This window comes from Triturus cristatus, chromosome 4_2 (assembly GCF_964204655.1).
Source record: "Triturus cristatus chromosome 4_2, aTriCri1.1, whole genome shotgun sequence".
In the NCBI taxonomy this organism is placed as follows: Eukaryota; Metazoa; Chordata; class Amphibia; order Caudata; family Salamandridae; genus Triturus; species Triturus cristatus.
In genome coordinates this window covers 929,295,853-929,367,737 of record NC_140586.1, presented here as the reverse complement: position 1 = coordinate 929,367,737, position 71,885 = coordinate 929,295,853, and the positions used below count along the sequence as shown (strand labels likewise).

At 48.5% G+C, this 71,885-nt stretch overlaps 6 non-coding genes across 6 annotated transcripts; 3 read left to right on the top strand and 3 right to left on the bottom strand.

Annotated features, from left to right (window-relative positions):
• Window positions 1–2,360: 2,360 nt before the first annotated feature.
• Window positions 2,361–2,431, bottom strand: TRNAG-GCC (transfer RNA glycine (anticodon GCC)). Its single transcript has one exon. It is a non-coding gene; the product is annotated as a tRNA-Gly (tRNA).
• Window positions 2,432–4,026: 1,595 nt separating this feature from the next.
• TRNAG-UCC (transfer RNA glycine (anticodon UCC)) lies at window positions 4,027–4,097 on the bottom strand. Its single transcript has one exon. It is a non-coding gene; the product is annotated as a tRNA-Gly (tRNA).
• A 22,508-nt stretch (window positions 4,098–26,605) lies between these two features.
• Window positions 26,606–26,679, top strand: TRNAN-GUU (transfer RNA asparagine (anticodon GUU)). The gene has a single exon. It is a non-coding gene; the product is annotated as a tRNA-Asn (tRNA).
• Window positions 26,680–47,015: 20,336 nt separating this feature from the next.
• On the top strand, window positions 47,016–47,089 carry TRNAN-GUU (transfer RNA asparagine (anticodon GUU)). The gene has a single exon. It is a non-coding gene; the product is annotated as a tRNA-Asn (tRNA).
• A 243-nt stretch (window positions 47,090–47,332) lies between these two features.
• TRNAW-CCA (transfer RNA tryptophan (anticodon CCA)) lies at window positions 47,333–47,404 on the top strand. Its single transcript has one exon. It is a non-coding gene; the product is annotated as a tRNA-Trp (tRNA).
• Window positions 47,405–47,475: 71 nt separating this feature from the next.
• Window positions 47,476–47,546, bottom strand: TRNAG-GCC (transfer RNA glycine (anticodon GCC)). Its single transcript has one exon. It is a non-coding gene; the product is annotated as a tRNA-Gly (tRNA).
• Between the last annotated feature and the right edge of the window lie 24,339 nt (window positions 47,547–71,885).

Here is a 71,885-nt window from a genome sequence, read left to right as displayed (position 1 = left end):
CACCAGACTTTTTAGTATTGATGCAGATTCAGGGAGCCATTTTATCTACCCCTGGAACTTCTGTCTGAGGGCCTGGAGCACAAAATGGTGGCCACCTGTGACATCACCAGCACCCACTGGAACCTACTAGAACCTTCTGCAACATTCTGGAACCCTGTGACAGTTGGAGGCGGTTTAGAATGTTGGGAAGCTAAGACAGAGAGTTGGCAGTTGGAGCTGGCAGTTGGCACCTGACTGGTGAAGAGAGAGCAGCAGAAATCTGAAGGAGGAAGGAGTGAGGCAGCAGGGGTGGAAACTTGTGCCTGGAGTGGGGTCCATAAACCAACCCTTGATACTAGTCCCTACTGACTGAGCCCAGCCTGGAGCCCTGTGTGGGAAGAAGCAAGAAAAACCATCCTAAGGACCTGGACAGCAGGAACAGGCCTTAGAAATAGAGAACAGCAAGATCCTGACCTGGATACTGGTTTCCCTGGAGTCCGGCGTCGAGTAGCCTGAGACCTGGAGCCCGAGGTGGAGAAGCGGCGCTGACTGGAAAGCAGACGTCGTACCCGGAGCCGCCGGAGGTCGAGAGAGGGCGCCGACGGAGGTCGTGGAGAGTACCAGAGGTCAAGGAGGAAGTCACCCGAGGTCGAGTGAGCGGCGTCATCAGAGGAGTGAAGTCCGCCCTCCGGAGTCGTCGGAGACCGAGGTGAAGCGTGCCGGAGGTCGGGAGTGGAGATCGCACTCCGGAGTCGCCGGAACCTGAGGAGAATCGTGCCGGAGGTCGGGAGTGGAGGTCGCACTCCGGAGTCGCTGGAAACCTGAGGAGAGGAGCACCGGAGGTCGGGAGTGGGGATCGCACTCCGGAGCCGCCGGAAGTCGACATCGAGCCAAGGCCGGCCGACGTCATCAAATCCGAGGTCGCCATCGGACCGGAGCCACCCGACATCGACACCGAGTCAAGACTGCCCGACGTCATCGAATCGGAGGTCGAGATCGAACAGAGGCCGCCGACATCGAACCGGAACCCCCTCACGGCGTCGACACGACTCCAGCGGCGTCGGAGCATCAGAAAAAGGGCAGTAAGTGGAGTAGAGGGCGCCTAAGGCCCTGTGGAGACCTGAGAGACTACTCTAGGGGCTAGGGAGGTGCTGGAACCAGCCTGACTGTGCCAGGGGTGAGCTGAGACTAATTCAGTGGGGTTGTGTAGAGTGGGGGAGCCAGATCTCTAGAATCCCCCCGTAATCTACCTCAGTTTAGGCCTCAGCCTTGTCCAAGCCAGGGAGTAGACACCCTCAAGCCAACCACCTCACCACAAGCTGTGCCTGGGCCAATTCAGCCCATAAGAATCCAAATGTGATCTGGTTCTATAAGTGTCACTGTCAGCTTTTAATTATTTATTGAGTGCACTGTATTTATTGTATTTAACCTATTTATTGCTTCACTGTATTTATTGGTTTGCAGTATTTATTGCCTCAGAATATTTAATTGCCTGTATGAATTGCACTTATATTTATGCTTTAATTATTTATGATCACCCCTATTTATTGAATCATTAAGACAGCATTTATTTGACCTGCACTATTTAAAACGCTTGTATATTGTGATTGTGTTAATATTGATCTAATCAGCAACTAAGAGAAAAAGAAGATAAAGAAAGATATTTTCATAATTTTTACGGTGTAGAGTCGTTTTTGGAACGGATGCACGCATGGTTATTGTATGGGTATATCGTATGCTTAGCACGGTGCCTGATTCCTGACCACTCGAGCCAAGCTACCACAGTGTGTCGGGGAGACCACCACCACCCTTCCGGTGTGGGAGTGGGTTTTTCCAACACGCCTTATATAACACAAGCTCAAGGCAGGCGCGCACACTTAAAGATATATGTTGAGTCTCAGGAGATGTGCTTCTGTCACTAGTCTCTGTGGCGCAATCGGTTAGCACGTTTGGCTGTTACGCGAAAGGTTGGTGGTTCAAGCCCACCCAGGGACGTTTCCTTTTGCATGCATGAAGCACTTTAATAAATCATAGTAATGTGCCTTTGGTCTAGAGCTCCTGCGTGAGACCCTTTCCCTGAACATTTCAATCCTCTGCGTTCTCTCTGCACCTGCACTCAATTTCATCAATAGGATGGAAAACAAAAAGCCAAACCTTGTAATACAACCCTAGGCATATAAGGAGGTGGGCAAAAATGAAAAGGCTCACAACATTTGCTGATGTGACTCCAAAAGCAAGGACCTCTTGGCGCAACGGTAGCGCGTCTGACTCCAGATCAGAAGGTTCCGTGTTCAAATCACGTCGGGGTCACTGTTTCCCATTTTATGCCCCACTGAGTTCCCATATTTGATTTAGAAAGCAAAGTCAAAAGAAGGCAGCGTTGCATTGGCCGGGAATCGAACCCGGGCCTCACACGTGGCAGGCGAGAATTCTACCACTGAACCACCAATGCTTCTCATGGGTAGCTTAGAGACAGAACTCTGTCCAAGACAGTGATGAGGCGCACGCACTCAAATTGCACACCTATGAACAAAGTGTGTGCAACAGAAATTGGAATGCCAACGTTTCACATGATGATGGCAAGAATCAGATGCAGGAGACTATAAGTATGAATGTTTTTGCTGAGGTCACTGGCTTGGGACTAGTGTTGTGGTTATCAGGGCATGATGGCAGGCTGCTCCCGACAGAAGTGGCTCATAGAAGGCCGCCTCCAGATCACCAGCACTATTGTGTTTCAGATCATGTCACTGAACTCTCCTCCTTAAAAATCCTTCCCACTGTCTTTGCCAAATTCCCTGTCCTCCCCGAAATGCTGGGGTGAAACGGGCAGAGTTCTGCGCCCTGCGTCCCTAACGCGCTCCCAACGCGGCCTACAGCCCTGGTCGGGCTTAGACCACTGGGGCCTCTGGAGAGCAAGAGCTCCAGAAGCCTATGGTCAGGCCTATTGCACAGGCATTTTGTGCCTGGCCATTCCGGGATTATTGTGTTTCAAGGCCCAGCCATCAATACTAATGTGATGGCTTTCCCTGAGAACCCTCATATCCCTGTCCTCCCAAGAGCCCGAGCTTTTATGTAAAATAAGGTGTGCACCTTGGGCCTTCCCCTTTGCGCTCTCTTCCCCCTCTCTTTCTCCAAAGCTGAGCTCTGCAGGTAAATGTATCTATCTGAGTGAGGGGCTAGGGAGGGCCTTGCCCAGCAGTCTTACAAAGCAAGAGTTCAGAGAAAGCACCTGCTCTGGGAAGGAGACTCCGCTCACAGAGAAGACAAGTCTAACATGCCACAGTGAAGATTGGATGGCCAAGACACACGCCTGACAGGCTGGTAGAACGCCACCAGAGGAGCAGATAGCTACGCTAAGAAGGCCACAGAAAAGTCATACATGTATCTCATACACTGGGACTGGTTGTAATACTGGCCCTAACACCATTAGACAGTAGTCTGCGCATCATAACACCCAACAGTGACAAGACACTAAGCAAATGGCAAATGCTGAGTAGGATAAAGACGCCTTATATAACACAAGCTCAAGGCAGGCGCGCATACATAAAGATATATGTTGAGTCTCAGGAGATGTGCTTCCGTCACTAGTCTCTGTGGCGCAATCGGTTACCGCGTTTGGCTGTTACGCGAAAGGTTGGTGGTTCAAGCCCACCCAGGGACGTTTCCTTTTGCATGCATGAAGCACTTTAATAAAACATAGTAATGTGCCTTTGGTCTAGAGCTCCTGCTTGAGACCCTTTACCTGAACATTTCAATCCTCTGCGTTCTCTCTGCACCTGCACTCAATTTCATCAATAGGATGGAAAACAAAAAGCCAAACCTTGTAATACAACCCTAGGCATATAAGGAGGTGGGAAAAAATCAAAAGGCTCACAACATCTGCTGATGTGACTCAAAAGGACAGGACCTTGTGGCACAACGGTAGCGCGTCTGACTCCAGATCAGAAGGTTGTGTGTTCAAATCAAGTTGGGGTCACTGTTTCCCATTTTATGCCCCACTGAGTTCCCATATTTGATTTAGAAAGCAAAGTCAAAAGAAGGCAGCCTTGCATTGGCCGGGAATCGAACCCGGGCCTCCCACGTGGAAGGCGAGAATTCTACCACTGAACCACCAATGCTTCACATGGGTAGCCTAGAGACAGAACTCTGTCCAAGACAGTGATGAGGCGCACGCTCTCAAATTGCACACCTATGAACAAAGTGTGTGCAACAGACATTGGAATGCCAACGTTTCACATGATGGCAAGAATCAGATGCAGGAGACTATAAGTATGAATGTTTTTGCATTTGCTGAGGTCACTGGCTTGGGACTAGTGTTGTGGTTATCAGGGCATGATGGCAGGCTGCTCCCAAAAGAAGTGGCTCATAGAAGGCAGCCTCCAGATCACCAGCACTATTTTGTTTCAGATCATGTCACTGAACTCTCCTCCTTAAAAATCCTTCCCACTGTCTTTGCCAAATTCCCTGTCCTCCCCGAAATGCTGGGGTGAAACGGGTAGAGTTCTGCGCCCTGCGTCCCTAACGCGCTCCCAACGCGGCCTATAGCCCTGGTCGGGCTTAGACCACTGGGGCCTCTGGAAAACAAGAGCTCCAGAAGCCTATGGTCAGGCCTATTGCACAGGCATTTTGTGCCTGGCCATTCCGGGATTGTTGTGTTTCAAGGCCCAGCCATCAATACTAATGTGATGGCTTTCCCTGAGAACCCTCATGTCCCTGTCCTCCCAAGAGCCCGAGCTTTTATGTAAAATAAGGTGTGCACCTTGGGCCTTCCCCTTTGCGCTCTCTGCCCCCTCTCTTTCTCCAAAGCTGAGCTCTGCAGGTAAATGTATCTATCTGAGTGAGGGGCTAGGGAGGGCCTTGCCCAGCAGTCTTACAAAGCAAGAGTTCAGAGAAAGCACCTGCTCTGGGAAAGAGACTCCGCTCACAGAGAAGACAAGTCTAACATGCCACAGTGAAGATTGGATGGTGAGGTTCTGGACTTTTTAAGAGTCCAGAGGTGTCAGGGAAACAACACCCGAAGACCCCTGAGTTCCTCCTGTCTCGGTGCACAAATAAACAGAGACACGGGCTTCTCGATGGCGGCGTCAAAGACCAAGGTTTATTACTGCAGGGACACAGAAATCATAGGAACCACACAGAGGCAGAATCTAGGAGACTGTTCAAATTGCATTAAGTGGGTCGCTTCTTAAATACAAGAAAAATGTCTCGGGGCAACATTACACGAATATTTCTCATGCCCAACCCGGTATCCCAAACAGATAATAAATAAATATCAAACAATGATTAGTTGTGGGTTTTTCGGTATTCAATCAGGTCCTCTCAACAGTTTTTCATTCTTCGCCCGATCCTCCCCATCATAAAAATCGTATCCTCCCCATTGTAAAAGCCCAGAAGGAAAGGAGCAGTGCCAGGTGCAAAGGATTGAAATGTAGGATAAGAGGTGTTTATGGATCATAAACGGGCAGGGCAATCGTCTTCTGCCTTTCAGTCAGGACAATGGACACGAGATCCAGTATAGCAGGACTGGCCTCAGGCAAGGGAGGCAGCTTGATTCTGCCGAGTCATGCAGCGTCAGCCTTTCTCGGGCTCGAGCTTACGTGTCCTTAACAAGGTGATCTTGCCGGGGTCATCGTCCGTTCATTGACTATGTGAGGGCAAGAAACAAGATGGATGCCGTGACTAAAATGGATGCCGTGGTTTTTAGAGAGAATGCCCTAGTTTCCAGTGAATTCGTGCTGGTTGCGCAGCGAAAACACTGTCACGTATACAATGGATCATTTGCGGTTCATTGGTACCAAAATCGTGTCAGTACTATGATACCGAATCCACGGGTTCGGATCGCTACAGAACCTCAGACCGTCCTTTTGCCCTTACATAGGCAATAACTCACTCTATGTCAGAGTCCAGTTCTATGTTCATCAGGTCACTGATATGTTGTTGTAGCATTACTCTATCCCGTGGCGTATCTCTGGAAACAGGTGGTCTTCTTATGCATGATGAAACACAAACGCTACATAAGGCAGGGCCACACTGAATAATGAGACAGCACGAGAATAAAAATACTAACGTAACACCAATGACCATTAGAACCTTCCACCCCCATGCAGATAACAGATTCCAGAACCATCCCATAAGTGACCAGTCACCTTCCTCTACTTGAATGGAGTCGGAGATTTTGTGTAGCTTAGAGATGGCCTTGTATACTGTTGGCGCATTATCTGGGATAAAAACGCAACAACTTGATTGGATCATTTTGCATACCCCACCTCGATCTGCAAGTAACACATCGAGAACCATACGGTTCTGTAACGTCATGAGGCGATCCGCTTGAAGCTCAGCCGTTAGGTTACTAAGGGCACCCGCAGTTTCGGTAATGGTGGATTCAACTACTCGTGTTAGTTGACGCAGGTTTCTACTGTTGACCATAGGCCCCCAGAACGGAAGGTAACCTTTGAAAAAGTCTCCTGCTTCTTGGCCAGCAGTATCTTCTTTACTGAATACACCTCTCACAACTCTCGTTTTGTGATAGTCCGGTGCAGCAGTGTATGTCGGAGGTAACAGTCGAGCGATATAACATGAGCCTGAGAAGTCAGCGGGCAGCCATGTATATGCTCTGTCTTGACAAACAAAATAGGTACCCTTAGCGGCTAAGAATGCAGGGGAAGATTGTGACGGGAACACGTATGTTTCAATACAGTCACTCTTCCCCAGTCGAGCTTTCGGATACCTCCCATTCCCTTGCAAACAGACCTGACCTTGGTGGGGTACGACCCAGATCGGAGTTGAGCTCTTACGTTTGTCCTCGCCCAGAGTAATGCCATATTCTGTAATGTTCCACCCCATGTAAACTCGCAACTCATCCTTGGGAATGTACGAAGTATTATTGACATCTCTCACCATGTCAGTGATTCCTTTTACCAAGGCTCTATTAGCAGAGTTATACCGGGTGGAACGCGGAGGTCGTGGAGGGTAGGTCTCTAGAGCATAGGCGAACATGGTCTGAAATCCCAGAATGATTCATTATAACTGAAAGGCAGAACCAAATAAGGGATGCCTTTGTCCATGGTATGTGGTATTAAGCCACACACCCAGCAGTTTGTTGTGTTAACCACTAGTTGATGTTGGTGCAAGAGCTGAATGAAAGTGTTATTTATAAACTCAGAGCGTCGAGCTTGCTCGTGAGCAGGAAAAGGGTGGAAAGAGTGAATAGTGCCAATAGTTGGGGAAACAGAAATATGAGGAGATACTGTAGACGTAACAGGTGCAAAGATCAATTGAATACCAAAAATAATTCCGCCTACTAGAGTTATAAAAACAATCAGAAGTGTCAGAGCACATTGCATTAGGAAACATTTACTGTACAATATGTCATATAATTTTGTCTTGTGCACATTTATGACTTTAACCCGTCGTAATTCAGGAAGCTCCATCTTCTACAACCGTTCGCAACGGATGATTTGTACCTGTTAGAAACTTACCTCTGTCTATCCTGGGAGTTCCCAAGACAAACAGAAGAAACCGACCTAATGTCTGATTCCCTGTAAATTAAAACAAGGCACACGTTACGACCCTACGGTAACCCAGACGGCAAGGTAAGAGGATAGTAAAAATAAAAGCAAACTTCCTGACTGTACGGGATGCAATGCGATCAAAACAGTTTTACAGTTTTCAAACAAAAAAATGTAATAATGCAATGTCATCAGTTTATCACATGAGAACGTAGATTGTATCTGTACTTTCCAGGTCTTGTTTGGTCTTGAAATAGCTGGTCCGCAGGTGTAGAAATGTTCGACTCCACAGGTGACAAGTGTTCACTTTGTACGATACTCGGTTCAGGGTTCAAAGGAACAGTTCCTGCTGAAGTGTCAAAGTTCTGTGTTTCTGTTCGTGGGTGGTCCGTTAGGTACTCTGCATCACTGAAAGGGATGTGCCTAGGAACAGGTTCTGTCTCGGATACACCAATTCCCTGTCTAACCCAATTGTCATAGGGGAGTAGAAGAGGGACACGCTTCGTATGGCTGGCGTGCACCCAATTCTTCCTTCCAGCTAGGCGTACTGCAGTTCTGGTTGCGAGGAGGACCTGGAACGGGCCCACGAATCTTGGCTGAAGGTTCCGGCTACGTTCAAAGTTCCGGACCACGACCTGGTCACCGGGTTTCAACGTGTGGCCTGGACTCTCCGGCAGTTTAGGCAAGTATTCGAATACCTGTTGATGAATAAGGCTCAATTTAGCAGTCAGATCATGAAGGTAATCAATCAACATTGGGTATTCTATTTGTTTGAATTCCTTTGGCCTGGGGACTCCCCAAACATTAGCAGGGCGGCTGAACACAATCTCATATGGGCTAAGCCCTACTCGAGAGTGTACAGTCGCTCTGGTGGACAGTAAAGCTAGAGGTAGTGCGTCTGGCCAAGAGAGACCAGTGGAAGCTTGAATTTTCGCAAGTTTCAGCTTCAGGGTGCCATTGTACCCTTCCACCAAACCTGCTGACTGCGGATGATTCGCACTGTGGAATTTTTGTACAATTCCTAGGCCTGCACACACACTCTTCATAACTTTCCCTACGAACTCACTTCCATTGTCTGACCAAACAATCCGTGGCATACCATACCTGGGGAAGTATTCTTTGAGGAGGATTTTGGCAGTGGACATAGCAGTGTTATCCTTTAACGGATATGCCTCAATCCATCTTGAGAAGGCACATACTACCACTAGGACATACTTAAGATTGTTACACCTGTCCATGTGGATAAAATCCAACTGAATCACTTCAAAGGGACAAGAAGGGGGAGCAAAATGGCCAGATGGGGTTGGGGTTCCCTTACCAGGATTATGCATCAGGCATACCATGCAGTTTTTCACCACTCTCTCCGCACACTTAGTAATTCCATCATTCTTCCATACTGGAGCTAACATTTTACAGATCCCTTTCGAACTGATGTGCGCCGCTCCATGCGCAATCGTGACTACTGCAAGTACATACGCATTGGGTAACATCCAACGTTGCTGCTCAGACAGATCAATCCAACATCCACTCGAATCTATTTTACCCGTTTTCTCCTTCCATTCATTCTTCTCATTTTCAGTTGCCTCATTTTGGATTGCTTTCACACTGTCAATCGTATTTTCACACATTCCTGATTCAGCAATCCATCTTGCAGACGTTGCAACGTACATTCGGCTCATCATGTTCTTGGCCGTTTCTTTAGCGACCTCATCAGCAAACGCATTCCCTCGGCCAACATCATCCGTAATCTTTCGATGTGCACTGCACTTCACAATCACAACTTCATTCGGTAGGGTCAGGGATTCTAATAGATCGCTGACTATCTGTCCATGTTGGATCTTAGTTCCATGGGACGTGAGAAAACCTCTTTCTTTCCATAGACGTCCAAAACTATGTGCAACGCCGAAGGCGTACTGGCTGTCAGTAAACACATTCACTCTCTTTCCCTCAGCTAAAACACACGCTCTTGTCAATGCAATTAATTCTGCTGCTTGGGCAGAATTCTGACTCACTCTTGCAGCCTCAACAATCGTACTCAAAGTCGTAACTGCATACGCGGCCGTCACATCACCATTCTGGAGTTTAAAGCAGGACCCATCGACATATAACGTGCCGTATGGGTCTGATAACGGAGTATCTTTTAAATCAATTCTACCTTTTGTCTCTTCCTCAGTTCTGAAACAACAATCATGGGGCTCTGAATCACTCGACTCCTGAGCAGTCGGCAACAGCGTTGCTGGATTCAATATGTTGCATCGCTTGATCTGAATGTGACTTGCCAAAAGTGTCAGCTCGTAGCCTGATAATCTAGCACTGGTGAGGTGCTGAGTTTTCGTTCGATTCATGAGTGTATCCACAGCATGTGGAACCATGACTACTAACATGTTGTTCATGACTAGTCCAGCAGACTGTCGAATAGACACTGCGGCTGCTGCCGTGGCTCTCAAACAACTTGGCAATGCTCTGGCTACCGGATCTAACGTGGATGAAAAATATGCACAAGGCCGCTGCTTGTCGCCAAATTGTTGCGTTAATACGCTCAATGCACAACCTTCTCTTTCATGGACATATAGTGTAAACGGCTTACTGTAGTCAGGAGTACCCAACACAGGAGCTGAACACAGTGCATCACGTAAGTCGGAGAAGCTCTGTTGGCATTCATCAGACCATGGCAAAGGGCTCGGAACACCTTTTCCAGTCAGGGCTACCAATGGTTTTGCCATGAGAGAAAAATTTGGGATCCATTGCCTACAGTATGACGTAATACCCAAGAACGCACGCACTTCTCTCTGTGTGTCATCTGCGAAATTGCTTTGATTCTCTCTGGGGTCAACCTTCTTCCCTCCTTTGACAAAAGATGACCTAAGTAGGTCACTTCTTGGCAACAATATTGCAGTTTAGAAGGTGACACCTTGTGATGTAAGTCGGACAAATGACGTAATAAAGAAATAGTAGCTGCTTTGCAAGTTTCCTTGTCGTCAGCGGCTAGCAAAAGATCGTCTACGTATTGGATCAGAGCAACACCATGAGGAAGTACAAGGGCATCTAATTGACTCTTTAATGCTTGACTGTAAATTGAAGGGCTCTCACAATAACCTTGTGGAGCGCGTTTGAATCTGAAACTGCGACCTCCTAAGGAGAAACCAAAAATGTCTCTACTTTCTTCGGCTATCGGAATGCTGAAAAAGGCATTTTTCAAATCGATCACTGTGAACCATGATGCCGATGCAGGAATCAACGTCAGTAATGCAGTGATATCTGGTACCACTGGAAACTGTGGAATCACAATTTTGTTAACCTCTCTGAGGTCAATCACAAATCTGTAGATTGGAGGTTTGGAAGGATCAGTGCGTTTCAAAATCGGCAGGACAGGACTATTGCAGACATTTCCTCTCGTTTCTTCTATCACATCCTTTTGTATCAAGTCTTTTACAATCAGTAAAAGTGCTTGTTCACCTTCATTTGAAATCCGATACTGTGGGATTCTTGGAAATTTAACATTCGCTTTTAGACTTACCACGTAAGGGGGAATTTCCAAGAGACCTACATCGTTAGGACCAGTCGCCCAAAGAGTATCGGGGAGAGAACGCAGCTCCGGTGGGAGCTTATCCATCGACATGTACATCGGAGAGATGACTCTTTTGCCTAATGTGAGCTGTACTCCCGAAGGAGAACAGTACAGTGTCGCATGCAGGCGTTTCAACAGGTCTAAACCAAGCAGATTCTCATTACAACCGGTTGTTAGGATAAGGGGTGCTTCTAGCTCGCATGGCCCAACAGAGATAGATAAAGGACTAGACACAGGATTGTGAACAGGGGCGCCTGAGAAACCTACTGAAGTGTTCGTTAAGCCGGACAAAGGTGCCCCAGGGAGTTTTGCACGCATGATTGAACTTTTTGCCGCACCAGTATCCAGCAGAAACGGTTCGACCACGCCTGAGGTAACTACTGCGACATAAGGTCCACTCTGATCAACTGGAACTGATACTACTCCCTCTCTTTGCCTGCGGCTGTCCTATTGCTCGCTTCTATGGATCTCTTCATTATGATCGTAGTAATCTTCAACATGATACTGTGGAGATCTACCTGGTTGCGTAGGTTGTATATTTCGCTGGTCGAAATAATTCGGTTGGCGATCAGCCTGTGGTGTCATCGTACCACGCCCTCTACCTCTAGGAGCTTGCGTAAACCCAACATCACCTCTCTGAGCTGGGATACCACTAGTTTGTGGGTGTAGTACTGGACACTCATTCTTATAATGACCCTCCTTTTTACAATAGGCACACTGATTCCATGCTAACTGTTGTCGGGGAAAATTATAATTAAATCTTTGGGTCGTCCCTTTCTGGAATTGTGGTTGCTGTTGAAACTGGAGTCGCTGCTGTGAATCTGACTGATTCGAACGAGGCGGATATGCTTGTTGCAAAAGAACTTTGGTTTTTAAATCTTTCGTTTTCTTTTCTGATTTTTCCTTCTCTCCTTTCTCTCTATTCTCGTAGTACTGTGCGGTTGCAAGTATCTGTGCTGTCGTCGACACTGCCCATGCACTTTCTGAATCCTTTAACTTGTTACTAAGCTCAGGTAATAAATTAAACACGAACTTATCAACAAACAACCTCTGACCTCCCTCGGTACTCATATCTTGCCCACTGTGGTCTACGAAAGTCTCTTCAAATCTAGTGAAGAAGTCAGAGACGCTTTCGTCCTTCTTTTGCTTGCATGCTGATAGTTTATCCCAATTTACTCGCAACGCTGGCATCAGCGTTTTCATCAGATTAATTATTCTGCCAGGTAAGTCAGCAATCAGAGGTTCAGGTTTAGCTCCGCCAACCTGCTGTGCGTCTGCCGCTACGATAGCTGGCCAATCACCTCCTAAGGCGACTGGGTGGTTCTCTTGCCGAATCTTGGCCCATATAGGCTGTGGCACTACCAAATAGCATTTCGATGTCTGCCAAATTCATGATACATGCTTGAACTGTCTGCGTTAATTCTTTGTAATAACCAGCAGGATTCTTACGAGGATCTGGCAATGCTTGTTTTACCGCTAGTACTTCAGCTCGCTTCCAAGGGATGTGTATCCACACTCTCTGGAATTGTGCTGGAGCAGCTGCAATACCCAAGTTCCCATCAGCAGCAACTGCTTCGCGCCATATGGGCGGAACTTCCCTCATCGGATACTGACCTCGTCTTTTTCTAGTTACCGGTGTACCATCAGGGTCTCTTGTTGCCCGAAAAGGGGACTCATCCCTATAAGCTAAAATCAATTCTATCGCTCTCCCTACGTCTGAACCTATCACCATTCCTGCGGCGAATTTCTGCTGAATATTTATTAAATCAGAGGGGACTGTATCTAAGTCATCATCTTCCCATTCTTCACGCACAAGAGTACACATCACGTCAAAAACATAACGTTGAGTTGGTTCATTCCACTGCATAAATGTGTCTAACACTCTTCGTGCATCATACTTCGCAGCTTTCGACATCCACCTAAGAGCTGTCGAATCTAACGTGTCTCGTTCCTCGGGACCAGGAAGCTGGCTACGTCTCTGTATAGAGTCAGAAACGGGGGTCCCAATTAAAGACCTGTAGAGAGGAGTTAAGATATTAGTTACAGAGTCGGTTATCTTCCGACGAACGGAAAGCGGAGTCAGAATGTTTACAGGGTTCGGGAGCAGAGCAGCTGGAGCAGATGATATAGTGAGGGTGGGTGTAGCAGGTAAAGCAGTTTGTGAAACGACAGGCAAAGGCGGAACAGGCGACCCAGGGAGAGGGGGTTCCGTAGGATCATTAATCACGGGAAAGACAGGAGCTGGATTCAAAGGAAGTGGAGCACCTATTCCATGCTGACCAGCAGCTGGCTGTACAACAGGTAGTAACTGTGGTGCTGTAATACCCTGTGCATACGGTGGAGGTGAACTCAACAGGTAAGACAACAGAGGATCCTTTTCAGGGTCCTCTATCGGCTTAGCAGGACAAGATGGCAAGACAGGGTAGCATTTATCGATCGCCAAATTATGTTTTCTATTCGCTATTTCTATTGCTTTTTCGGTCTCGTTGACATGCAGCTGCCTAGCAGACTCCATTAAGGTCAACCCTTTCTCTTTCTGTTCTTTCTTTGTTTTCCTAATTTCTCTCTGTTTGGCTTCCTTGCGCCATACGCGGAAAGAATCAAACATTGCCGGCCGGGCTTTTTTCTTGAACAACTTCTTTTCTAGATTGTCTAGGATTTCACTTTCGAAACTACCATGCGGTGGCCAACTAAGGACACCATCTTTCTTGGTATAACGGACCCATACTTCATTATACGTGATAGGACCCACACCATGTTTACAATAGAGCTCATATGTAGGAGTTCCAATCGGAGGAACCGAACACGAATCCTCCAACCGGGAATCCCCGTTGCAACGTAACCAGGACAAGAAACAATTTTTACCCTTAATCATGACTACAAAGACAAATTCCAACCAAAAAATGCGCAGAGGACTTAGGCCTACCAAAATGAACCAATACCAAAATACAAAGATTATCTTAACAAGAGCAACCAATGATAATCTACAAATCCAAAACAAACGTATCCAAATAACCAAACTGAGCACGACCCACTTAATACTTAACTGAAATGTGGAAGACGTCACCAAGGAGAACCCGTCCACGTCTCGCCGTACTAAGGTCTGCACCTCGGGTCCAAGACAGGGCGACAGACAAGGCAGCGGTCCTCTGTAGCCGTCTGGGAACGGGAGCCCTCGTGGAAGAGATCGTCGGGCCACTTTTACGACATGCAGGGATCGATGAAGCGGGGTACCTCCCTCCGGAATCTTCACACGAAACTTCTCGAACTTTTCAGGCTTTGGACCGGTACCGGATGACGTCGCCCCACGGTGGGCGCCAAATTGAGGTTCTGGACTTTTTAAGAGTCCAGAGGTGTCAGGGAAACAACACCCGAAGACCCCTGAGTTCCTCCTGTCTCGGTGCACAAATAAACAGAGACACAGGCTTCTCGATGGCGGCGTCAAAGACCAAGGTTTATTACTGCAGGGACACAGAAATCATAGGAACCACACAGAGGCAGTGTTAGACCTGGCACCTTGGCGTGAGTTTCCCTTCCACTTTTTGATGGTGTGCCTCGATTGTTTTGCTGGTGTTGTCCGCTCAGGGCACTGCGCCACGGCTAATCCGTGCCGCAGTGCAAGTGCTCCCTAGGTAAAGTGTACCTGTAATTGATGTCCACGATTGGTTTATTGGATTCACTGTCAGTCCCCAGTAAAGTGCACCAGGGGTGCCAGGGCTCGTGAATGCCAATGCTGCTGGTGGGCTTGCAGCGCTGGTTGCGCCACCCACGGAAGCGGCCTTGTAAAGTGTGTCTAGGGCCTGCCACCGCAGACCCTGTGCGCGGTCCGGGACCGTCGCGCTGACTGCGCAAGTGCCCCCACTTGCCAGTCCCTAAACCTTCCCTTACCTACATATTAGCCACCCCTCTGGTAGGCCCAAGGGCAGGGTGCATTGTAGGCATAAGGTAGGACATGCCCTGATGTGTGTGGCATGTCTTAGTAGTGAATTACAGCCATTTCCGTTTTTCACTATTGAAGGCTACCTGCTCTCCATAGGCCAGAATGGGCTGCTGGGATCACGCCAACGCTGTGACCCCAGTGGACTCAGAGAGCATGGTAGAAGTGTCAAGTTTAGTATGCCTGAACTCCGGATGATAAAATACTTCTTGTAGTCAAGTTTATTTTAGTATCCTGGGTTTGTAAATACTACTTTTAGAAAGTTAGTATTTACTGACCTGACCATCTCAGTCCGCCTCTGCTGTGTGTATGTGTTCTGCCTGGCAACAGTAAGGAGCAGGGTGGGGGGATCCCCAGAGACAGGTTGGCTGCCAGGTGGTGGGTAGAGAGATTACACCTGGATGGGTGGGAGGAGTACACCTTGACTCTTGAATAGACCTGTGCTCTGCCACCACAAAGCCGGCGCCACCCCCTGTGGGGCGGCTGATGTCTCTGCCCTGCTGCTGAAAGGAAAGAGCAGAGTCACCATAACAAAGTGCTCCAGAACTGGACTGAGCCAGGCCTAGGCCCCCTGGCGCTAAAGAACAAAAGAATTGGTGTATAAAAGTAGGAGCCTGGCTCCTAAGAAATCAGAATCCTGTTTACCACAAAGAACCTCTGCCCGACTAGAAGGAGAAGAAGACGCTGGAGGAGCTGGCCTGCTGCTTGCCTTGCTGAGAAAGGAGAGGAAGAGACTTACTGAAAAGACTTTGCTACTTTGTGCTTGAACATTCTCCAAGGGCTTGATCTGAGCTTGCCCCCTGAACTGAACCCCAGGAACAGTGGGTTCTCTGTGCTTTTGCTCGTCCTCCAATTCGAGCCGTGTGTGCATCCCGCTGGAAAGAGACTGCGCCCCTCATCGCCCCTCCTAGGGCCGTGACACTCAGAAGCTCGCCTGCCTCAAACCCGTGAGAGCCCCGCTCCGTCCCGAGCTGCTCTCTGTCCCCGGGCCAGGCCGCCTGCATCCCTGTCACCGCCTGCTACTGGAGCGCGCTGACCGCGCTATCACCCCTCCCGCCGGAAGCCGTCCGACGACTGTGATCTACGCCGGGTCATCCAGCTGCACTGACCGTGCCCTGCGACCCCGCTTCGCTATCCCCGGACATCTCTGGCCGCGCCGCCCCCGCTGTGGAGACCCTCCTGCACCGCCGTGCTAAAGGGTCGCTGGCCGCGCCTGCCTACGTGCCCACACCTGCTGATTGAGGACCCAAGAACACTTCCCAAGCCGAGAGTCGCACCGACCTGTGCCGACTCTCCTCATCACGAAAGAAGTTCCAGTATCGGGCTCGGGGCCCGCAACGCCTTATTTCCCCGTTCCCAGGAGTCGATCCCTGTGAGTACTGGAACTGCAAGTAAAGAGACTACAAAGTATCCATTTGAAACAACGAACCAAGAACATTTGCCTGCTGTATAACCTGGTGGCCTAGCGAAAACGTTATTGGTCTTGTGATAAGTCTGTTGAGATATATATACCGTATTTTTACATAAAGAAGCGTATTTTTATATATATCCAAGCCTGGTGTCCGTTTCTGGGGGGATTGATGTATTTACTGTGTGTATAATTGTAAGTGCTTAACCAACAACGCCTGAGGAATCGCCTTGGCTGCTCACGCCACGCACCTAGAGGGTGAGCAAGGGTCATTCGCGAGGGGTTATCCTGCGCCCTGACGTGGAGGAGAGGGTTCCTGCTTGACACAAGGGCAACCTTGCGCCAACCAGAGATCCCCGACTCTAACATTGTTGGCAGCGGTTGGGATTTCGGATTTGCACTTGTAATTTGCATACAGTGAATTATTAATCACCAGATAGTGAGAGCAGACCAAATAACGCAGCCACAGGTTTAACTTTGTTGAGACATCTGCCATTACTGCAACCATGCCTGGCTCGCACTCGCTGGAAGAGCACTCTCTGTGATTTCTGGAATAGATGAGGTGGATTGGGAGAGACTGGAAGGCTACTCGATGGAGCAATTGAAAGGCTACAGTGTAAAATTCCGAGTCCCCCATGCTGGATTCAAGAGGAGAACCCAGTACGCCAAGGCGCTGAGAGCCTGGAAGGAGTCACGAGACCCACGGAATGCGGGGGACATCGTTCCACCCGACAACCTTGAGGAGCCCAGCAGAGTCCGGTCGCCAGAGGAGCTGGCAGACAGGGCAGCCGACAGGGCGCATGCAATGGAGATGGCAAAGTTGGCCGGACAAATGGAAATGGAAAAGCAGAAGTTGGCCCTGGAGGCACAACAACGCCAAATGGATCATGACATAAGATTGAAGGAGTTGGAGCTGAAGGCGAAAAGTTTGGACACCGCTCCTTCTGGTGGCAGCACTCCACCAGCGCAGGTAGAGTCCAAGGTGTACATCCCCAAAGATGTAGTAAAGGAGTATTTTAGAAAGGATGACATAGGGCAGTGGTTTAGGGCCTACGAGGTGGCCATGTCCTCACACCGGGTCCCTGAGAAAGACTGGGGAGCGGGGTTGTGGGGAAGGTTCCTTGCTGAAGGGCGTGACACACTGTTAGATTTACCCTTAGATCTCCAAACCTCATACCCCCATATGAAGGAAGCTTTAATGACCAGGTATGGGTTAACTCCTGAGCTATATAGACAGAGGTTCAGGGAGACCAAGAAGATCCCTGAGAGTACGTATGTGGAATATGTGACCTTTTTCTGCAGAGCGCTGGATGGTTGGGTGAAGGGTAGCAAAGTGAATGATTATCAAGGGCTGCTTGATTTAATTGCATGGGAGCACTTGTCCAGTCAATGTTTTCCTGAGCTACGCCAGCACCTGATCGATAGCAAGCTGTCCAACCCGAGGAAGCTTGCTGAGGAGGCGGACCGCTGGCTCAGCACCAGGGTCCACAAGGGTCAAGTGGGAGACTCCGCCAAAGGTGGGCAGGGTCCCCAGCAGAAGAGTGGGGGGGACAAGGGTAAACAGAAGGGGTTCCAAAAAGGCCCCCAAAGTAATTCCCAAGGGAACCAGCAGAAGGGTTCTCAGCCTCCCCCACCCCCGCAGCAGAACGGGGCCCCGACAGGTAGACCTGTTCCAAAGGGGCCCTTCAATTGTTATAAGTGTGGTGACCCGGGTCACATTGCCTCTGATCCTAAGTGTCGCCTGTTTGGTAAGACCGCGCCCACTGGTGCTCCACCCCGGCAAGTAGCTAGTGTTAACTTTGGGGAGGAGGTAGCAGTCCAGGAGGGTGGGGGTCCCGGGCAGATGACCCTAGTCTCGCTAGGAGACAGTGAGATGGTCCCTGTAACCTACCTGCCCTCTAACACTAAGAAATATGGGCAGGTGGTGACCATCAATGGAAAGAAGGTTGAGGCTCTTAGAGATACAGGAGCCAGCGTGACCTCGGTGAGGCAACACCTGGTGTCTCAAGAGCAGATTGTACCCAATGCCTACTGTAGGGTTGTCAATGCTGACAACGTAGAGAGTCGTTGTCCAATGGCTCAAGTTCCCTTTGAGTGGGGGGAGGTCTCTGGTACTCTACAAGTCGCTGTGAGAACTGACATGCCTGTAGACTGTCTGCTAGGGAACGACCTGGAGAGTTCCCCTTGGGAAAAGGTGGAGAAGACCACGCATCTGAGGATGGTGGGTCTACCCGACTGGGCGTGCGTGACCACCCGGTCCATGGCAGCCAGTAGGGGTGTTGAGAGGGTCCTGGAGCCTGAGGGAGAGGTCCAGGAACCGGCCTTAGGGAGAAGGCGCAGGAGGCGCGGGAAACCGGCCCCCGAAGTTCCCACGGCCCAGGAGGAAGTAGACCCTGAGGGGGATGCTCTGGAGCCTACCGGGGAACAGATTGCCGAACTGGGAGATCTGCCTGAGCTGACCCATTGGCAGCAAGAAGGAGGTCCCTCCAGGGAGGAATTCTGCAGGGAGCAGAAAGAATGCCCTTCTCTCGTGGGTATGCGGCAACAGGCTGCAGACCAGGCCAATGGTGTTCAGGCCAAAACACACTACGTGTACTGGGAGAGTGACCTCCTGTATTCCGAGCCTAAGGCTGCTGAACCTGGGTCAGCCCGTGTGCTGGTGGTACCCCAGAAGTTCAGAACCTTCCTACTGGGGCTGGCTCACGATGTGCCTTTAGCAGGACATTTGGGGATGGACAAGACCTATGACAGGCTTGTCACCCACTTTTACTGGCCCCAAATGCACAAGAATTCCGATTCCTACTGCAGAACCTGTCAGACTTGCCAGGCAAGTGGTAAGAGCGGAGGGAAGCACAAGGCTCCTCTGCAACCTTTCCCTGTGGTCGGTACGCCATTCCAACGAGTGGGTATTGACATTGTGGGGCCTCTGGACCCCAAGACAGCCCTGGGCAACAGGTTCATCCTGGTCTTGGTGGACCATGCCACCCGGTACCCTGAAGCCATCCCTCTGAGGACAGTGACGGCCCCCGTGGTGGGACGGGCACTGATGGGAATTTTCTCCCGAGTGGGATTCCCTCTAGAGGTGGTGAGCGACAGGGGGACCAATTTCATATCCACATATATGAAATCCCTGTGGAAGGAGTGTGGGGTAACTTACAAGTTCACCACTCCTTACCATCCCCAAGGAAATGGGTTGGTTGAGAGATTCAACCGAACCCTCAAAGGCATGATCATGGGCCTGGACGGTCCAATGAGGCGTAAGTGGGACGTCCTCTTGCCATGCCTGCTCTTCGCTTACCGAGAGGTGCCACAGAAGTCTCTAGGGTTCAGCCCCTTTGAGCTTCTGTATGGTCACCCGGTAAGAGGACCTCTGAGTTTGGTAAAGGAAGGCTGGGAGCAATCTCCCAGGAAACCTCCCCAGAATGTATATAGTTACATGCTGGCCTTCCGAAACCAGACTCGGCGTTTCAGGCAACTTGCTGAGGCAAATCTGGAAGTCAGCCAGGAGGAGATGAAGCGGTGGTACGACCGGAATGCCACTCTGGTAGAGCTTCAACCTGGACAAAAGGTGTGGGTCTTGGCCCCAGTGGAGCCGTGTGCACTTCAGGATAAGTGGACAGGTCCATTTGAGGTTGTGGAGCGCAAAAGTCCTATCACCTACTTGGTGGACATGCAGACTCCCAGGAACCCTTTGAGGGTCCTACATGTTAACCGCCTTAAGCCCCACTTAGAGAGGACCGAAGTGGGCATGCTGCTGGCCACTGATGATGGAATGGAAGAGGAGACCGAGCCCCTTCCTGACCTCTTAGTGGCCTCTGAGAAAGATGGGTCAGTGGATGGAGTTAACCTCTCACCCACCCTGACGCCCGAACAACAGGAAGATTGCCGCCACTTGCTGGGACAATTTTCCGACCGATTCTCCCTGGTTCCTGGTGTCACAGATTGGTGCGTCCATGATGTGGACACAGGAGACAGCTTACCTGTGAAGCACAAGGCTTACAGGGTAACTGACAGGGTCAGAGCTTGCATCAAGGAGGAGGTCTCCAAAATGCTTGCGCTAGGGGTGGTTGAGTCCTCCAGCAGTCCTTGGTCCAGCCCCGTGGTCTTGGTCCCAAAGGCTGCTGCGCCGGGAGCCACACCTGAACTCCGTTTCTGTGTGGACTACAGAGGACTCAATTCAGTCACGAAGACTGACGCGCACCCCATCCCCAGAGCTGATGAGCTCATTGATCGGCTGGGGGCTGCCCGGTTCCTCAGTACGTTTGATTTAACGTCTGGGTACTGGCAGATCGCCTTGACCGATGGGGCCAAAGAGAGGTCCGCATTCTCTACACCAGATGGGCACTTCCAGTTTCGAGTCATGCCATTTGGGATGAAGAATGCCCCTGCCACCTTTCAGAGGTTGGTCAACCAGGTACTGGTTGGGCTGGATGCGTTCAGTGCCGCCTACCTGGATGACATCGCAGTGTTCAGTGCCACCTGGCCTGAACACCTGCGCCACCTCTGGGAAGTGTTGATGGCGCTGCGCCGAGCAGGCCTCACGATCAAGGCAAGCAAGTGCCAGATCGGGCAGGGTTCCGTGGTGTACTTGGGACACCAAGTGGGGAGTGGCAAGGTGGCACCCTTGCAACCCAAAATTGAAACCATCCTGGCGTGGGAACCCCCCAAGACGCAGACCGCAGTGAGGGCCTTCCTGGGGCTCACTGGGTACTACAGGAGGTTTGTCAAGGGCTATGGAACGATCGTTGCCCCCTTGACAGAGCTGACTTCGAAGAAGCAGCCCAGGAACGTGATTTGGACTGACACCTGTCAGAAAGCTTTCGACACCCTGAAGACGGCCATGTGCACGGCGCCCGTGCTCTTGGCCCCTGACTTCTCCAAGGAATTCCTAGTCCAGACAGACGCTTCAGAGCATGGTGTGGGGGCTGTTCTCTCACAGATGACTGAGGAGGGCTGGGACCAACCCGTAGCCTTCATCAGTAGGAGGTTACTTCCACGGGAAAGTAGGTGGAGTGCAATTGAGCGAGAAGCATTAGCTGTGGTCTGGGCGCTGAAGAAGCTAAGACCCTACTTGTTTGGGTCTCACTTCCGGGTTCAGACGGACCACAGGCCCCTCAGATGGTTGATGCAAATGAGGGGTGAAAACCCGAAGCTGTTGAGGTGGTCCATCTCCCTACAGGGTATGGACTTTACGGTGGAACACCGTCCTGGTACAGATCACACCAACGCTGACGGTCTGTCCAGGTATTTCCGCCTTAGTGACGAGGAACCCCCTGGGCAAGGGTAGTTCTCCCCACATTTCAGCTGGAGGGGACACGTGTTAGACCTGGCACCTTGGCGTGAGTTTCCCTTCCACTTTTTGATGGTGTGCCTCGATTGTTTTGCTGGTGTTGTCCGCTCAGGGCACTGCGCCACGGCTAATCCGTGCCGCAGTGCAAGTGCTCCCTAGGTAAAGTGTACCTGTAATTGATGTCCACGATTGGTTTATTGGATTCACTGTCAGTCCCCAGTAAAGTGCACCAGGGGTGCCAGGGCTCGTGAATGCCAATGCTGCTGGTGGGCTTGCAGCGCTGGTTGCGCCACCCACGGAAGCGGCCTTGTAAAGTGTGTCTAGGGCCTGCCACCGCAGACCCTGTGCGCGGTCCGGGACCGTCGCGCTGACTGCGCAAGTGCCCCCACTTGCCAGTCCCTAAACCTTCCCTTACCTACATATTAGCCACCCCTCTGGTAGGCCCAAGGGCAGGGTGCATTGTAGGCATAAGGTAGGACATGCCCTGATGTGTGTGGCATGTCTTAGTAGTGAATTACAGCCATTTCCGTTTTTCACTATTGAAGGCTACCTGCTCTCCATAGGCCAGAATGGGCTGCTGGGATCACGCCAACGCTGTGACCCCAGTGGACTCAGAGAGCATGGTAGAAGTGTCAAGTTTAGTATGCCTGAACTCCGGATGATAAAATACTTCTTGTAGTCAAGTTTATTTTAGTATCCTGGGTTTGTAAATACTACTTTTAGAAAGTTAGTATTTACTGACCTGACCATCTCAGTCCGCCTCTGCTGTGTGTATGTGTTCTGCCTGGCAACAGTAAGGAGCAGGGTGGGGGGATCCCCAGAGACAGGTTGGCTGCCAGGTGGTGGGTAGAGAGATTACACCTGGATGGGTGGGAGGAGTACACCTTGACTCTTGAATAGACCTGTGCTCTGCCACCACAAAGCCGGCGCCACCCCCTGTGGGGCGGCTGATGTCTCTGCCCTGCTGCTGAAAGGAAAGAGCAGAGTCACCATAACAAAGTGCTCCAGAACTGGACTGAGCCAGGCCTAGGCCCCCTGGCGCTAAAGAACAAAAGAATTGGTGTATAAAAGTAGGAGCCTGGCTCCTAAGAAATCAGAATCCTGTTTACCACAAAGAACCTCTGCCCGACTAGAAGGAGAAGAAGACGCTGGAGGAGCTGGCCTGCTGCTTGCCTTGCTGAGAAAGGAGAGGAAGAGACTTACTGAAAAGACTTTGCTACTTTGTGCTTGAACATTCTCCAAGGGCTTGATCTGAGCTTGCCCCCTGAACTGAACCCCAGGAACAGTGGGTTCTCTGTGCTTTTGCTCGTCCTCCAATTCGAGCCGTGTGTGCATCCCGCTGGAAAGAGACTGCGCCCCTCATCGCCCCTCCTAGGGCCGTGACACTCAGAAGCTCGCCTGCCTCAAACCCGTGAGAGCCCCGCTCCGTCCCGAGCCGCTCTCTGTCCCCGGGCCAGGCCGCCTGCATCCCTGTCACCGCCTGCTACTGGAGCGCGCTGACCGCGCTATCACCCCTCCCGCCGGAAGCCGTCCGACGACTGTGATCTACGCCGGGTCATCCAGCTGCACTGACCGTGCCCTGCGACCCCGCTTCGCTATCCCCGGACATCTCTGGCCGCGCCGCCCCCGCTGTGGAGACCCTCCTGCACCGCCGTGCTAAAGGGTCGCTGGCCGCGCCTGCCTACGTGCCCACACCTGCTGATTGAGGACCCAAGAACACTTCCCAAGCCGAGAGTCGCACCGACCTGTGCCGACTCTCCTCATCACGAAAGAAGTTCCAGTATCGGGCTCGGGGCCCGCAACGCCTTATTTCCCCGTTCCCAGGAGTCGATCCCTGTGAGTACTGGAACTGCAAGTAAAGAGACTACAAAGTATCCATTTGAAACAACGAACCAAGAACATTTGCCTGCTGTATAACCTGGTGGCCTAGCGAAAACGTTATTGGTCTTGTGATAAGTCTGTTGAGATATATATACCGTATTTTTACATAAAGAAGCGTATTTTTATATATATCCAAGCCTGGTGTCCGTTTCTGGGGGGATTGATGTATTTACTGTGTGTATAATTGTAAGTGCTTAACCAACAACGCCTGAGGAATCGCCTTGGCTGCTCACGCCACGCACCTAGAGGGTGAGCAAGGGTCATTCGCGAGGGGTTATCCTGCGCCCTGACGTGGAGGAGAGGGTTCCTGCTTGACACAAGGGCAACCTTGCGCCAACCAGAGATCCCCGACTCTAACAGGCAGAATCTAGGAGACTGTTCAAATTGCATTAAGTGGGTCGCTTCTTAAATACAAGAAAAATGTCTCGGGGCAACATTACACGAATATTTCTCATGCCCAACCCGGTATCCCAAACAGATAATAAATAAATATCAAACAATGATTAGTTGTGGGTTTTTCGGTATTCAATCAGGTCCTCTCGACAGTTTTTCATTCTTCGCCCGATCCTCTCCATCATAAAAATCGTATCCTTCCCATTGTAAAAGCCCAGAAGGAAAGGAGCAGTGCCAGGTGCAAAGGATTGAAATGTAGGATAAGAGGTGTTTATGGATCATAAACGGGCAGGGCAATCGTCTTCGGCCTTTCAGTCAGGACAACGGACACGAGAACCAGTATAGCAGGACTGGCCTCAGGCAAGGGAGGCAGCTTGATTCTGCCGAGTCATGCAGCGTCAGCCTTTCTCGGGCTCGAGCTTACGTGTCCTTAACAAGGTGATCTTGCCGGGGTCATCGTCCGTTCATTGACTATGTGAGGGCAAGAAACAAGATGGATGCCGTAACTAAAATGGATGCCGTGGTTTTTAGAGAGAATGCCCTAGTTTCCAGTGAATTCGTGCTGGTTGCGCAGCGAAAACACTGTCACGTATACAATGGATCATTTGCGGTTCATTGGTACCAAAATCGTGTCAGTACTATGATACCGAATCCACGGGTTCGGATCGCTACAGAACCTCAATGGGCAAGACACACGCCTCACAGGCTGGTAGAACGCCACCAGAGGAGCAGATAGCTACGCTAAGAAGGCCACAGAAAAGTCATACATGTATCTCAAAAACTGGGACTGGTTGTAATACTGGCCCTAACACCATTAGACAGTAGTCTGCGCATCATAACACCCACCAGTGAAAAGACACTAAGCAAATGGCAAATGCTGTGTAGGATAAAGACGCCTTATATAACACAAGCTCAAGGCAGGCGCGCACACATAAAGATATATGTTGAGTCTCAGGAGATGTGCTTCCGTCACTAGTCTCTCTGGCGCAATCGGTTAGCGCGTTTGGCTGTTACGCGAAAGGTTGGTGGTTCAAGCCCACCCAGGGACGTTTCCTTTTGCATGCATGAAGCACTTTAATAAAACATAGTAATGTGCCTTTGGTCTAGAGCTCCTGCTTGAGACCCTTTACCTGAACATTTCAATCCTCTGCGTTCTCTCTACACCTGCACTCAATTTCATCAATAGGATTGAAAACAAAAAGCCAAACCTTGTAATACAACCCTAGGCATATAAGGAGGTGGAAAAAAATCAAAAGGCTCACAACATCTGCTGATGTGACTCCAAAGGCAAGGACCTTGTGGCGCAACGGTAGCGCGTCTGACTCCAGAACAGAAGGTTGCGTGTTAAAATCACGTTGGGGTCACTAATTCCCGTTTTATGCCCCACTGAGTTCCCATATTTCATTTAGAAAGCAAAGTCAAAAGAAGGCAGCCTTGCATTGGCCGGGAATCGAACCCGGGCCTCACATGTGGCAGGCGAGAATTCTACCACTGAACCACCAATGCTTCACATGGGTAGCTTAGAGACAGAACTCTGTCCAAGACAGTGATGAGGCGCACGCACTCAAATTGCACACCTATGAACAAAGTGTGTGCAACAGACATTGGAATGCCAACGTTTCACATGATGATGGCAAGAATCAGATGCAGGAGACTATAAGTATGAATGTTTTTGCTGAGGTCACTGGCTTGGGACTAGTGTTGTGGTTATCAGGGCATGATGGCAGGCTGCTCCCAACAGAAGTGGCTCATAGAAGGCAGCCTCCAGATCACCAGCACTATTGTGTTTCAGATCATGTAACTGAACTCTCCTCCTTAAAAATCCTTCCCACTGTCTTTGCCAAATTCCCTGTCCTCCCCGAAATGCTGGGGTGAAACGGGCAGAGTTCTGCGCCCTGCGTCCCTAACGCGCTCCCAACGCGGCCTACAGCCCTGGTCGGGCTTAGACCACTGGGGCCTCTGGAGAGCAAGAGCTCCAGAAGCCTATGGTCAGGCCTATTGCACAGGCATTTTGTGCCTGGCCATTCCGGGATTGTTGTGTTTCAAGGCTCAGTCATCAATACTAATGTGATGGCTTTCTCTGAGAACCCTCATATCCCTGTCCTCCCAAGAGCCCGAGCTTTTATGTAAAATAAGGTGTGCACCTTGGGCCTTCCCCTTTGCGCTCTCTTCCCCCTCTCTTTCTCCAAAGCTGAGCTCTGCAGGTAAATGTATCTAACTGAGTGAGGGGCTAGGGAGGGCCTTGCCCAGCAGTCTTACAAAGCAAGAGTTCAGAGAAAGCCCCTGCTCTGGGAAGGAGACTCCGCTCACAGAGAAGACAAGTCTAACATGCCACAGTGAAGATTGGATGGGCAAGACACACGCCTGACAGGCTGGTAGAACACCACCAGAGGAGCAGATAGCTACGCTAAGAAGGTCACAGAAAAGTCATACATGTATCTCATACACTGGGACTGGTTGTAATACAGGCCCTAACACCATTAGACAGTAGTCTGTGCATCATAACACCCAACAGTGACAAGACACTAAGCAAATGGCAAATGCTGTGTAGGATAAAGACACCTTAAATAACACAAGCTCAAGGCAGGCGCGCACACATAAAGATATATGCTGAGTCTTAGGAGATATGCTTCTGTCACTAGTCTCTGTGGCGCAATCGGTTAGCGCATTTGGCTGTTAACCGAAAGGTTGGTGGTTCAAGCCCACCCAGGGATGTTTCGTTTTGCATGCATGACGCACTTTAATAAAACATAGTAATGTGCCTTTGGTCTAGAGCTCCTGCTTGAGACCCTTTACCTGAACATTTCAATCCTCTGCGTTCTCTCTGCACCTGCACTCAATTTCATCAATAGGATGGAAAACAAAAAGCCATACCTTGTAATACAACCCTAGGCATATTAGGAGGTGGGAAAAAATCAAAAGGCTCACAACATTTGCTGATGTGTCTCCAAAAGCAAGGACCTCGTGGCACAAAGGTAGCACGTCTGACTCCAGATCAGAAGGTTGCGTGTTCAAATCACGTCGGGGTCACTGTTTCCCATTTTATGCCCCACTGAGTTCCCATATTTCATTTAGAAAGCAAACTCAAAAGAAGGCAGCCTTGCATTGGCCGGGAATCGAACCCGGGCCTCCCGCGTGGCAGGCGAGAATTCTACAGATAGAGATAAGCGTGTATATATTAACCTCACTTCCATGGATAGAGTAATTTCACAGTTACACGCACATACACTCATCACACACTAGGGCCCATTTCACTAACATACGCTCAAATACTCTACCAGCATTAAACCTGTGGAAAGAAAACTCCTAAACACCCTGCATCTATATCGAGGTCGATAAGACCTGGTTATTGTAACTGCCCTGAAACATAGTCTAAACAATCTATACAATAATAATCAAAATAGAGTACTCAATAATTGACAAGAAATAATAACCAACACCGTATTCAAAATTATAATGCTTTATCTAAAATTAGTCAAAGAAAGTAAATCAGAATAAATCATTTTTCTCATAGTTACCTATTCTAGCTAAATGTCAGAACGGGTCAGGACAAGTCTCTCGGTAAAGTCTCTCAAGACGCAGTCCTCTCAGCAACGATCCTCACCAACGCAGATTCGGGAAGGAAAGGCAAAATGGCAAGTGGCAAAGACCCTCTCTAGGCTAACAATTTTTATAGGGATTCAAACAAAGGAAAGATACAAAAAATGTTCATCTCATCCGCTGAGTCTCCGAGCAAAAGCGAGAAGGAAAGGATGTAGTTTTGTTACATTTGAAAAATCTCCGCTCAGAAAAATCACAAAAATAAAAAGACAGAACAGGAACTAAACATTTCAAAAGTATCTTATTAACTTCCACACGTTTCCTCCGATGAGCTCAGAACTCAGAGTCTTTCTTTAAAGCTCCTTTGTTTTCCAAGGCTACCAAGGCTGTCGTCCCAGAGCATTTGGAGACAAGCCCAGAACTGCTGCTGTCCTCACGGAAAGTTTTAACCAGGCAAGGACTGTGGACAGATGACTCACATCCATCTTCAGCAAGGCCTTTTCATTTCAACCGCTTACTCGACACCAGGCTCTAGATGTCGACCATCTTTTTACTAGGCCTCAATAGGCCACAATAGACCATCTTAATTAAAAGAGACAAAAACAACGTTACCACAGCATAGTGATTAAACAGTGTTAACCCCACTAATACCTTATGTGTATGTAATTATCTAGCCTTTGCAACATAGAAAAGCATTAATTCAAAAGCGTTTCGTGCTTTAAAAATAAACAGCACTCAGCAACGTTTAAACATGAAAACATGCACGTTATTGTTAATAAGCACACATATGCGTTCCCACGTGTAATTCTCTCATGTTAAAACATACAGGTTGATCAGTATAAAACACTTACACAAAACAAATGATTAATAATTAACAATTAATAATTAATATGACAAATAGACAAGCCAGAGCTTCAAAAAACAATGAATTTTCAAACAGAAAACTCTGCTCTAGCAATCCCCCCTTTGGTGATTTTATCACCAAATAACCCCAAAAAAAAAAAAATTAGTGAAAATTTAGTCCCATTTTAGGAGAAATCGGAAATGTCTTTTTCTCCTTACACAACACTACACACCAGTCACTCTTTCATCATCCCTCTTTGTTTCTAAGTAGACACTCTCCCTCAATTCCTCTAATTCAATCTCTTGTGGTTCTCTTTTGAAAATTTTATTTCTCTTTTCAGGTTCTCTTTTAAATTTCTTTTTCCCTCCCCTGTTTTTACAACACAAACACACCAATCTTAGTATCAATAGAGCAACAATTATACAAGTTAAAGGAAACAATATCCTACCTATAATAGTACTACCTATTTTTGCAATAAATCTCTTAACAGCTATTACCTTATTAGCTAATTTAGTCCAGATACTTTCAGCTTCAAGTGGTACTAATTCTTCATGCAAATCAGTAATATTTTTGATATAGACCTTCAGGTCTTTGCTTTCGTCAGGAATGTAAGTGCAACAATGTTGAACTTTCAGCATTCCACAGACTCCACCCTCCTTGGCCAATAGAATATCAAGGGCAAGTCGATTTTGCATAGACATGGCACGTACGGCAATCAATTCCGTATTCACCAAATGAAACCCTCCAGCGGTATTTGTCGATAAGCGATCAACCACTGTTGACAGTTTCCGAATTCCATAAGCATTTAAAGAAATTCCCACTGCTGGAATTAAAGCACCAAAAATATCACCTACAATCTCTGACCAAGTTTCTCTCCTAAAACGCGTTAGTAAATTAATATGTTCTACATCTTCTATTTTATCTATATGAAAGATCTTTGGAAAAACCAGGCCCCATAACACGTGCCATACCAATGGTCAGGCAACTTGTAATAAGCCTTGTTCCCACAAACATAGTACACTCCTGGAAAAACTGTATCTTCTCCACCTCTGAAACCCCATCCTGTTGCAATGAAGTATGTATCATGACACTCACTAGTCCCAACAAAGTATGTATCATATTGGGATTTCCTTCTTGTAATGCACAGCTTACCCTTCTGTGGTGCATCTAGAGCTAAAGTTGAACTAGCCCCATTTCTCAACTCTTTTCCCATCTCAATGTCCCAAATTGTCTCACTCACTTCATATTTCCCTGCTTTCTCATGCATGCTCAATCTCCTTTCCTCTACCATATCTAGGAAAGCTTTCTCCTCTTCTTTCAGACTGCAAGTTAAATTATTCTTAAAAATGTAATCTAATGTTAATCCTTCTTTCTCAATAAAAATCTCACCAAACATGTTAGCTTCTTTAGCTGGATTCAGCTCTTTGTTCATTGGCAAGTGCCCAAAAATACTATCTCTGTTAGACATCTTATAATCTATTTTCCCTAACAAATAAAAAACACTACTTAAAACACTACAAGAAATTCCATACGTAGCTGGTAAATGGTGATAAGTAACACCCTCTGAAACGGATGCAGGTAATTGCATACAGACGTAGCAATCCCTGACTTCCATTGTTTTCACATATTCGTATAACAGCTTTGAAAAAACATTACTAGAAAAATTATTAATTGACCTATCTTTATGTACGTAAGTATTACTAATTAAACTCTTCTCTGCATTTGTCACATTCTCTGTTTGCTTCCCAAAGGTACTAAAAGTAACTAATAAAGCTAAAACACACCATAGTAGCACTAATAATCCAGTACAGCAGCAGCACATTCTACACCATCTTCTTAAGAAGGCACATCTATTTTGGTTATTCTCTATGTTAGCCATTTTACTACTTTGACCGTGTCTTTTGACTTAGCCTCTACTACTCCACTACTTGAGACTTTTAAATTCTGGATTACTTCAGACAATCATTTTCAATTTTCTTCTTCTTTCACTTTCTCCAAGTGATTTCTTCTGTTCACTCAATTTGGATATTCATCACTTTTTACTTCATTTTCTTCAACATCAAACTGTATTAAATCTCCAACGATATCCTCAGTATCCGACTTTTCATCAATATCAGTCAAGATTACTTTCAGGGGGAGGAGGAGCCAAGATGGCGACCGGAGCAGACGCTTGAGCGCCCGGCTCCGTCGGCCCTTGGCCTCGGACTATCATCCTGACTACTATCCTCGCCGATTTTCGAGGTGCAACGTGTGCGACGACGCGCTGAATGCGCCGCTGCCTTCCCGGAGTTTTAGCCCGCCCGGACGCCGGAGTTCTTGGTGCTTTTGTTCTCCGCATTGGACCCCTGCTCTATTGTGGCCTTGGCCGGCCCCCTGGAAGCTCCGCAGTTACCGGACCCGCTAGCGTAAACCTGAGCCCCGCGGTCCCGGTCCCACCTCACACCACGGACTGTCGCCGGATGAGCCGGGGGAGGGACGCCCGGACACCCCCTGCACCCCGCACCTGATGGGCTGGAGCTATAGGGTGGGCCCCGGTGCGGCGGGTCTCCTGCCCCGTTCTGTGGACCGCGCTGTGGGAGGCTGCAGACCCCCCTTTTTCTATTGCCTAGTCGGCTGCAAAGAGATCCCGAGGGAAGGGCAGTGACTGTTGGCTTTTCCCTGTTGCGGCGCAGACCGGAGGGGAATTGCCTCCTTCCTACGACCCCCCCCCGGCCACTGTACCGTTCTGCGGTAAAACATGGCGTTGATTGCCTGCTCGCGGCTGGGGGATGCTACTCCGGTCTCGCCCGCTGCCCGCTTCGCCCTCCCTCTACCAGACACCAGCTCCATAATGCCGTCCCGGATTGCTACCGATGTGGGGGCGCAGCCTCCGCTGACATGCGGCTCCATGCTGGCTGCCCTGCGGGACTTTCGTCTACAAATGTGTCTTGGTTTGCAGGCGCTGAGTGAGCGGTTTGACTCCATACTGTCGGCTGCGGGTCGTGAGCGCCCCGTTTGTCATCAACAAGGAGTGGGTCTGCCAGTGCTTTTGTCCTCTTGCGGGGACGCAATGGCTGTTTATGATCGTGCTACACTGGTGCCTGCATCTGGCTTTACCGGCACCCAGGATCAATCGCTCTCCAGCTCAATTGCGGATACTTTGTCTCCCCGTTCATTGCCGCCTGCTTCGTTGTTGCCTGCCTCACCGTGCCCGCAGGGGTATCCAGCAGAGCGACACCTGACGTCCTCGAGGAACCGTTCACGGTGGCCTACTGCTTCTTTTCTGTGGAACTCCTGTACTTTACATGCCAGGTCTGGACTTTATGTGGTGCACAAGGGGACCTCAATAGATGGTCGGCGGCCATTTTGTGACTCTACTTCACCATCCTCTCCCAAGCGGCCATATTGTCTTTGTCTGCACGGGGTGCGGGGCCTTCATGCAGGGGCGGGTGTAATCTTAAGCCCGCGATCGGGCCAGGGCTAAACTGATTTATATCGACATGGTTTCACGGATGGGCTGGACTGGGATTGGAACTGTTTGCATATGTTGTGCGCACTCGTCGCGGTTTGTCCGCCTTCATTTAAATTGTTGTGACACTTTATCTTCCCACGACCGCTTTTGGCGTAGTGGGTTCTCAGTGTGTGGCGGCCATAGTTGGCCGATGGTTTCGGGCGCTCTGGGGTAACGTAGGCTCCTCCCCACTTATCTCTCTGTTCTCTTATTTTTCTTTACTCTATTCCTACTTTCTCTCTTGTCTATATTTCGGGTTCATTGGGCGACAGGCACTATGCCGGGGGGGGGGCAGGCCGTAGCCTCCGCATTGGTGTAGGGTGGGGGGGTAATTCACTGTTTCTACTTAGTTCTATGGGCCTTTTTCTTTTATGTCTCTGCGCTATACTTGTTTCGATTCGGGGTCCGGGTGTGGGGTGGATTGAGTGGGGGCGGCTCTGGAGGGGTGCATATTCAATCATGTGACTATCCTGTTATATAGCTGCATCGCCTCACTGCCTGAGATTTTCCTTCCATGACCGTTTTAATGATGCTGCTGCTCTCCCGTGTGGTGAAGCTATCTTGCGGACTCGAATCTCCTTGGTTCTTATTCTTTACTGATTTTTTCCCTGATAAAATTATTTTGAAAACCTTAAAATTAACCTTCACTTCTCCTTCCCCTGGTGTCAAGGATCTCTCCAGTTTATACCTCATGACTCGTTGCTAATCTTGACCGTGGATGCGCAGGGGATGTAATGTTTGTACCAGTGCTTAACTGTATCGTGGCCGGCCTGACGGTTGTAGGCCCGTATTTGTTATTTTCATACGCACAAATAAAGGTTTTAAAAAAAAAAAAAAAAAAAAAAAAAAAGATTACTTTCAGGATTTCACCAGTATCTTCCTCAACCACTTCTGGTACGGTCTCCTCTGGATTTCCTTGACTTTCTGTCTCTTCACCTTCAGACAGTGCCACGTACGTCCATTCCGGCGACCTATACTTCTGGTCAGGTTTTCTTATTCTTTTGATCTCTTCTGGTTCTTTTGACACTTTTCTCTTTTCACCTCTTGCTTGATTTTGACTCGTCACCTCCTTCACTTGTTCAGCTTTCGAGTCATTTGCTCTTATCACTCTGTATCTCAGCCTCTTTATTCTGTTGTTAGGCCAAAGATCTCCTCTCACAACCTTTTTCGATCTTGTTCCTGTATTGTTTCTTTCTCCAATCCAAGTTCTCTTTCTCAGAACTCGACCCTCTGATTTCTCATTTCCACTTTCATCCGATTCTGTTTCAAATGCCTCTGATTCTTCAGCAGTTTTCTTTTGCTCCACAGTCTTTTTCACCACTGTTTGAGACTTCCCTACTTCTGTCCCTCCTCGGGTCTCCGACATGCAATCTTCTTGCTGTCTACTTGTCCCTTCACCTAGCTTGTCAAGAATGTTCCCTACACCTCCTCGGGGGTCTTCCGCAATCTGTCCCTCTCTATCTTCTTCCGACCCTACTTCTTCAAGTGTAATCTCAAGTGGTTCTTCAATCTGCTCCTCTTCTGATTCAGGAGTAGTCTTTGTGGAATTACTCTTTCCTTTTCTTTTTCCTTCACTGCTTTTCAGAACTTCAGGCTTTCTCACAGAATCTGATCTCTTCTCTGATACTCTCAGTGGTTCACTTGAAGCTTTTTCTGCTTCTTTTCTCACTGGTTCTGTATCTTCATCATCACTGGAATCTGACTCTTCAAAATACTCCTTACCAGTCCCATTCTTTGGGTTTGGAACTCTCAGAGTATGACTCGCATGTACCCAGTTTTTCACTCCAGCACACTTTACTGCAGTTGTCGTAGTCAGAATAACTTGTCTTGGCCTTCCCCACCTTGGAACCAAGCAATTTCTTCTTCTGTGCACCTTAATCCTCACCCAGTCCCCTGGACTCAGATCATGAGCTTGCTTCTTCTCAAGTGTGGTAGCTTCTTCTCCAACCTGGTGAAACACAGAATGAACTGCGTCAGCCAGGCCTTTACAGTAATCCAAAATCATGTCATCAGTTATTGTCATCAACTTATTGACAGGTACATATGCATGTCGCATTGCACGTCTCATGATTATCTCGTGCGGACTTAAACCAGTAGTTCTATCTGGAGTAGATCTGATAGTCATCAGCACTAGAGGCAAAACATCGGGCCATTTCATACCAGTGGCTAAACACATCTTACCAATCCTGTTCTTGATCGTGCCATTAATCTGCTCAACCACACCAGAAAACTCTGGTCGGTATGCACAATGTAGCTTCTGCTGTATGCTTAATGCTTCACAAATCAAACTCATGAGTTCATTATAGAAGTGTCCACCTCTATCAGACTCAATCGTTACTGGAAACCCGTACCTAGGAATCAACTCTCTTAACAGTAACTTTGCCACTGTTATTCCATCATTTCTCCTAGTCGGATAGGCCTCCACCCATCTTGAAAACAAACAGACTACCACTAGAACATACCTCAGTCTGTTCACTTGGGGCATTTCAATGAAATCAATCTGCATTCTTGTAAAAGGACCTCCTTCTCTGCCTATTGTTCCCAGACTCACCACTGTCTTTTTCCCAGTGTTGAACTGCTGGCAAATCAAACATCTTTGACAGATGCTCTCTGCAATTGTCCTGAACTTTGCATTGTACCAGGTCTGCTTGAACGACCTAATCATCGCGTCCCTCCCCAAATGTCCCTGGCCATGATACATTCTTGCCATTGACGACAAAATGGAGTTCGGCATTACTGGTCTGCCATCTCTATAGACCCAAACAAGGTCTGTTTCTCTTGGGGCACATCCTGCCTTAATCCAGTCTTTCTTCTCTTCCTCTCCTGCCTCATCCTGCAACTGTTTCACTTCATCCCATGTCTCTAAGACATTAGTAAACATCACAGAACAAAAAGACATTTCACTTTCTCGTTCCCGATTAATGGACTGGTTTGTTTTTGCACAGTATTGCGCAATGTCATTGGCATACCTATTGCCAACTGTCACAAAATCCTTTCCTTGTCCATGAGCAGCACACTTTACAACTGCTAACTCTTTAGGTAACTGTATTGCCTCAAGTAATTTCCCAATCGCTTCAGCATTCTTTATTGGAGTCCCACTCGACGTCAAGAAACCTCTTTGCAGCCAAAGTTGGCCAAAATCATGCACAACTCCAAATCCATACTGACTATCAGTAATCACAGTCGTTCTCAAATCTTTCCCAATTTCACAAGCTTTTGTTAACGCCACCAATTCAGCAACTTGCGCAGATTTCACTCCTTTCAATGGTGATGCTTCCATAACCTCTGAAACTTTACACACCGCATATGCTGCACATAGCACACCCTCATCATTCCTCAGGCATGATCCATCCACAAACAACACATGATCACTCTCATGTAAGGGAAGATCCCTTATGTCTGGTCTCGGTTTTGTACAGTAATCAAGCACATCCAAACAATTATGATCATCTTCTGTCTTCACACCCACATTTTCAATATCCGGCAACAATGTCGCTGGATTCACATTCACACATCTCTCAAGAGTCACATTTGATGCTCCCAGAATCACTTTCTCATATTTAGTCAGCCGACTATGTGACATGTACTGGGTTCTGCTTCTTGTCAAAAGAATTGCCACATTGTGAGGTACGAATACCCTTACAGGATATCCCATTATGATCCCCTCACTCTGTTCCAGGCTTCTGCATGTTGCAGCCACAGATTTCAAACAACCCGGTAAACTTACAGCTACAGGGTCAAGTGTTGATGAGAAGTACGCAATAGGCCTTCTCAGTAATCCGTGTTTCTGAATTAACACTGAAAGTGCACATCCATTTCTCTCACTGCAGTACAGTTCAAACTCCTTCTCATAGTCAGGCATACCCAAAGCTGGAGCTTCGCACATTCTACTTTTCAGCTCCTCAAATGCTGCCATTTGTTCTGCATCTAGTTCCAATGGGTCTGTCATCTCACTTTTTGTCAGCTTAATCAGTGGCTTTGCTATCAGGGAAAAATTAATTATCCACTGACGACAATAACCCACCATACCCAGGAACATTCTCACTTCCCTCTGGGTTTTTGGGGCTTTCATTCCCCTGATGATTTTGATCCTGTCATCAGTCACCTTTCTCAGACCTTTTTCAATATTGTGTCCAAGATAATGCACCTCTTTCTTACAGAATTGCAATTTAGCTGGAGATACTTTTAACCCTCCATCTGCCAGATGATTCAGTAAAGCTATAGTATCTACTTCACAAGCTTCACGTGTCTTTGATGCCACAAGTAGGTCATCAATATACTGCACTAGTACTGAGTTTTCAGGCATGATCAAGCTCTCTAATGATCTTTTCAATAACTGATTGAATATCGAAGGACTCTCTGTATACCCCTGTGGGATACGACACCATGCTAAAATACGCTGGCCAAACCTAAATGCAAAAATCGGCTGGCTGTCATGATGCAATGGAATTGAAAAGAACGCATGACACAAATCAATCACTGTATACCACTCAGCATCATGTGGAATCTGATACAAAATCACTGATGGATTTGGCACAATAGGACAACATGCCATCACAATTTGATTAATTTTTCTCAAATCCTGTACAATCCTAAATTTCCCATTTGGCTTTTTCAACCCCATTATCGGTGAGTTACACGGACTACTCAGTAGTTCTCTCAGAACTCCCTGCTGAATCATTTTCTCAATTATAGGAGTTATTCCTTCAATTATTTCTGGTGTCATTTTGTACTGAGGAATGTTAGGATACGTAATTCCCTCTTTCACTGAAATTTTCACAGGATCTACATTATTCATCAATCCCACATCCTCTCCAGTAAAATCCCAAACTGTCCTTTTCACTGTGTCTCTCAGTTCTCGAGGCAGATCCTCCGGATCAAACACTGCAAATGCACCAATTAACTCACTTTCTCTATTTTGTAGAGTCACTCGGTACAAAACATCCTCATCTGGTGTCTCAAAGGCTATTCCATCCGGTGTACAAAAAATTGTACAATTCATCTTGCACAATAGGTCCCTACCTAACAGGTTCACTGGACTAGTGGCACAAACAATAAACCTGTGCATGTCTGAAAATGTCCCTATCTGCACCCTTACTGGTTCAGTAAGACGTGTCCTGATTTGTGTATTGGCTACACCAACTACTTGGATTACTTCATCCGAGAGAGGAAGATTTCTAATATCTGTTGACCTGACAGTTGATCTTGTCGCACCTGTGTCTACTAAAAAAGTAACACTTTCCTCATTTATTTTCCCATCCACAAATGGTCCTGCCTGGTCTATTTCTAGAGTTGCACCAAGTATGCACTCTTCCTCCTCTCTTCGGCACCGTCAATAATCACCCTCAGACTCACTCCCTTCATTCTTTAACAAGTACTGTTGTACCTGGTTAGAACGCCTTGGTTTGTTTACCTGTTCATCATTGTAGAATCCTGAATCCTGATTATACTTTTGTGACCCTCTATTCTGCGGCAAGGGCGGTTTTGGCTCTTGACTCTGCTGTCTCACAACTTTCTGTTGTTGCTGCTGTTGATTATTTCCTTCGTTCTGCACCTGTTGATTTAAGGGTTTACCCTCGTTATTCACTAATGGTGGATTAGTGCATTCAGACCTCCAATGTCCCAGTTGGCCACAGTTGTGACATGGGAACTTCTTCTTTGATTCTTCAAGATTCCCCTTTCCTTCTCCTGCATATCTAGGTCTATTCCCTGCATTATTTCCTGCATTATTCGCTTGTTCCACCAACTGTGCTTCCTGTCTTTCCGCAACCTTCACTTGCGCCCACATTGCTTTCTCTTTCAGCTTTCTTTGTTTTGCTTCAATTTCATCACTGAAGTATTTTGCATGTCTCAGAATCTCATCTATTTTCTTACTCTGCCAATCCACTGTGTGCTCACGAATTCTCTCACTAATCTCAGGTCTCAGGCCATATACAAATCTGTATACAAAATGACTCAAATCTTTGTCACCCAGGTGCTCATCTCCACTGAATTGTTTAAAAGCCAGTATCAGCCTTTCGTAAAAAGCATGAACTGATTCCTTTGCTTCCTGTTGTGTTCGATCTATTTTAACCCAGTCTGTCTCTTTTGCAGGTACCTTACTCTTCAGGTAAACCATCACCTGATCATACTTTCTCATTACTTCTGGATCTGGTGCTCCTGTTCTTGGATCTCTTGGATATTCCTCAGTAGGCCAACTCACAACTATTTTATACTCAGTCCACAAGTCTGCTGGAACAATTATATCAAACAGACTATTCAGGTCAACCCACAGCACTTTTGACAATTTCACAAACCTATCTACCTGCCTATACCATTCGACGGGCTTTTCTCTCAATCGAGGGAAATCATTCGTAAATGATAAAATATCCTGTCTGGTCCATGGAACATGTACATATCGTCCTCCAGGTATTTCTCTCATAGGATAATTATCCACTGATTTCTCTTTTTCTCTCACTGGAAATGCTGAATAAGTTCTATCTCCAGATTCTTCTCTTTTCTTGTACCACCTATCTTTCCACTTTTCTACGTCTCCCCATCTTCGCAATAATGCGACCATTTCCTTAATCTGTCCTGTTCTACCTGTACCATTCATATTCTCTATGTCCTTGTCCGTGAAGTCCATCCTATAAGTTTTCTGCAAAGCCTTCACTTTGTCAATGTCAACTCCCTGTTCATTCGCTATTGCTCTTAACCTGTCATGTGTATTTCTCGCTCTCCAGGTAATATTCTTGCACATGAATAACAACTCATCTTCAGGACGATTTTTAAGAATCTCTGTTGGAACTGTCCCTACTACAAGCTCTTCTAATTCCACACGTAACCTAGCCACATCAACTACTTGTGAATCTTTATCCTTTTTCTGAAGAACCTTCATCCATTCATTCAAATCTTCAGCTGTGATTTCTGTAGTTTTTCTCACTGGAACCACTTTCTTTTGTGCCTCTAAAATCGGCATCCCTGAACAACTAGCTTCACTAGCATCCAGTCCTTCACTACATGTGTCATGTCTGGATTGTCTCAGATCACTATTTTCTGTCCTTCTTCCTGAATCTCCGGAGGGACCAGCTGAACTTGTTAACTTATTCTCAACATATGGAATCACCAAACCATTTTCACCTGTCCTCTGCTTATCAAACACAGGCATAACCGGACCTATAGTTACAGGCACCGTAACAGCTTCCAGATTCTTTGTTAACTCCCTAATCTTTTCAGTCAGCTCTGTTGTAGTTCTGGCTAGTTCTCTTGTATTTCAGTCAGCACCTTGATTCTCTCTCTCCCTGAAAGGATTACCACTTCTTAACTCAGGTGTCACATTTTCAATGTTACTCACTATATCTCTTATCGGAGAAACAATTGGTGTACTCTCGTCTGGTTCTGGTCTATATGGAGGTGGTCTCTTGTAAATCATGTCATTCAAGACCTCATCCTCATATTCATTAACTCCATATCTTCTCATTTCTGACTCAGGAACCCTTTCTGCTCCCCCTTCAACTGTTCTCATCGGATATAATCCCTCTGACATACTAGCATCTCGCCATCTTTTCATTCGATCATGATGAGTTTCACGATCATGTCTCCTCCCAAACATATACCTATAATGTCCTCCAGACCTCTGCTTTTCTCGTTCATGTACTTCCTCTTCCCATTCCACTAAAGCCTCAAACTGTGTCGGCCTTGGTTTTGGGTCAAGACATAACATCTTTTCCCGTAAATTTCTCAACACGGCCAGATTAAATGAACCATGTTCTGGAAATGCTAGAACACCATCCTCTTTGGTATACCTAACCCAATTTTCCAACCATATACAGGTATGATACCCATATTTTGCAGCCATGAAGGATGCAGGTGTTTTCGCTGGAGGTAACAATTCACCCTCTCTCGTCTTAACATCTTTATCCTTGTCAAACCACTTTTTAATTTTTCCAAAGAATGTCTTCTTCTTTTTCTCTTCTTGGTAATACATTTTAGCGCTTACTAAACTTTCTAATCCCTTCCGTATTATAAATATACAATACGAATTTTCAACCAATAACAGCGCGACTCACACTAACGCACCAATCCTGGAGCGTCTACGTCACTAGAATAGCTCTTCCAATCCTTGCGCGGCTCACACCAATGCACCAATCCCAGCGCAAACTCTATTCTGATCCACTATCCAATCAGAGCGCGGTCTGTTTGACGTCAGCAGTCGCTGCAGTCGCCTGTCTCCTGTCTCCTGTCACTCGTCTACCCCTCCTTTACAAAATCTCTCAGTAGACTTCGTGTCAAAATTTTTACAAAATCTATTAGTTACAACATAAATACATCTCCATTGTCTGCTTCGCTAACCACAGAATAGTAAAGAAAATCTATTTCTCAAGAGTCAACAACTTTCATACATCCCTTAACTGTTTCCTCTAGGACTTGTCCAAAGAGTCTTACAATCAATTAAATGTATAAGCATTCACGCACATTCATACAAGAAAATATAGTACATGCACACAGAATCCTGCTTCCCGAGAACAGCGAACAATCTGTCCCACTACAGAATTATAGCACACATTAACAAAAAACCAAGCAGCTTACCTCTGCCCAGTTCCTCAAACAAGCTCAGAGAATACCTATTACTCCTCCCGCGATAAGCTTTAACGGCGAACCTTACGGATCCCTGGGACTTAAGACCAGAGATTCACAGATAACCTTCGCTACCATACGCACACCTTATATACCAGAAATATCTAACAGTAACATACGACAATGTCACTATTTCCGAACCCAGACAATGTGACGCGCAACTTCAATTGTCACACGTTTTTTCCTTACAATCCCGTCTTTCCCGAGAGCAGCATATATACTTCCCTCTGCCCTACTACGGAACTGCTACTAGCTCCCAAATTCCAGAAGAACTACATATAACTCAACATGACGACTCCAACATATAGTATTAGTACATATACCAACATCAATCAATAATCAATAATCAATAAGCTAATGTACAAGCAATCTTATCAGATCAAGACAATCATCAATAACCATCACAACTCTGCTACCAGGAAATTGATAGAGATCAGGGTGTATATATTAACCTCACTTCCACGGATAGAGTAATTTCACAGTTACACGCACATACACTCATCACACACTAGGGCCCATTTCACTAACATACGCTCAAATACTCTACCAGCATTAAACCTGTGGAAAGAAAACTCCTAAACACCCTGCATCTATATCGAGGTCGATAAGACCTGGTTATTGTAACTGCCCTGAAACATAGTCTAAACAATCTATACAATAATAATCAAAATAGAGTACTCAATAATTGACAAGAAATAATAACCAACACCGTATTCAAAATTATAATGCTTTATCTAAAATTAGTCAAAGAAAGTAAATCAGAATAAATCATTTTTCTCATAGTTACCTATTCTAGCTAAATGTCAGAACGGGTCAGGACAAGTCTCTCGGTAAAGTCTCTCAAGACGCAGTCCTCTCAGCAACGATCCTCACCAACGCAGATTCGGGAAGGAAAGGCAAAATGGCAAGTGGCAAAGACCCTCTCTAGGCTAACAATTTTTATAGGGATTCAAACAAAGGAAAGATACAAAAAATGTTCATCTCATCCGCTGAGTCTCCGAGCAAAAGCGAGAAGGAAAGGATGTAGTTTCGTTACATTTGAAAAATCTCCGCTCAGAAAAATCACAAAAATAAAAAGACAGAACAGGAACTAAACATTTCAAAAGTATCTTATTAACTTCCACACGTTTCCTCCGATGAGCTCAGAACTCAGAGTCTTTCTTTAAAGCTCCTTTGTTTTCCAAGGCTACCAAGGCTGTCGTCCTAGAGCATTTGGAGACAAGCCCAGAACTGCTGCTGTCCTCACGGAAAGTTTTAGCCAGGCAAGGACTGTGGACAGATGACTCACATTCATCTTCAGCAAGGCCTTTTCATTTCAACCGCTTACTCGACACCAGGCTCTAGATGTCGACCATCTTTTTACTAGGCCTCAATAGGCCACAATAGACCATCTTAATTAAAAGAGACAAAAACAACGTTACCACAGCATAGTGATTAAACAGTGTTAACCCCACTAATACCTTATGTGTATGTAATTATCTAGCCTTTGCAACATAGAAAAGCATTAATTCAAAAGCGTTTCGTGCTTTAAAAATAAACAGCACTCAGCAACGTTTAAACATGAAAACATGCACGTTATTGTTAATAAGCACACATATGCGTTCCCACGTGTAATTCTCTCATGTTAAAACATACAGGTTGATCAGTATAAAACACTTACACAAAACAAATGATTAATAATTAACAATTAATAATTAATATGACAAATAGACAAGCCAGAGCTTCAAAAACCAATGAATTTTCAAACAGAAAACTCTGCTCTAGCACTACCACTGAACCACCAATGCTTCACATTGGTTAGCTTAGAGACAGAGCTCTGTCCAAGACAGTGATGAGGTGCACACACTCAAATTGCACAGCTATGAACAAAGTGTGTGCAACAGACATTGGAATGCCAACCTTTCACATGATGGCAAGAATTGCGATTCTCCTATTACCATGACCAGAGAATCTGGATTTCATTAAAGACACGGAGGCTGACATTATGCATTATCTTTTAATGCAACTTCAAGTACAGCCGCCACTTAGTAGTTACATCACAAAGAAAACATCTAGAACAACAAGTGTATCCAGGCAACGGCAGCACAAGGATCAGCCTCTTTTAAATGCAATGAAAAACAAGAAAGAAGAAGAAAAACTTCCTTCGTGGCAACGAAGTCCAAAAGTTGGTGACATCCAAAAGATCAATCCATGGAACAGAGTAGGCGGGTAACTGCAATCCAGTCAAGACGAATTATCTGAAAAGGTAAATAAAATTAGGAAAGGTACTTATCACCCTATGAAGGGGAAAGAAAACAATGGATGTTAAAGATAGCATAAACCACAGTCAAAATTGCTAATCAAGATTAAAGATAGCATAAACCACAATCAAGATTAAAGATAGCATAAACCACAAAGGCAATAGTAGTCAAAATTGGAAAACGAAAGAGTAATATAATAAAAAAAAGCATTATATAATGCAAATAAACAAGAGGCTAAATTCCACTCCGGGAAGGGAGGGGTGGGATAATGTCAGCCTCCGTGTCTTTAATGAAATCCAGATTCTCTGGTCATGGTAATAGGAGAATCGCAATTTCATTACAAGACCGGAGGCTGCCATTATGCATGTTGGTAGTCAGAGAGAATTACATCTGACCTGTGTTCGACAGGTTTGCAGTAATGTCTTGCAAAGGTAAAGGAGCTTGACCAATCAGCTGCTTTAAGGATGTCGTCTAATTTGGCTCCTTTCCAAAAGGACTGACTAGCCATAGCTCCCCTTAAGGAATGAGCTTGAAATCTAGATAGATCGATGCCTGCCAATTGCATAGCTAATTTAACCCATCTAGCTATTGTAGAAGAAGAAACAGGTTTAAAGGGTCTGACGAAAGAAAGTAGGAGTTGGGTCACGCCAGAAGAGCGAAGAGGGATAGTTCTTAGGTCATATTCTCTCATGCAGTCAACTACACATAACTTCTTACAAGAGTCAAATCTAGGGTAAAAAATCATATCAGACATTGTTTTAGTTCTTCTAAGAATATCGAATCTGACGCCGAAGGCATCATAGGATCTGTTGGATACCTCTAAGGCTTTAACATCCGAGACCCTACGGCAGGAAATAAGACAAAGGAGGGAAGCTAGTTTGATAGAGAGAAATTTGTTGCTTAACAGACTATTATCCGGCCAATTACAAAAAAGGTCAAGAAGCAGTCTTACGTCCCAAAGCGAGTCATATTTAGGTTTTGGAGGTCTCTTAAGTCTGATACTTTTCATTACTCTACAAATGATTGGGTTTTTGCCAATGGATCGACCATTAAGGAGGGAATGACCAGCGGAAACGGCCGACCTATAACAGTTAATGGATCTGTAGGAAAGACCTCTGTCAAATTGTTCTACCAGGAAATTGGTTACATGCACAATAGGGGCCTCCACGGAATCCAGGTTCCTTTCCATGCACCAACGAACCCATCTTTTCCAGATTCCGTTGTACCTAGAATGGGTACCGGGTGCCCAGGAATCCTGGAGGAGAGAAGAAGCTTGCGCCGAAAGTCCAGTGATTTTGTTGGCTCGCCTGACACTTTCCAGGCAAGAAGGTTCAAAGTCCCATTCAGAACAAGGGGATGATCGAAATCGTTTCTGTCCTTTAGGAGGTCTGGAGCAGCTGGGAGTAGAAAGGGTTTTTCGTAAGCTAATTCCAATGTTGACGGGAACCAAGCTTGGGACGGCCAAAACGGCGTTACCAGGACTATTGATGATCGTTCTGTCCTCAACTTCTGGAGGACACGCTGGATCAATGCAAAGGGGGGAAAGGCATATCCCCGAAGGTCCTTCCAGAGTTGGAGAAAGGCATTCACTGCTAGGGCCCCCGGGTCTGGGAGCCAGCTGAAATAACTTGGGAGTTGTGTTGTGAGTCTGCTTGCGAAGAGGTTTATTTCTAGAGGACCCCAAATAAGGTTTAGATTGTTGAATATTATTGGATTTAATTTCCAATCGGTGTGATCTACGAGGAACCTTGAATTCCAATCCGCACAGACATTTTTTAGGCCGGGTAGGTATTCTGCTTTTATAGAAATTTGGTGTTTTAGACAAAACATCCATAATTCCTTGGCCAGGTTGGAGAGGTCCGGAGACCTTGTTCCTCCTAGGCGATTTATATAAGCAACGGCCGATATGTTGTCCATTTTGAGGAGGACTGACTTCCCTTGAAGGGATTCCCTGAAGCTCATTCGGGCATAAAGACCAGCGGTAAGTTCCAGGAAGTTTATATGGAGGCAGCTCTCCGAATAAGACCATGAACCCCCGGTGCTCTGGTTCTGAAAACAGGCACCCCAGTCATGAAGGCTTGCATCCGATTCCAGAATCAGGTCCGGTGAAGTCCCAAAAATGGCCTTTCCGTTCCATGCGTCCAAATTCTCCAGCCACCAAGAGAGTTCCTCCTTGGACTCTGGGACCAGATGAATTTGGTCTCCGTACCAAAGTCCGGAACGTAGGGCACTCCCTTTGAGTCTCTGGAGAGCTCGGTAATAAAGAGGGCCAGGGAAGATGGCCTGGATAGATGATGAGAGGAGGCCCAGAAGTCTGGCTAGCTCCCGCAAGGTTAGGAGGTTTGACTTTAGGACGTGGCGTATTTCCTTGCGAATCTTCGATATCTTTTTCCGAGGGAGTAAAAGCATGGACTTCACGGTGTCTACCGTGAAGCCAAGGAATTCTAGAGATCTGGAGGGAGTCATGATGGACTTCTCCCTGTTTATAATAAACCCTGTGCTTGCTATCAAATCCACGGTAGATTTTAAGTCCTTCAGGATCTGTGAGTTGTCTTGGGACATGATTAGAATGTCGTCTAGATAGATTATGAGGCGAACACCTCTTTCCCGAAGGACCGTGGTAATAGCCTTCATGACTTTGGTGAAACACCACGGGGCTGAAGATAGGCCGAAGGGAAGAGCTTGGAACTGATATAGATGTTTGTTCCAAACAAATTGAAGAAAAGGTTGGGATTCCTCTGCCATAGGAATAGTGAAGTAGGCGTCCTTCAGGTCTAGTTTGACTAGCCAGTCCCCTTCTAAAAGCATGTCCTTGAGTAGATGGATACCTTCCATCTTGAAATGATTGTAAGTGACAAATCTGTTCAAGTTTCTTAGGTTTATTACAGGTCTCCACCCTTTGTCCTTCTTTTCCACGAGGAAGATATTGCTTACGAAGTTTATGCCCAAGGAACTTCTCGAATCGCACCTTTCGTTAACATAGAAGTTACTTCCTCCTCGACAATAGAATGTTGTTCCCGAGTCAAGCTTAATGTTAGAGGAGTTGAGGTCTGGAAGGGTTCCTCCGTGAAATCTATTCTGAAACCTTGTACAGTCTCTAAAACCCAAGGGTCGTGTGTAATTTGCTCCCAAACGTGGATGAAAAACCTTAGGCGACCCCCTACTTTTTGAGTTAAAGAAGAAGAGAGAAGAGAAGGAGTACTCACTTGTTGAATTTTGATTGGAGATGCCTCTCGACCTGAAGTTTCTTGAACGGAAGGAACGACCTCGTTGAGGGAAGAAAGAGGAGTTGTTGGTAATCAGATGCAGGAGACTATAAGTATGAATGTTTTTGCATTTGCTGAGGTCACTGGCTTGGGACTAGTGTTGTGGTTATCAGGGCATGATGGCAGGCTGCTACCGACAGAAGTGGATCACAGAAGGCAGCCTCCAGATCACCAGCACTATTGTGTTTCAGATCATGTCACTGAACTCTCCTCCTTAAAAATCCTTCCCACTGTCTTTGCCAAATTCCCTGTCCTCCCCGAAATGCTGGGGTCAAACGGGCAGAGTTCTGCGCCCTGCGTCCCTTTATGCGTCCCAACGCGGCCTACAGCCCTGGTCGGGCACAGCCCTGGTCGGGCTTAGACCACTGGGGCCTCTGGAGAGCAAGACCTCCAGAAGCCTATGGTCAGGCCTATTGCACAGGCATTTTGTGCCTGGCCATTCTGGGATTGTTGTGTTTCAAGACCCAGCCATCAATACTATGTGATGGCTTTCCCTGAGAACCCTCATGTCCCTGTCCTCCCAAGAGCCTGAGCTTTTATGTAAAATATGGTGTGCACCTTGGGCCTTCCCCTTTGCGCTCTCTGCCCCCTCTCTTTCTCCAAAGCTGAGCTATGCAGGTAAATGTATCTATCTGAGTGAGGGGCTAGGGAGGGCCTTGCCCAGCAGTCTTACAAAGCAAGAGTTCAGAGAAAGCACCTGCTTTGGGAAGGAGACTCCGCTCACAGAGAAGACAAGTCTAATATGCCACAGTGAAGATTGGATGTGCAAGACACACGCCTGACAGGCTCGTAGAACACCACCAGAGGAGCAGATAGCTACGCTAAGAAGGCCACAGAAAAGTCATACATGTATCTCATACACTGGGACTGGTTGTAATACTGGCCCTAACACCATTAGACAGTAGTCTGCGCGTCATAACACCCAACAGTGACAAGACACTAAGCAAATGGCAAATGCTGTGTAGGATAAAGACGCATTATATAACACAAGCTCAAGGCAGGCGCGCACACATAAAGATATATGTTGAGTCTCAGGAGATGTTCTTCCGTCACTAGTCTCTGTGGCGCAATCGGTTAGCGCGTTCGGCTGTTAACCGTAAGGTTGGTGGTTCAAGCCCACCCAGGGACGTTTCCTTTTGCATGCATGAAGCACTTTAATAAAACATAGTAATGTGCCTTTGGTCTAGAGCTCCTGCTTGAGACCCTTTACCTGAACATTTCAATCCTCTGCGTTCTCTCTGCACCTGCACTCAATTTCATCAATAGGATGGAAAACAAAAAGCCAAACCTTGTAATCCAACCCTAGGCATATAAGGAGGTGGGAAAAAATCAAAAGGATCACAACATTTGCTGATGTGACTCCAAATGCAAGGACCTCGTGGTGCAACGGTAGCGCGTCTGACTCCAGATCAGAAGGTTGCGTGTTCAAATCACGTCGGGGTCACTGTTTCCCATTTTATGCCCCACTGAGCTCCCATATTTCATTTAGAAAGCAAAGTCAAAAGAAGGCAGCCTTGCATTGGCCGGGAATCGAACCCGGGCCTCCCGCATGGCAGGCAAGATTTCTACCACTGAACCACCAATGCTTCACGTGGGTAGCTTAGAGACAGAGCTCTGTCCAAGACAGTGATGAGGCGCACGCACTCAAATTGCACACTGTTAGACCTGGCACCTTGGCGTGAGTCTCCCTCCCTCTTTTTTGTCGCTGTGCCTCATGTGTTTTTATGGTGTTGGCCGCTCAGCGCGCTGTGCCACTGCCAACCAGTGTCGCGGTGCGAGTGCTCCCTATGTAAATTGTATATGTTGGTTGGATTCCATGATTGGATTGTTTGGTTTACTGTCAGACCCCAGTAAAGTGCGCCAGGAGTGCCAGGGCATGTAAATGCAAACACCGCTGGTGGGCTTGCAGCACTGGTTGTGCCACCCACAGAAGCGGCCGGTAAAATATGTCTAAGGTCTGCCATCGCAGAACCTGCGTGCAGTCTGGTACTGACATGCTGACTGGCAAGTGCCCACACTTGCCGGTCCCTAAACCTTCCCTTAACTTCATGTTAGTCACCCCTCTGGTAGGCCCACGGGCAGGGTGCGTTGCAAGCATAAGGTAGGACAAGCCTGGATGCGTGGCATGTCCTAGTAGTGAATGACCGCCATCTTGTTGTTCACTACTGTAAGGCTACCCTGTTCTCATAGGCCAGTATGGGCGGCTGGGATTGTTACATCCTATGATCCTAGCCGACCCAGGGAACATGGTAGAAGATCGAGCTTAGTATGCCTGAACTCGGAATAATAAGGTACATCTTTTCCCAAGATTTATTTTAATATTCTGCGTTTGCAAATGCCGCTTTTAGAAAGCTGGCCTTTGCTTGCCTAAACATTTCAGCCCGCCTCTGCGTGATGTGTATCTGATGTCTGGCTGGTGTGAGTGACAGGGCTGGGGGAACCCAGATGGGCAGGGCTAGGTAGCCTGGTGGTGAATAGGACGATCGACAGGTAGATGGGTGGGAGGAGTACTCCTAGGCTCTGAATAGGACAGTGCTCTGCCACCTCAATGCCGGCTCCGCCCCCTGTGGAGCGTCTGATGACTCTGCCCTGCACTCTGAAAGAAGAAGCCTGCATCGCGTAAACAAAGTGCTCAGAAACCGGACTGGACTAGGCAAGGGCCCCCTGGCCTGGGAGAACAAAAGATTTGCTGTATAAATGTAGGAGCCCTGCTCCTAAGAAACTAGATCCGCTTTTGACCAAGAAGAATCTCTGCCTGAGGAGGAGGCACCGGTAAAGCTGTAGGAGGAAGACTGTCCCTGTCCTGGGGGATTGGCCTGCAGTGGTGACCTTGCTGCCAAAGGGGAGAAGAGAAACTGTTGCTGAAAACTTTGCTTTATTTTTACTTTCAAGACTTGTGCTTTTCCAAAACGATCTCCAAGGGCTTGGAACTGAGCTTGCCCCCTGAACGGAGCCCGAGGACCATTTGGCTCTACCTGATCTTCACTCGCCAGCCGCTGGACTGTGGTGTCCTTTCCCTCGCCGGAGCTGTGACCCTCGTGCCCCAGTCCCTCCCTGAGCCGTGACCAGGACTGCTTAGCCGCCCCCGCCTTGGGAAAAGCCTCGCTTGATCGGAGCCGCTCCCCCTACGCTGTGCTGGGCTGCCCCTGTCACCTCGCTCGCTGGAGGCTCGCTGTGCACCTTCACCCTCCCGCCGGAATCGGCGTTGTGAGCATCTCCAAGCCTCGGGCGGCCCGGACGTAATCTGCGTGCCCGGCTGCCCCGCTTTGTTCACCCGCCACCTGCAACACCCCGCTCTTGTCGTGAGCCTGAAGATCAGACCCCCATCGTGAAGAGTGGGAGCCTCGGACGCCGCCTCGCCCTTCTGTCGAAGAGCCGCTGAAATCCCGCACCCGCCTTTGCGTCAAGAAACAAGGTACTGTACTTACGAACTCGACCGCGAGCTCGCATCGGATCCAGGGTCCGCAACGTTCTGATTTCCCTGTCATCTGCCGTGTGCTTCCCGGTCGCCGCCTCGGCACGAAGTGCGCTGAGGCCCACAGTTACCTTGTGCCCGCCTAAGGAACTTTCCGTAACAAAGACACTTTACCGTATTTCAAAGAGTTGTGGCCCCATCAGTTTAACGTTACTGGGCCTTGTATTTGAATCTGCTGAAACTACATAAAAGCTTATTTTTGTATACTACCTGATTGGTGTCCGTTTGTGGTGCATGCAAGGGGTTTACTGTATGTGTAATTGCATTTGCTTAACCGTGTACGCCTGAGACTTAGCCTAGACTGCTCGCGCCACGCACCTAGAGGGTGAGCAGGGGTTATTCTGGGGAGTCATCCTTCGCCCTGACAAGAAGTAAACGGTCCCTGCTTGTTGTGGGTACACACCTGCGCCAACCAGAGCCCCCTCATTTCTAACATTGGTGGCAGCGGTGGGATTTACTGATTTGCATTTGCGGTTTGCGTATAGCGAACCACTGATCACCACGTAGTGAGAGCAGACCAGTAACACAGCCACAAGACTAGCAGTTGTTTTTGTTTTGCCAAGAATCTCCGTTGTTAAAGCCATGCCTGGTTCACTCCCCGCCGGAAGGGCAGCCTCTATAATCTCTGGATTTGAGGACATAGATTGGGAAGAAAGCGCACTTCAGAATCATACCAATGAAGAGTTGAAAGGTTTTTGCTCCAAGTTCAGGATTGCCCAAACTGGATTGAAAAAGAAGGACCAACTTGTGAAGGCGCTGAGAGCCTGGTATGAGTCAAAGGCACCAGAGAATCAGGTGGAAATGGTTCCACCAGAAAGTGTCCATGAGTTTGGCAGAGGCCTGTCGCCAGAAGAGTTGGCAGACAGGGCAGCAACCCGGGCACATGAAGTGGAGATGGCAAGACTTCATGGGCAGATGGATATGGAAAAACAAAGATTAGCCATGGAAGAAAAGAAACTACAATTAGAGCATGACATGGAGCTGAGGGAGCTGGAGCTGAAAGTAAAAAGTTTGGAGCTTAATCCCTCTGGTGGCAGCACACCGCCAGTACCGGCGGAACCAAGAGTTTATATTCCCAAGGATGTAGTGAAGGAGTTCTTCAAGAATGACGACATCGGGCAGTGGTTCAGAGCCTACGAGGTAGCCATGTCTTCCCACCGGGTCCCTGAGAGAGATTGGGGAGCGGGGTTGTAGGGACGGTTCCTGAGTGAAGGGCGGGACACACTGTTAGATTTACCTGCTGATGTTCATAATTCTTATGCCCATATGAAGGAAGCATTGATGACTAGGTATGGGTTGACCCCTGAATTATATCGACAGAGGTTCAGGGGTTGCACTAAGATTCCCAATAGTACGTATGGGGAGTATGTGACTTTCTTTTGCAGAGCGCTGGATTGTTGGGTAAAGGGTAGTAAGGTAAATGATTATCAAGGGCTTCTTGATTTAATGGCATGGGAGCATTTGTCCAGTAATTGTTTTCCTGAGCTACGCCAGCACCTGATAGATAGTAGGCTGACTAACCCTAGGAAGCTTGCTGAGGAGGCGGACCGCTGGGTCAGTACCAGGGTCCACAAGGGTCCCGTGGGAGATTCCGCCAAAGGTGGGCAGGGTCCCCAGCAGAAGAGTGGGGGGGACAGGGGTAAACAGAAGCAGTTCCCAAAAGGGCCCCAAAGTAGTCCCCATGGGAACCCAGGGACGGGTTCTCAGCCTCCCCCACCCCAGAAACCGACCGGGGCCCCGACAGGTCCTCCTGTTCAGAAGGGGCCCGTAAGATGTTACAGGTGTAACAATTTGGGGCCTTTTGCCTCTGATGTAAAGTGTCCATTGTTTGGTAAACCAGCACCCACTGGTGCTCCACCCCGGCAGGTGACTAGTGTAGCCTTGGGGGAGGAAGGGGGTATCCAAGGTGGGTGGGGTCCCGCAGAGATGTCCCTAGTCTCGCTAGGAGACCGTGAAGTGGTCCCTCCAACCCAGCTGCCTGAGAACACTAAGAAGTACAGGCAGTGGGTGACCATAAATGGCCATAGGGTGGAAGCTCTTAGAGATACAGGAGCCAGTGTGACAGCTGTCAGGTGTCACCTGGTGTCTCAAGAGCAGGTGGTCCCCAATGCATTCTATCCCGTTGTTGCCGCTGACAACACAGAGAGGCACTGCAAGGTGGCTCAGGTTCCCTTTGAGTGGGGGGGGTCTCCGTTACTCTTCAGGTAGCTGTGAGGCCCGCCATGCCTGTAGACTGTTTGTTAGGGAACGATTTGGAGAGCTCACCTTGGGCCAAGGTGGAGCGGAGTGTTCACCTGGAGATGTTGGGTATGCCGGATTGGGCGTGTGTCACCACACGGTCCATGGCAGCCAGTAGAGGTACTCAAGAGGTCCTGGAGCCTGAGAGGGTGGCCCAGGAACCGGCCTCAGAGAGAAGGAGCAAGGGGCGCGGGAAGCCGGCCCCTGAAGTTCCCACGGTCCAGGAGGAAGCAGACCTTGAGGGGGATGCCCTGGAGCCTACAGGGGAACAGATAGCTGAACTGGGAGACCTGCCGGAGCTGACCCATTGGCAGCAGGAAGGAGGTCCCACCAGGGAGGACTTTTGTAAGGCGCAAAAGGAATGCCCTTCTCTCGTGGGTATGCGGCAGCAGGCTGCAGACCAGGCCGCAGGTGATCAGTCAGGATCACATTTCGTTTACTGGGAGAACGACCTCCTATATACAGAGCCTAAGGTTGCTGAGCCTGGGTCAGCCCGTGCGCTGGTGGTACCCCAGGACTTCAGAGCCTTCCTACTGGGGCTGGCTCACGATGTGCCATTGGCAGGGCATTTGGGGCAGGACAAGACCTTTGAAAGGCTTGTCACCCACTTTTATTGGCCTCAAATGTGCAGGAGTTCAGATACTCACTGCAGGACATGCCAGACTTTCCAGGCAAGTGGAAAGAGTGGAAGGAAGCAGAAGGCTCCACTCCAGCCATTCCCTGTGGTCGGTACCCCATTCCAGCGAGTGGGGATTGACATTGTAGGGCCACTGGACCCCAGGACAGCGATGGGCAATAGGTTCATCCTGGTCCTGGTGGACCATGCCACCCGGTACCCGGAAGCCATTCCTCTGAGGACAGTGACGGCCCCCGTGGTGGGACGTGCACTGATGGGAATTTTCTCCCGAGTGGGATTCCCTCTAGAGGTGGTGTCTGACCGAGGTACCAATTTCATGTCCAAGTACATGAAATCCCTTTGGCAAGAGTGTGGTGTAACCTACAAGTTCACCACACCTTACCACCCCCAAGGAAACGGGTTGGTTGAGAGATTCAACCGAGCCCTCAAAGGCATGATAATGGGCCTAGAAGGACCCATGAGGCGTAAGTGGGACGTCCTCTTACCATGCCTTCTCTTCGCTTACCGTGAGGTGCCACAGAAGTCTCTGGTGTTCAGTCCCTTTGAGCTTCTGTATGGTCACCCAGTCAGAGGACCTCTAAGTCTGGTCAAGGAAGGCTGGGAGCAATCTCCCAGGAAACCTCCCCAGAATGTATATAGCTACATGCTGGCCTTCAGGAATCAGACTAGGCGATTCAGGCAACTTGCTGAGGCAAATCTGGAAGCCAGCCAGGAGGAGATGAAGCGGTGGTACGACCAGAATGCCACTCTGGTAGAGCTTCAGCCTGGACAGAAGGTATGGGTCTTGGCCCCCGTGGAGCCGTGTGCGCTCCAGGATAAGTGGACCGGTCCCTTTGAGGTGGTGGAGCGCAAGCGTCCTGTTACCTACGTGGTGGACCTGAAGTCTCCTAGGAACCCCTTAAGGGTCCTACATGTCAACCGCCTCAAGCCCCACTTGGAGAGGTCCCAAGTGGGCATGCTCTTGGCAACAGATGCTGGGATGGAAGAGGAGACAGAACCTCTTCCTGACCTCCTGTCAGCCAAGGAGCAAGATGGGTCAGTGGATGGTGTCATCCTCTCTTCCACCCTGACCCCTGAGCAACAGAATGATTGTCGCCAGTTGCTGGGACAATTTTCTGATCTGTTTTCCCTGGTCCCTGGTGTCACTGATTGGTGCGTCCATGATGTGGACACTGGGGATAGTACACCTGTGCGGCACAAGGCCTACAGGGTGACTGACAGCGTGAGGACATGCATCAAGGAGGAGGTCTCCAAGATGTTTGCACTCGGGGTAATTGAGTCTTCTAGCAGTCCTTGGGCCAGCCCCGTGGTCTTGGTCCCAAAGGCTGCAGCGCCGGGAGCCACACCCGAACTCCGGTTCTGTGTGGACTACAGAGGACTCAATTCAGTCACTAGGACTGACGCACACCCCATCCCCAGAGCTGATGAGCTCATAGTCTGGTACTGACATGCTGACTGGCAAGTGCCCACACTTGCCAGTCCCTAAACCTTCCCTTAACTTCATGTTAGTCACCCCTCTGGTAGGCGCACGGGCAGGGTGCGTTGCAAGCATAAGGTAGGACAAGCCTGGATGCGTGGCATGTCCTAGTAGTGAATGACCGCCATCTTGTTGTTCACTACTGTAAGGCTACCCTGTTCTCATAGGCCAGTATGGGCGGCTGGGATTGTTACATCCTATGATCCTAGCCGACCCAGGGAACATGGTAGAAGATCGAGTTTAGTATGTCTGAACTCGGAATAATAAGGTACATCTTTTCCCAAGATTTATTTTAATATTCTGCGTTTGCAAATGCCGCTTTTAGAAAGCTGGCCTTTGCTTGCCTAAACATTTCAGCCCGCCTCTGCGTGATGTGTATCTGATGTCTGGCTGGTGTGAGTGACAGGGCTGGGGGAACCCAGATGGGCAGGGCTAGGTAGCCTGGTGGTGAATAGGACGATCGACAGGTAGATGGGTGGGAGGAGTACTCCTAGGCTCTGAATAGGACAGTGCTCTGCCACCTCAATACCGGCTCCGCCCCCTGTGGAGCGTCTGATGACTCTGCCCTGCACTCTGAAAGAAGAAGCCTGCATCGCGTAAACAAAGTGCTCAGAAACCGGACTGGACTAGGCAAGGGCTCCCTGGCCTGGGAGAACAAAAGATTTGCTGTATAAATGTAGGAGCCCTGCTCCTAAGAAACTAGATCCGCTTTTGACCAAGAAGAATCTCTGCCTGAGGAGGAGGCACCGGGAAAGCTGTAGGAGGAAGACTGTCCCTGTCCTGGGGGATTGGCCTGCAGTGGTGACCTTCCTGCCAAAGGGGAGAAGAGAAACTGTTGCTGAAAACTTTGCTTTATTTTTACTTTCAAGACTTGTGCTTTTCCAAAACGATCTCCAAGGGCTTGGAACTGAGCTTGCCCCCTGAACGGAGCCCCAGGACCATTGGGCTCTACCTGATCTTCACTCGCCTGCCGCTGGACTGTGGTGTCCTTTCCCTCGCCGGAGCTGTGACCCTCGTGCCCCAGTCCCTCCCTGAGCCGTGACCAGGACTGCTTAGCCGCCCCCGCCTTGGGAAGAGCCTCGCTCGATCGGAGCCGCTCCCCCTACGCTGTGCTGGGCTGCCCCTGTCACCTCGCTCGCTGGAGGCTCACTGTACACCTTCACCCTCCCGCCGGAATCGGCGTTGTGAGCATCTCCAAGCCTCGGACGGCCCGGACGTAATCTGCGTGCCCGGCTGCCCCGCTTTGTTCACCCGCCACCTGCAACACCCCGCTCTTGTCGTGAGCCTGAAGATCAGACCCCCATCGTGAAGTGTGGGAGCCCCGGACGCCGCCTCGCTCTTCTGTCGAAGAGCCGCTGAAATCCCGCACCCGCCTTTGCGTCAAGAAACAAGGTACTGTACTTACGAACTCGACCGCGAGCTCGCATCGGATCCAGGGTCCGCAACGTTCTTATTTCCCTGTCATCTGCTGTGTGCTCCCCGGGCGCTGCCTCAGCACGAAGTGCGCTGAGGCCTACAGTTACCTTGTGCCCGCCTAAAGAACTTTCCGTAAAACCAAGAGAACTTGACCGTATTTCCAAGAATTGTGGCCCCATCAGTTCAACGTTACTGGGCCTTGTATTTGAATCTGCTGAAACTACATAAAAACTTATTTTTATATACCTCCTGATTGGTGTCCGTTTGTGGTGCATGCAAGGGGTTTACTGTATGTGTAATTGCATTTGCTTAACCGTGTACGCCTGAGACTTAGCCTAGACTGCTCGCGCCACGCACCTAGAGGGTGAGCAGGGGTTATTCTGGGGAGTCATCCTTCGCCCTGACAAGAAGTAAAGGGTCCCTGCTTGTTGTGGGTTCACACCTGCGTCAACCAGAGCCCCCTCATTTCTATCAAGAGCCATATGACCGACACCCAAATACAATTCGAGAGTAAATCGTTGTAGCGACCTCAGCGTCTGGCTGATAAAATGGCTGCAGCAGTCAGCGGGCCCGGCCCCCGGGATAGGGGCACCTCGCCAGCGGTGAGTGTCCCCACACGGCTCACTTGATGAGTCCTGTAATAGGGGGGGCCCTCCCCACGCCCCCTATATAAAATCGCAGAGCCGCTCCGCCTGCCAAGTCCTCACTCACCGCGATCGCAGGCAAGCGGCTCTCAGCTGTCCTTCCGCAATCGGCTCCCGGGTCCAGGGTGATGGTCGCTGGTAGATTCAATCGGACAATCAAAGCTCCCGACCCCCAGGGTCACAGCGGGGCCGCAAAAGAGCCGCCGCTCCTCAGGCCCTCCATCGAATGCCTCCTGCAGGGCCCACCAAGCACCAGGCTTGCCTGGTCACGACCGCCGCTTTCCTCTGGAGGGCCAAGGGACCGTCAACTGCGAGGATCATCCCCCGTCCCCTAGAGCGCCGGGGCCAGCGCTCCGCACTTCACAGCAGGTCCGCTGAGGTCAGCAATGGTGCCAGCCACCCACGGGCCAGTAAGTAGCTTCAGCTATAGCTCAGGATGGGTGTGCAGGATAATTTCTCGCCAGGCCGGGCGGGAGCCTCACTGGTGTGCGGCCATCTTGGTCGCGCGCCACCTAGCGCCTCCACTGATATGAACTCTGCCATCACTAAATCAAGTCTCTGTGACCTACTGGACCGCAGTGTAGACCGGAGGCAGCGGTTAGAATTGGCCCACACCCACCTGTTGTTGGCTCGCGATGCACAGAGTTAGTGACACCAGGGCAGTTGTCGGTAGTGTTCGATCACCTCTGTAACGATGATCCTATTCCCTCCGGACTGCAACGCATCATCCTCTTACGCCTCGCCTTGCGTGAATGATATGTATTCTGCCTTTGAATAATCGATGTTCAGTTCCAATTCTGTTACCTACTCTTGTGCAGAGTGCAGTAGTCCACGTAGGCCCATAGACACGTGTGGTTGTAATGCTATGCACAGACTTGGTGGCACCACATCGAAGGGAGTATAGTGACATGAATTCTGCCTTAAATAATGTTCACTGCCATGGTGTAATCAAGACTCAGTTCCAAATGTGTGACCTACTTGACTGTACTGTAGGCTGGAGGCGGCACTAGAGTACGTCAAAGAGAAAGGTCTAAAGCGTCGTGGAGGCTGTGATGGTCTGAGAGGCTGCCAAGGTCATGGGCCTCGGGCTTGGAGCTTGCGCAGGGACGTGGTGGGCCCTCCTTGACACACGCTGGTTGTGAGAAGGTGGCCTGATATATGCTGTCCACTGGTTCTAATGGGCACCTTGTATCAGTCCAAACAACCCCTTATGGTGAATGGTTAAAGACAGCCTTATATGAAAGCTATCCTAGTAGTAGTTATGGAGAGCAGCCTTCAGGCTAAGTCTTGAAGGAATGTAAAGCAGCTTGTTTTACCAGTCTATAATCTCTTGAATGATCAAATGAAAGGACAACCACACCAGGTATATATTTAAAATATGTCTATAGGTTAACACCCATCCCTCTAGTCTCTTTATGAGACTGGAGTTCGAAGTATTTAAGTTACAAGATAGCAATCATCAGTAATAGCACAAATACACGTTTGGGCCCTAGGGGCGTACCAAACCATATACCAAAAACGTAGTACAAGAACCACGACTGGAATAGGCACTAGGCATATTTCCTCTAGAATCGCTGGGACCCCTAGGAACCACCCAAGGTAGTGACACAGAGGACCCACGGGAGCTGTATGCAGTGTGAAAACACAACCGTGGGTTCCTATTATCGTCTATGGGCAATATCGCGGTTGGAATTTTAAAGATTAGGGACACTTCTAATCGAGTAAGGACCAAACCCTTTTGGACTTAAGAAGTTCTAGGGCTAGCACCCACGAGAGCACCGGAGAACTCGAGTTACCTCACCCAGGGAAGCCGGTGCATAGGTGTCTTTTGGTGTCGGGTCGGGTCGCGTCGTCGATTCTAATGGAAGCCTGCAAAGAACTGCTGCTGCCGTGAAGAGGAGAAGTGTCCGAAGAGATCCAAGCCTGGATCTGGGATGCAAGGAACCTGAAAGCAGAGGGAAGAGAGTCTGGGTCACTTGCCAGTGACCTAGGGCAGGATGGACCAATGCCCACAGATGTTGGGTGCTTCAGGTGAGTTGATGGGTGTCTTGACTCTTCAGCCACGAGGTCCAGGAGGCGTTGATGAAGTCCACAAGCCGGATTCAAGCTGTCCCACAAAGTCTGTCGAGTGCTGCGGTGTCAGCGACCAGAATGGAACCAACAAGCCTTGGCAACGGCAAGTCACAGGAATGCAGAGAAAGGACTGCGGTGCAGACCAGCAAGGTCTGAGGGACTCACCCAGCAAGGGTAAGTCAGGGCACGTCTGGAGCAACTAGGTAAGCCCAATCAGAAAAGGAGTCGCCTTTGTGGGGACCTGCTAGCCAACGGGAGAGTGATCGCAAAGGAGCCTCGAGCGGTCGGACTGGAAGCTGGCCCACGGGTCACTCGTGGAGTGGAGGCCAACAATCTTCGGTGCAGGAGGTGCTCAAAGCTGGGGCTACTCGAAGCCCAAAGCACAACTTCGAGGAGGACCAGGAAGATATTGTTGCTGTTAAAGTTCACGGTGTCCAGGGGTCACGGTTCCACATCACCCGCGATAGCCACAAGCCTCAGCTTTGCTGTGGACTCAGGGTAGCCTCGGGGAAGTTTGGAAATCCACCTCTGGGGATGCAGAGACTTCGGTGTCCGGCGGGAGCTTCAGAATTGCAGACCGGTCAGTTGCTTCTTTGGTGCTTGCCAAGCAGGGAAATCACTCCTTGACCCCAAGGGAGATCTCTTCAGTCTTCTAGTCAGGATAGAACGTCGAAGGTCCAGGATGTACTTTGCAGAGTTTCGTCCAGGGTAATCTAATGTCCTAGGGACTGGATTCCTATACTTATACTAAGTTAAGGGGATGGACTAACTCTAAGGCCCCACCTATGGGTGGGCCAGGAAAGAGGGGTGGTTACACCCATTTCCTTTGTCCAGTTTTACGCCAGAGCAGGGGCAGGTAGCCCCTGCAACCGGTTTGAGCTGGAGTATGCACAGGGACACCAAGTGTGCCCCCAGTGCAGGACTTCAAAGCACCAGAGAGTACTCCCGCCCAGCCCCAATACACATCAGCCTGTCTGGGGAGGTGAGGACACCTCCCCTCGTCAGGAAACCTATTGTCCCGGCCTCCCCTGCCGGAGTTTCGGTCAGCAGCAGGAGGCCAGACCCGTGTCTCTGGAAGAGGCATCCATTTTGTGATGCCAGGACTCAGGAAAGTCCTTCCGGGTTTAGCCAGTGTGAACATGTCTCTCCCTCTAGAAGGGTGGAATGCTACCCCCGCCGCCAGAACTAGCGGGGGGTAGTATTCCAAAGCGTTTGACACCACACACGACATGTTTTGATGCAGCCATCCCAAAGTTAGCATTTACCGCGAGGTTATAATGCACTTAAGAGTATATGGTATGGCTGTATCAAAGAACAGCCATAAGGAAGTATTTCCGAAGCTGCAGAGGGGGCTCAGCTCATGCTTGGGCACCCTCTCACATAAAACCAAGAACTCTGCCTTCAGGATTGTCAAGATCTGCCATAGGAGTGGCTTATAGGTTTATATGTGTCTGTTTAGGGTAGTGGTATAGGTAGCCTATACCACAGTAAGGGGTGCAAGCATACCCTTACCCAGGCTGCAGTAGCAGACCTGTGGTGTCATTTTGGAGTGCGTCCCAGGGGTGGCATATTATATGCTGCAGCCCCTGGTAGGCCTCTGAGGTACCTATGCCCTAGGTACATAGTATACCATATACGAGGGGCTTATAAGGCACTCCAGAATCCAATTAGATATATACCTAATGTACATGGAAACCATTTTAGAGAGGAAGCAGCTAGGCTGTGGTCCTGATTAGCAGGGCCACAGCCAGACTAAGGTCGAAAAACAGTGAAACGCCAGCAAAAAGTGGGGGTACCCATGTGAAGCAGATCCTACTCTCCTACATCCGGCACACTGCGGTCTTTCCAGCACATCTCCGCCACTCTTGGCATTGTGTACTTTCTCAATCATGGTTCTCCTGCTTCCTTCACACATGCCTGGTTGCCACCTCACCCCACATTGGGCTAGTGTGTGGCTGAGGTGCCATGCCGTTGATGGCTCATGTGGACGGCTTGCCCAAGTTACCATTGTGAGTTGTTCTGTCGTGTCTGGTGTGTGTGCATGTTGTTTTGCATGTTGGTTGTGATTTTGTGACATGTGCCTTGCCAGAGTTGCATGGTTGTGGAGTTGAGGTGAGTGGGGTGTTCATTTGGAACTTGCCAAGGGGCTGTGCATTTCCCTTGGTGCCATCCTGGGAACGCTGGTTGCTGATGGACTGTCGGAGGATGTAGGGACCATGCACACTGGCTGGATATTTGGAGGCGACATTGGTGGAGGTTCCATGGTGTTCGGTTGTTGCCTGCACATTGATGTGAGACGTGTGCTTTATGTTGCGGTGATTGTGTGCTGTGTCATCAGGGGGCACAGGTATGACATGTGTGTGGATTGCCCCCAGCACGTGCGTGCATCCAGCTTTGGCGTATGGTCCTTGCTTGGTATCCAGCGGATCCTGCGCATTGTGTTGGACGTATAGAGACTGGGGTACCAGGCTGATGGTGATGTCCAGGACAGGTGTGAGGGACTTGGATGTGGTTGGCTGTGTGACTCCTCTGACTCTGCCGGGTGTTGGTTGGGGGGTGCCAGGGGCCAACAGATGCAGCACAGCCAGCAGCTTTGTGTGGGTTGGGATGTTGGTTGTCCGCTGTGTTAGTGCCGTCGGCCTGTTGGGCGTTGTTGGTCAAGATGCATACGATGGTTGTCCTTTTGATACTGTAGTGGGCAATGACATTGTCAGGTGTCGGGTCTGTGTGGCTGGTGCATTTCCTGGGGGTCTGCTTTCTTTGTCTGCGCTGCCTCTATGGTGGTCCGGGGATGGGATGTTCCAGGTGGGGGTTGGGGTCCTGGGGTGGTGGGGGTGGGTGCTGTGGCCCTCTTGGGTGTCCGGGCCGCATGACCAGTGGCTCCATGGCATCTGTTGCCCTTCCGATGTGGCTGTGGGCTGTGCTCCCTTTTGTGGTGCAGGTTATAGTCCAACTTTGTACCAGGTCAGAGCAGGTGTTAGTTTCCTGCTGCTAACGCGCCTTATCGCCTTTTTTGTGTTCTTCTCTCAGTTCTGGCTGGTCGTTGTGAATGTTGTGGAGTGGTGTTGTTATGGCTTTTGGCACGGGAACACCTACTCTGCATCTCATTAGCAATAGTTGCGGGGGTCTTCTGTGGCGATGTTTTTGCGGCTTCTATTGCGGGTAAACTGGTGCTGTGGGCTGTTAACACCAGCTTGTGAATGGGGCGATACATTTATTGCAACTTTGGCTGCGATAATGTGCCGTTAACTCGGCGATAGATCCTTGTGAATATCCTCCTATAAGTATGAATGTTTTTGCATTTTCTGAGGTCACTGGCTTGGGACTAGTGTTGTGGTTATCAGGGCATGAAGGCAGGCTGCTCCAGACAGAAGTGGCTCACAGAAGGCACCCTCCAGATCACCAGCACTATTCTGTTTCAGATCATGTTACTGAACTCTCCTCTTGGAAAATCCTTTCCACTGGCTTTGCCAGATTCCCTGTCCTCCCCAAAATGCTGGGGTGAAACGGGCAGAGTCCTGCACCCTGCGGCCCTAACACGCTCCCAACACAGCCTACAGCCCTGGTCAGGCACCCTAGTCGGGCTTAGACGACCGGGGGCCTCTGGAGAGCAAGAGCTCCGGAAGCCTAGGGTCAGGCCTGTTGCACAAGCATCTTATGATTGGCCACTCCGGGACTGTTGTGTTTCAGGGCCTAGCCCTCAACACTCCTGGGAAGGCTTTCCCTGAGAACCCTCATGTCTATGTCCTCCCTACAATGCTGGGTTAAACTGGAAGAGTTCTGCGCCCTGCATCCCTAATGCGCTCCCACCGCGGCCACAGCCCTGGTCGGGCACAGCCCTGGTTGGGCTTAGTCCACTGGGCCCTTTGGAGAGTAAGAGCCCTGGAAGCCTAGGGTGAGGCCTATTGCACAGGTATCTTATGCCTGGCCACTCCGGGACTGTTGTGTTTCAGGGCTTAGCCCTCAACACTCATGGGATGGCTTTCCATGGAAACCCTCATGTTCCTGTTCTCCCACAAACCCTGTCTTTTATGGAAAATAAGGTGTGCACCTTGGGCCTTCCCCATTGCGCTCTCTGCCCCCTCTCTTTCTCCAAAGCTGAGCTTTGCAGGTAAATGTATCTATCTGAGTGAGGGGCTAGGGAGTGCCTAGCCCAGCAGTCTTACAAAACAAGAGTTCAAAGAAAGCACCTGCTCTGGGAAGGAGACTCCGCTAAATCATACTACAAAAAGAGGGGGGGACCGGGAGCGTAATTGGAAATAGGTCCAGTACCCGTGCTCCCTCAGAATCACATATATATATTGAGAGGGTAACTGTTCCTAAAGACACGGCTAAGGAGATTGTGTGTGCTCTCAAGGTGTAGTCAGGTCGGGTAGAGTGTGGGGAATTTCTCCTTTTGAATATAGTGCCCTCACACACCCTTTCGAGTGTCCTGCTTCATCATAGGGCGTTGCTCTTCGTGGGGGTGGCGCTGCAGTCCCCCACGGGCCCCGCAAGAGGGCTCTTTGTCGGAGATCTTTTTGTTTGGAGACGCCGCAGTTGTGCATGGGGGTGTGTGGGCCTATCTAAAGGGAGGTGGGTGGTGCGTTAAAAATTACTGGATAGAGTACGAGACCTTTATTCACAGCTCTACCTAGTAAAAATTAAAAATAGTGATCCTGGAGCTCCTCTTGGAGAAAACATAGAGAGGGCAGATGTGAAGATAACTGCTGCTCTCAGGATAGTGAGTGGGAGTCCTAATAATAAGTGGTCAACATGTTTCGCGCTTCAGGGTGGGTCCTTAAGGGATCCCAATGCGCTTCGTCAGGACCAAAATATAAAGTGAGTGAAACAATTGTGAATATACGAAACAGGTTTCAAATAAGGTGCTGTGTTGTAAACCTGTGGTACCTTAATAGTAAGGAAATACAGCGTCCTCGCGCTGGTAGGTGCTCCTTCTTATTTGGAAAACCTTAACCCAACCTGGTAGGGTAGAAATACAAAAGAGACACACACATGGACAGAGGAGAGGGAAAACAATAAAAATAAAATATAGCATCTGGTAATCATTAAACATAGTATGTTGTGATTACAATGTAACCCAGCACAAGGAGTATAATTTCAAACCATGCTTCTAATGATTACATGCAGGTACAATGAATTTGTGTTAGAAAATTATCCAACATCGTGCAGTAGACCGCTATAGTGGGGTGCGAGTTATGTTTTGTCACTTAGCAGTACTCGAGTGCCATGCAAAAGTTATCTGGCAGCCTGTGTAAAGAGACTGACAACGGTCGTACCGTGAGAGTGGAACACTATTACTCGTGAAAAACTTGCAAAAAAACGGAACTACATGATAAAGCCTACCCTTAAAATATAGGGAATGGGCTCCATCAGCAACGCGGAGTAGGCAGAAAGAGAGACTGGAAAAGGGAAACAGAAAGGTATACCATGGACGTTGGTTTCTGGTAAAATGTCAAAAGACTCAGAGCGCATGAGCTCACCTCTTCGTTATAAGTGGATACTCACGAGTGCTCTTTCGACAAGGATGTGGTAACCTACCCCTCCTCCGTACAGCGCTGGAATGGATGAGGGAAGATGTAAGGACGTGCTTCTTAAGTATGTTCCTCATTAGTGCTGAGTTCCGGGTTGGGGCGGTCCCGGGGCGCCGGACAATGACGTCGCGTCATGAGTAGTCATGGTGATTTTGAGAATCTTATGACGCTGCTGGAAGACGTGGTGGCGTGATGCGAGTTATTGCCATGGAGATCAGGGGAGTTGCTTAGTGCCGGAAAATGACGTGGTGGCAATAAACAATCCGTTGTTATGGTAATCGGGGGTGTGTACGACGCGGGAAAATGTCAACGCGTTCGTAGATTCATCGAGAGACATCAATAAAGTTTTCAGAAATGAAAAAAAAAAAAAATGTGTGGAACAGAGTCTCATGAGAGAAAATGATGTACCTGGGAGGAGTACTCTGAAGCCGTGGTGATGGGTCGGCGCCGGAGGGTGGCGTGAATATGTTGCGTATATACAATGCTTTAGACCGTTGTGTTTGTATTACAACGAGTATCTCATTATTTTTCTAGTTAATCCATGCATCAGAGTGTTTGTCATGTTTGATGCGCAGGATGGAATTACAGGGAAGTCCCGGATAGGTATATAGTATTACATTAGTCTAATTATTATCTGCATAGACAATTTCAACGTTAGAAATGGGGTGTCATGTTAACTCAACCCATGGAATTGCGTCATTCAAGCCCCTGGTATCACATCTCAATCTGTGGACCCATCGTTGTTCCTGTCTGAATAGAGTGCGTTTTGTCCAGTAAGGGTTGGAGACAATGATGGTCCATCTTAAACTGTTCGCTGTGTGTCCTTGTTCTGCAAAATGTGTCAATAATTTCGTGTTGGTTTTCCCTCGTCTTATGGTGCTTTTGTGCTCCCCCATGCGAATTTTGACTGCTCTTGTGGTCATACCCACGTACCTCATGTTACATGGGCAGACTATAGTGTAGACACAGTTAGTCGTGTTACAATTCGTGTGTCTGGTTTGGCGCCAAGGTGTAGTGAGGCCAAAGTCGATTTCTTTTGAAATCGTAGTCTCTGCACATGTAGAACAGGAGTTGCACGGGTAGTGGCCTACTACTGGTGGTAAAGACCAGAGTGTGGATTGATGTGTAGGTTGTAGTCTTGGCCTAGGATGTACCAGGTGATCTCTTAAATTCTGCGTACGTTTGAATGCAAACAGAGGTGGTGGGCCAGGTTCAAATGAACCTGAATTCAATATTGGCCAATGTTTCTTGATCGCCTTCTGTACACTGTTGGAGCTGGGAGTGAATGTGGTGACACAAGTCATGGTGTCTAATTCAGATTTTTCTTTTATCTCGAGGAGAGATGTCCTGGGGCTGTTTCTGGCTCTTTTTTGAGCTTGACGAATAATGTTACTTGGGTAATGTCGTTTTGCCAGATTGTTTCTGAGAAGATCAGATTGTATCTCAAATTCCTTGATAGTGTCACAATTCCTCCGAAGACGCAAGAATTGGCCAACCGGAAGGTTGTTTCTGAGTGCCCTAGGGTGGTGGCTGTCATAGATCAGGAGGTTGTTCCTGTCTGTCGGCTTCTTGTAATTAGTCGTGTGAAGGCAACCGTTCTCCAATGAGATAAGGAGGTCCAAAAAGGGGATTTTGTGACGTGATCTTGTGCTTGTGAAATTCAAATAAGGGTTGAGAGTGTTGACCCAATTGCAGAATTCCATGCATTGTTCTTCATTCCCTCGCCAAAATAAAATGACATCGTCTATGTAACGACGCCATAGAAGAATGTGTTCCTTAAAGGGGTTGTTATCTCCTAGAATGTGTCGTTCTTCAAAATGGGCCATGTAGAGGCATGCCAGACTCGGCGCGAATGTGCTTCCCATGCTCGTGCCTTGTATTTGATGGAACAGTTGCGATTTAAAGGCAAATAAATTTTCTTTTAGAGCAAGGGAAGCACAGTCGCAGATATATGGAATAGGAGTTATGAAGGGCCAAGGTTTGATGTTCTGGAGGGTGCCCTCTAGTACTTCCAAAGTAGCATCCTGCGGTATGTTCGTATAGAGGGCTTCCACGTCCATGGTCACTAGGAAGTCTATTTTGTCTGCATCTGGAAAGAGTTCAATGAGATTGAGAACCTCTGTGGTGTCTCTCAGATAGGTGGGAGTCTGACTCACTAAGAGGCGTAGATAAAAATCGCAGAACTTGCTTAGTGGTTCTAGAACAGAGTTGATGCCAGAGACAATCGGACGGCCGGGAGGGGGGGGTCACTCCCTTGTGGATCTTGGGAAGTGTATAAAAATACGGGGTCCGAGGGTCTTCTGTCGTGAGAAAATTGGCTTCCTGTTGTGAGATCCAACCTTCAGCGGATGCCTCGCTGACCATGCTCTTAATCCGGGTCAACAGGCGCTTGGTGGGATCTTCTGTGATCACTTCATAATATGTGGTGTTGACCAGTTGGCGGGTGCATTCTCTGTCATAAGTATCCTGGTCTTGAATGACAATTGCACCTCCCTTGTCAGCTGGTTTTATTATAATATCCCGATCTTCGGTGATGGTTCGGAGGATGGTTCTTTCTTCTTTGGATAGATTGTCATAAGGTCGCTTCTGATTTAAAGCTCCTACATCTTTGAGGACCGCTTGTTCATAAGTAAGGACCTCATGAGGTGTCATAGCTGTTGTGGGGGTAAACTCTGAAGGTTTCTTCAGACCCGTCTCAGTAGGGGGGTTGACTGGTTTTCCTTGAAAAAAAGCCTTCAGTCTGACTTTTCGGAAGAACTGATGAAGTTCTTGGTGTAACCTAAAGGGGTCTTCTTTGGGTGTAGGAACAAATCCCAACCCCTTTTCAAGTAGCGTGGTTTCTCTGTCTGTGAGAAGTCTAGATGAAAGGTTCACCACTAGGGTCTCTGGCCTCTCGCCTGGCTCCGTAGCGTCATTGGTTCCTGGTCTTGCCATTGTACCTTCTTGTAATTTCCTCTTCTTCTGCCTCTTCCTTTGCCCCTCCCTCTGTTGTGAAAAGGTGGGTTCGGGAATTGTTGGAAATGGGTCGGCAGAAGATGATGGGTTGGAGGTACGTGCCACATAGGTGGAGGTCCCATCCATTGTCCCGGGTAGCCAGGTGGTTGGAAAGATGGGTGAGAGAATTGAGGTAGTGGTGGAGGATTCTGGAATAAGGGAGGGCGTATCGGTTGCGGTGTCCCTCTGGCGTACTGTGTGTACCGTTGTCCTTCATAACTCGAATCACTTCCAAATGATCCTGTTCTGCTAGATCTGGTGCTACTCCCTTCATCAGAAGTTGTGTCGTAGTTTTGAAAAACATAATCTTCTTTCGTATAAGGGTACACCTTCTCTTTATTGAACCGTTTTAAATCTTTTTGGAATTTTGTGATCTTCTGCTTAGTTAGAAAGTCTTTGTGTTCGTTCATTTCCTCATTAATTTCGGCTAGTCTTGACTTAAATGAAGAAATAGAGATACCTGTTTTTAGACCGTTCTCAGCTATGGTAATTTGAATAAGGAGTTCATCCAGAACATCAAACCTTGGCCCTTCATAACTCCTATTCCATATATCTGCGACTGTGCTTCCCTTGCTCTAAAAGAAAATTTATTTGCCTTTAAATCGCAACTATTCCATCAAATACAAGGCACGAGCATGGGAAGCACATTCGCGCCGAGTCTGGCATGCCTTTACATGGCCCATTTTGAAGAACGACACATTCTAGGAGATAACAACCCCTTTAAGGAACACATTCTTCTATGGCGTCGTTACATAGACGATGTCATTTTATTTTGGCGAGGGAATGAAGAACAATGCATGGAATTCTGCAATTGGGTCAACACTCTCAACCCTTATTTGAATTTCACAAGCACAAGATCACGTCACAAAATCCCCTTTTTGGACCTCCTTATCTCATTGGAGAACGGTTGCCTTCACACGACTAATTACAAGAAGCCGACAGACAGGAACAACCTCCTGATCTATGACAGCCACCACCCTAGGGCACTCAGAAACAACCTTCTGGTTGGCCAATTCTTGCGTCTTCGGAGGAATTGTGACACTATCAAGGAATTTGAGATACAATCTGATCTTCTCAGAAACAATCTGGCAAAACGACATTACCCAAGTAACATTATTCGTCAAGCTCAAAAAAGAGCCAGAAACAGCCCCAGGACATCTCTCCTCGAGATAAAAGAAAAATCTGAATTAGACACCATGACTTGTGTCACCACATTCACTCCCAGCTCCAACAGTGTACAGAAGGCGATCAAGAAACATTGGCCAATATTGAATTCAGGTTCATTTGAACCTGGCCCACCACCTCTGTTTGCATTCAAACGTACGCAGAATTTAAGAGATCACCTGGTACATACTAGGCCAAGACTACAACCTACACATCAATCCACACTCTGGTCTTTACCACCAGTAGTAGGCCACTACCCGTGCGGCTCCTGTTCTACATGTGCCGAGACTACGATTTCAAAAGAAATCGACTTGGGCCTCACTACACCTTGGCGCCAAACCAGACACACGAATTGTAACACGACTAACTGTGTCTACACTATAGTCTGCCCATGTAACATGAGGTACGTGGGTATGACCACAAGAGCAGTCAAAATTTGCATGGGGGAGCACAAAAGCACCATAAGACGAGGGAAAACCAACACGAAATTATTGACACATTTTGCAGAACAAGGACACACAGCGAACAGTTTAAGATGGACCATCATTGTCTCCAACCCTTACTGGACAAAACGCACTCTGTTCAGACAGGAACAACGATGGGTCCACAGATTGAGATGTGATACCAGGGGCTTGAATGACGAAATTCCATGGGTTGAGTTAACATGACACCCCATTTCTAACGTTGAAATTGTCTATGCAGATAATAATTAGACTAATGTAATACTATATCCCTATCTGGGACTTCCCTGTAATTCCATCCTGCGCATCAAACATGACAAACACTCTGATGCATGGATTAACTAGAAAAATAATGAGATACTCGTTGTAATACAAACACAACGGTCTAAAGCATTGTATATACGCAACATATTCACGCCACCCTCCGGCGCCGACCCATCACCACGGCTTCAGAGTACTCCCCCCAGGTACATCATTTTCTCTCATGAGACTCTGTTCCACACATTTTTTTTTTTTTTTTTCATTTCTGAAAACTTTATTGATGTCTCTCGATGAATCTACGAACGCGTTGACATTTTACCGCGTCGTACACACCCCCGATTACCATAACAACGGATTTTTTATTGCCACCACGTCATTTTCCGGCACTAAGCAACTCCCCTGATCTCCATGGCAATAACTCGCATCACGCCACCACGTCTTCCAGCAGCGTCATAAGATTCTCAAAATCACCATGACTACTCATGACGCGACGTCATTGTCCGGCGCCCCGGGACCGCCCCAACCCGGAACTCAGCACTAATGAGGAACATACTTAAGAAACACGTCCTTACATCTTCCCTCATCCATTCCAGCGCTGTACGGATGAGGGGTAGGTTACCACATCCTTGGCGAAAGAGCACTCGTGAGTATCCACTTATAACGAAGAGGTGAGCTCATGCGCTCTGAGTCTTTTGACATTTTACCAGAAACCAACGTCCATGGTATACCTTTCTGTTTCCCTTTTCCAGTCTCTCTTTCTGCCTACTCCGCGTTGCTGATGGAGCCCATTCCCTATATTTTAAGGGTAGGCTTTATCATGTAGTTCCGTTTTTTTGTAAGTTTTTCACGAGTAATAGTGTTCCACTCTCACGGTACGACCGTTGTCAGTCTCTTTACACAGGCTGCTAGATAACTTTTGTATGGCACTCGAGTACTGCTAAGTGACAAAACATAACTCGCACCCCACTATAGCGGTCTACTGCACGATGTTGGATAATTTTCTAACACAAATTCATTGTACCTGCATGTAATCATTAGAAGCATGGTTTGAAATTATACTCCTTGTGCTGGGTTACATTGTAATCACAACATACTATGTTTAATGATTACCAGATGCTATATTTTATTTTTATTGTTTTCCCTCTCCTCTGTCCATGTGTGTGTCTCTTTTGTATTTCTACCCTACCAGGTTGGGTTAAGGTTTTCCAAATAAGAAGGAGCACCTACCAGCGCGAGGACGCTGTATTTCCTTACTATTAAGGTACCACAGGTTTACAACACAGCACCTTATTTGAAACCTGTTTCTTATATTCACAATTGTTTCACTCACTTTATATTTTGGTCCTGACGAAGCGCATTGGGATCCCTTAAGGACCCACCCTGAAGCGCGAAACATGTTGACCACTTATTATTAGGACTCCCACTCACTATCCTGAGAGCAGCAGTTATCTTCACATCTGCCCTCTATTTTTTCTCCAAGAGGAGCTCCAGGATCACTATTTTTAATTTTTACTAGGTAGAGCTGTGAATAAAGGTCTCGTACTCTATCCAGTAATTTTTAACGCACCACCCACCTCCCTTTAGATAGGCCCACACACCCCCATGCACAACTTCGGCGTCTCCAAACAAAAAGATCTCCGACAAAGAGCCCTCTTGCGGGGCCCGTGGGGGACTGCAGCGCCACCCCCACGAGGAGCAACGCCCTATGATGAAGCAGGACACTCGAAAGGGTGTGTGAGGGCACTATATTCAAAAGGAGAAATTCCCCACACTCTACCCGACCTGACTACACCTTGAGAGCACACACAATCTCCTTAGCCGTGTCTTTAGGAACAGTTACCCTCTCAATATATATAAAGGAGACTCCGCTCACAGAGAAGACAAGACTAACATGCCACAGTGAAGATTGGATGGGCAAGACACATGCCTGACGGGCTGGTAGAACACCACCAGAGGAGCAGATAGCTACGCTAAGAAGACCACAGAAAAGTCATACATGTATCTCATACACTGGGACTGGTTGTAATACTGGCCCTAACACCATTAGACAGTAGTCTGAGCATCATAACATCCAACAGTGACAAGACACTAAGCAAATGACAAATGCTGTGTAGCATAAAGACGCCTTATGTAACTCAAACTCCAGGCAGGTGCACACACAAACATATTTAATGAGTCTCAGTAAATGGGGGGGCTTGGCTAACCAGCCAAGCATCGCGGACATGAGCTGTTAGAGCTCCGTCGATGAACCCTGCCCAGCAACGGTATCCCCAGCCATCCTAGCACGGCAAGGAGGTAAACTAGTACCTGAAATGCAGCAGTCCATGATTGCAGCCAGAGAAGAGCAGAGGAAGCGTGAGGAACCACATTAACGGACCCCCATGGCCTGACAGCAAGACACCCGTGAGCGGCGAGGCGCCGTAGGTGGCAAGTGCAACCCGCAAAGCGCGGGTTAGCACCAATGAACCAACTGAGGTACAGCACGCCCCCCACGCGGAGACGGTGGCCCCGGGGGTGCTGGGGGCCGCTCACCCAAAGGAACGGAAGAATTGCAGCCGAGCGGAGCGACGGTCAACTGTTGGCCGTGCGCGCCGCCGGAGGGCCTGCAGAGCCGCGATAGAGTGCCCATTCGGCGGCATCAGCCCTGCACCCCCTAACGTCCCGAAAAAGACAGCTCAGGCCTACATAACGCGTCGAGGCGAGTTGCCACCAGCGGAGACTGCCGGAACGGGCATATGGAACAGAGAAGCGGTGAGCGGCTTCTCCTTGTCCCCTCCCCCACCAGTGCTGGAGTGGGGAGAGCGATTGAGCCAGGGTGCGGAGGGCGGGACACACATCCGGGCCACAGCGGCACTGCCGTAGAGAGCAGAGAAGCACCAGAGGGGAGCGGACCTGGCTTGCACCAGGCCCGGGGGCCTGGATCGGGCCTAGGCCGAGAGCACACGGAAGAGGAAGGAAACGGGGACGGCGCCGAGAGACAGGGCGCCTCCCACATACCGTCAGCCTTGCAATACAGAACTCCCGGCAGGCTGTCGCCAGGGAAGAGCAGCAGTGAGCCAAACTGCTAGCGCGGTGAACTGACTCTCCCTGCCCCTCCGGCGGACCGCGGGTGACCGGACCGGGGCACAGGGCACTGGAGACGGCAGTGGCGGAAACGAGGAGGCACTGCCGAGGAGGGCTGCGGTGCACCAGAGGGATACGGACTTACCCTATGCCAGGCCCGGAGGCCAGATCGGGTCTAGGTCGCGACCATAAGAGTGCTAGTTACATGACTTCCGCCGCCTGTCCTGACGTGCACACAGCCTAGTAAGGAGTAAAAGTACAAAGGGCGCCAAGAGACAGAGCGCCTTCCCCGCCGCAACAGAGGGCACCCACCTGTACACCCGAGGTGCAACACCTCCCCCTGTAAGGTTGGCTAAGAGTGAGCGACCGAGCTGGGGAGTGGGAGACACGAGAGCAGCAGAAGAGCTGCTAAAGAACACCGGAGAAGTGCAGAATTGCCCTGCATCAGGCACAGGGGCCGGATTGGGCCTGGGCCGCAGCCACGCAGG